General features: G+C 33.9%; 1 long non-coding RNA gene across 1 annotated transcript; it reads right to left on the bottom strand.

Moving 5' to 3' along the window:
* Positions 1–11,659: 11,659 nt before the first annotated feature.
* LOC309660165 lies at positions 11,660–47,532 on the bottom strand. The gene is made up of 2 exons (XR_014263226.1): positions 47,432–47,532; positions 11,660–44,648 (listed from the first exon to the last, which is right to left on the bottom strand). It is a non-coding gene; the product is annotated as an uncharacterized lncRNA (long non-coding RNA).
* Between the last annotated feature and the right edge of the window lie 24,557 nt (positions 47,533–72,089).

Below are 72,089 nucleotides of genomic sequence, written 5' to 3'. Positions count from 1 at the left end.
TATCCTGATTGTAGCAATGATAGAATGTATGCTATTAACATTAGAAGGGACTTTGAAAAAATTGCTATATAATTAATAATTCATATTAGCCTATTACCTGTAGTGAATTAATGGGAAGTGGGAGGTTTATAAACCCCTCAAGTCTTGTAAGGGCTAAGTCATCTTGGTTCATATTCCCTATGGCCTAAAAGTCATGACACTTGCAATTAACTCATTAGTAGGTAAAGAGTAACAAATCAGGTTCAAAATAAAAATTCATTACAAAACATTCAGTGAAAAATCTGTTAATCAGATACAAATATATTACTCTTCACCTTTTACCAGTAAGATGCTTTTCCTAACATTTCTATAAAATATATAAACAGTGGAGTAATGTTGTATGATGGACTAGATTCCATGAATTATGATTCTGATAAATATAGCTTTAAAGGATGGGTTATTTTTTAGTGCTTAAAAATGCATCCTTGAGTTGTAACAAATCAAAGACTCCAGAAGATAATAACAAAGTAAAAGTGAAAAACCTTGTGTAGTAAGGTAGTCCTAAGTCAGTTTTCACCTTGAAGATATATTTCAAAGCTTAATGAATTTGACCTTAATCTTAATGGTTGCACAGGATTAGAGATGAAGGAAACAAAGCCTAGAGCTCACACAATATAGAAAGTATAGTATCATAACCTACATAAAGGTAAGATCCTCAAATATTATACCTCATTGCAAGACTGAATAAGAAATCAACCTACAAAGCAGAAATAAGCAGTAAATAAACTTTCCTGTTTTGATCTAGACATTAGGTAAACAAAGAAAAAAGAAAATAATCTTGATTGAAAATGAAGATCTGCAAGTCAGTTGTTACCTGGTTTCATGATACAAATTTATAAAATTTATATGGAAAACACATGGATAATTTAAAGTAGTCTCCAGTTGATATTGATGTTATACAATTAGTAAAAGATTGTGGAATCTATTTCAGGAGGAAAACAACTTCACATTAACCTTAAACAATTATTTGGATAAAGTTCCAAGGGACTTTATAGCCAATATTCATACAGCACTCAATTAAAAACAGGCAACAAAGAAAGGGAGTTTGAAGAAAGAACAGGCATTAGAAACAAAAACGTGAAGATTTCAGATATTGACAATATGAGACATAATTTAGTTAGATATGGTTAAAGGATTTTAAGTAAAAGATAATATTGAAAATATACTGAATCACCTAGAAAATATATAAGAACAATTTTTAAAATGTGTAAGTTTGTAAAAAGCTCAACAGACTTTATATATATATATATATATATTTATATATATATATGAAAAAAATATAACAACCAAATTAAAGATTTAGTGGATTGAATAAACAGTATATTAGATGCAACTGAAGAGAAAGATCAGTTACCAGAATTTAAGTTGAATTAAATTATTCAAAATGTAATAAAGGTAGCAAAATAACTTAAAAATATGAAAGAGGTAAAGCAAAGTGTAGGATAGGGTGAGTTGATTTAACATATATCTGATCAGAGTTCCTGAAGGACCTCAAAAATGAGAAATAAAGGAAAACAATATTCACAGAATAGATATTAAAAACTTTTTCAGAATTGTTAAGAAAAACCCCTATGAATTTCAGATTCAGAAAATCCGATGAATCTCAAGATGGATAATAAAATAAACACACACCTCAATACATTTTAAAACTTAGACAAAACTCAAAGAAAAATCTTAAAACAAAAAGCTAGGGAGAGTGGGCATGCGGGGAGATTGAGCACTGTAAGATCTGTTAAATTAGATGAACCCCACACAGTGAGCTGAACAAAATGTGTCTTTGGATCCTGCAGTTGGACGTGTCTATTAGCTCATCATATCTTGCATAATATTCTTGATCTGGGGGATTTCTTATCTTTCTTAACTATCTCCTCAGTAAGGAAAAGAGAAATTTCATTGCCATTAACTACAAATAAACAAATAAAATATAGGTGCTACCAATCAGATGTACTCAGGCAGGACTATCATTTAGAAGAGAGAAATATGTGAAAAAAACATTGTGAGAAATTTCTTTTTCTTTTTTCTTTTTTTTTTTTTTTGCTGAGGGGACAGTGAAGGTTTTTTCTGGCTCTCAGAGGCAGCTGTTGATGTCTTTCTAGGACCTGGTTCCCAGAACAGTTCAAGCTATGACAGTTTCCCCATTGCAGTTTGGGCTTTGTTCTGAGATTCTATGCCTCCAAACCAGATTCTAGTTCACTTGGAAAGTCTGTAAACCAGCAAGTACTATTTAGTAAATAAAATTTATAGTTAAAATTGAAAAAGTAGGTTTCAGTGTTTACTGCTAAGGATACTGCTTATTAGAGAAATTAATATTCATTGTGATTTCAGCTTTCAGACTCTAAGGAAATGAGAATCCAGGATAGGTGAACTGGCTTCACTTAATTTAAAGAGCATCAACTATCCCTCTAGTACTCGAGTACAGGACTCTAGCAACTTATGTCATACATTGATGACATGATTAATAGATAATTCCATTTGATCATCTGTAATGAATTGTAAATTGAGAGAGAGGGTCCTTGGGAGATCTCATTGGCTTTTGCCAAAAAAAAAAAAAAAAATTCATAAAGTTCAAGACAAAAAAGAACTGGCTAACTGACTCTTCTAGGTATATTGGAGAATGTACAGAATAAGACTTTTGTCAGTTTTAATTTCAACACAAAGAATGTTATGAGAAATAGGTACTTTCTATGATTATGCAAAAAAAAAGAAAAGAAAACCCTAATATTTCTTCCAGTTTTAGGGCTAAAATAGCTGCAAATCACAAATAAATCAAACTGGGAATAAGTTTAATCCCTAACCTCACTGTATTTCTGATGTAACAGTTAAGACACTGTTATGGAGAGAGTGAGACCTTGAGAATTAAGAAAGGAACACATGTCAGAATATATAACATTGAATTGATAAATATCTTAAACATCTAAATCCCTTTGAGCTTCATTTCCATCATAAGCCTTTTCTCTTCTGTCCCACAGGTTTTCTTCCTGCTGTACTAGAAAACCATGAGACAATCTTGCCAAGGAGAAATTGATGCCGAAAGCTCAGCTTCTCTGTATACCTGTGCCAAATCGAATTTAGAATTTTGGGTGAAGTAGAAAAGGATAACTTTATTACTTTGCCAGGCAAAGAGGACACAGCAGGCTCCTATGTGTCCCAACTTGGAGAGGTTAGTGAGAAGATTTATAGTACTGGTTCAAAGAGGGCATGATCAGCTCGTGGACACTCTTCTGATGGGTTGGTGGTAAGGTAAGTAGGAGTCGGCATCATCAACCTTCAAGTTCCAACTGGTCTGGGGTCTACATGCTTGTGGGCATCATACCATCGCTAATCATTAATTTCTCCCACCTGGAGGGATTTTAGTATCTGCAAAACAGCTCAAAGATATTGTTGTGTGTATCAGTTGATGGGGAACCAGGACCTTGCCCCAAGGCTGCACTATTGTTTCTCTTGACAGTTTGTTTCTCCCTGGTCTTGCACCCCTTCCCTTCCCTAATTAACAACTGTTTGAATCTGCCCTTGGAGATCAGGGAAGGTCATGGAGGCTGAATGAAGGCTATTTCTTGTAATCAAGGAAATGGGGGACACAGATGGGGTTTGTGCCCAGGAGACCCACAGGGCCCTGCTTGGTATCAAAATCAATTCTCTTCATTCTCCATACACAATGCCAGTCACTGTTCTTAAATATAAATAGATTCCAGCATTTCCTCCATGTGAAATACAAGGTTTCAGTTGAGAGAAGGAGGCCCAAGTGCCAAATAATTGCTATTTTTATATCAACCAAAATTCTGAAAATATGTATGGCTACTGATGGTATTAGAACAAAAAGAGAGGAACACATTCAATAGTTTAGATGAGTTTAAATTTATTATTCCAGATAAAATTATCAAAAGTTCTGGATGTAATGTGCTAGATTTTAAAAATTGTGAATAGCTTCTAATTGTTTCCTGGTAGGTTGACTAGAAGCTGAATTTTACAGCAGCTTACAGTAGATGAAATTGAGATGCCAAAACTTCCTTGGTCTAATATGGAGACAGTAACGTAAGGATTTAAGGTGATAGGAATGTTGAACGAATAGAATTACCATAAATCATCTGCTCATTTACCTCTCAATAATGCCCTAGTAGGAGGCACAGAATTCACTCCCTTCATCATCACTTAGATCATACCTTGTTGAAGGGGAGTACCAGCAACACTGAAAAGGTGCTAGTGTTCTTCTCTATGATCTAAGATGCTGACAAAGATGCCATTGGGATAGATGACCAGATTTCAACTGGGATGGTATTATGGGCTGTGTCGTGTCCTCCTCAAATCCATATGTTGAAGTCCTGACTCCCCAGTACCTCAGAATGCGATTGTACTTGGAGATGGCGACGTTAGAAAGATAATTAAGGTAAAATAAGGTATATAAGTGGGCCCTATTCAATACAACTGGTGTACTTATAGAAAGAGGAGATGTGAATTACAGACACACACAGACCAAGGAATGACCATTTAAGAACACAGTAAGAAGATGTCCTTCTGAAAGACAAGGAGAGAAGCCTCAGAAGAAATCAACCTGCTAACACATTGATCTTGGACTTCTAGCCTCCAGAATTATAAGAAAATTAATTTTTGTTGTTTAAGCCATCCAGTCTGTGTTTTGTTTTGCCAGCCATAGAAAACTAATACAGTTGTGTGGATGAATACTGGGCTGACAGAAACCAAGTAACTTCACTTACCTACCAGAGACAAGGGGAATATTTATTGTAATATTCAGCAGGAAGAGAGTGCAACCTGATTGGTTTGGATTTTGATAGTAGCAAAAAATACACCAGAGTCAGTCCTTAGGACTAAAATATATCAGATCCCACTGAACTCTCACTGGATGTGTGTAATTTTTAAAAAATTACATCTGCAGAAAAAAGACTTGACTGAGTTTCAAAGAATACATTAAGAATTCTCATATAATTCTTAAACCTATGCCATCACATCACAGAGCTAAGGCCCCTTGATTAAAGATTAGGATGGGAGATATGAACAGGAACTGCCATTCATTCATTTTTTTACCTTTTATTTTATATTGGGGTATAGTTGATTAACAATGTTGTCTCAGTTTCAGGTATACAGAAAAGTGATTCAGTTATACATATACATGTATCTATTCTTTTTCAAATTATTTTCCCATTTACTTTATTACATAATACTGAGCAGAGTTCCTTGTGCTATATGGTAGGTCCTTGTTGGTTATACATTTTAAATAACCATGTGTACATGTGAATCCCAATCTCCCTAACTATTCCTTCCCCCCACCCTTCCCCCAGTAACCATAAGTCTGGTCTCTAATAATAAAATTTGTACCTGCTTTTACAAAAAAAAAAAAAAAAAGGAAAGAAAAAAAAAAGATTAGGGTGGGAAACTTAAAAAGATTGTGATAAAAACCTAAGATTGTGTGGTAATGTTTTTCTTATATTTTTTTCCCAAAGGTATATGTGGTTATTTACTACAGAGACTGTACTGGGGAAAGGGTAATAACCGTACATTTCAATAATCATACGGATCATTTTAGTTCCTTACCCCAGTCATCCCAAAGCACACTCAAAATTGTGCAAAAATAGAAGTGTGGCCATGTGTCATGGTGTCAGATTTGGGGATTACACCTCAGAACAATAATACACATTTCCCTTCACCAAGGTTGACTTTGCTTGTGCCAGTGCTAAGTACCTAACCTGCCAGAAATTTGTACATTCAGTCCCTATGCTTTACCATATTCATGGGAGACCAGCCAGCCACCTGGTGACAGGTTGAAAAGATTGTAACATCCTGAAATCTTTGAGGGGCAGCAATTTTATGTCATTTAAATTATATTCTAGGTTTTATTTGACTTTCTTGAGTAGATGTCCCTGCCAGGAAAACGATCTGTGGAATTACCGAATACTCTAACCACCGTTACACTTTTAAAACATTGCTTCTGACCATGTGCAGCAAAAGGATTAAGGCAATTAACTACAGCAACTGAACCTAATGAAATCTTTGGTATTACTGTCGAACTTATCCATGAGAATAATTAAAACCTTTGCTTAGTTACCGTTCCAGATGTTAACTTGCAAAGTTGGATTCCTATCTTACTGGCTGTGTTATAGTCTTTGAACCAGAAAACGATGCATTGTCATGTCTCACTTATAGCCCAGATACACAGGTTTAGGAACTAGGAACATGGAATTGAAGTGGCATTTTTCAATATAAAGTTTAATATCTCATTTTCACATTTATTTTTTTCTTGTTTCCATGACTTCAGGTTTGGGTGGTTTAGAGAAGGGGATCTGCAACCTGTGAGCCAAACCTGGTCCACCATCTGTTTTTGTAAATTTTATGAGAACATAACTAGACCTATTTGTTTCTGTGTTGTCTATGGCTGATTTTGCATAATAGCAGTAGAACAGAGTATTTGTAAAAGATACCATATGGTCTACCAAGCATACAATATTTACTCTTTGGCCATTAAAGAAACAGTTTGCTTATCATTTGTTTAGGTGTCATAGTATCTAAGATGGAAATGTATTAAAAGCATTTGCTAGGGAACTCAACAGTGACTTCATTGAAATAAAAGCTGAAATATCATCTTCCAATTTGGGGTACTTGATGCCACTGTTTGAACTGGTAAAAGTGAGTTGATAGTGTTGAATTAGATAATTAGGAAGGCAAATATGTTTGCTGCTGCATAATGAAGGAATAGAGTACACTTGGAAGTGTTTGGAAGACTAAGTAAACCCCTATGCAAAGGACTAGCATGAATTTGTATTCCTCAGGAATGGAGGTTTGATCACCCCATCAGATAACAATATAACAAACTTGAATCACCTTAAGTGCCAGCTGATAACAGAGGAGATGTAGACAAGATAGTGGAGGAAAAAGGCGTAAAAACCAATTGCAGTCATGTGACCAGGTATAAAGTTAAGTACTGAATTATGTGCTCCTATACTTCCTTTGAGGTATCACATATTTATATATAAATCTTAGATACTTTTTCTTACCCTCAGTCGACTTCTGCAGCTACTTTAGGTACTTAGTTTTGTTGTATAAGTTTTAAAATTTGTACATAGAGTAAATTGAAGATAGAATTAGGGTGGAATGAGAGAAAAAATGGATATCACTCAGAAACCCTGAGAAATCAAAACCAACACTTGATTTTGAATTAGAAAATGAGGCTTTGGGTTGCCCCACTTTTGCGAAGTTAGTGATCAAAACCACTGCACTGGATAAACCTAGATGATATCCTTTATAGTTTATTATATACAAATGTTACCACATAGAATAAAATGTGACTAGAGCATCCTGTTTAAGACATATTCAACATGGTGGCCTGAAAACCCAACATTATTTTATTTTCATATTTATGAGTGATATTTATAATATGCAAGGGAGAAACATCTTTTGTTGTTGCTCTAGTTGCTATTATTGTTTGGAAGTTTAAGTATAGAAGAAGACCATGAGTAGGGATGTTGGACTTCAGTGGACATTTGTTACAACTGGAGTTCCCTCACATCCTTTGAACATTCTTCCTTATGAAGGATCTCTCTACTTTGAATACAAGCTGGTGTTATTCCTTTCCAACATCCTTTGAAGATAGGATACAGGAAGATAATTGAGGCACTCAATCAGATATACCCATATATAGTTTCAATTCAGAGCAGAGCAATGTGAGAAAGCAAGGGCCACTTGGAACTTACGATTTGGTGAGAGGCAGGGCCAGCAAGAACTGAAGATCTGCTCTGAGCTCTGGTGGCAGTGGGTTACAGGCAGCCTGAACACAAGGTCGCACAATGTTATCAGGAGCATATCCTTCAAGCAGGACTCTCTGTCTTCATGGAGAGTATTGATTTGCTTAATATTTCCTTAAAAACCCTTCTTCCTGAACTAGATAGGGAGGGGTTTGCTTTTGGCATGTAAGAGTCCTGAACGAAATAATGCCTTTTCTATATAGTATTGTGACTTGAGCAGTAGTGATCTGAACAGCACAGTTATAGAGTAACAAATTACTTTACCCATGATTTCTATTATATGAGTAATTATATTGACATTATTTATAAATAATTTCTATTATATTTGAAAGAAAGTATTATAAAGATTTTGATCCATCTCAGTAAAAGTATTATGTTTTATTCATTACTATACATCTTATCTACCTGTTATGTAATACAAATACCATCACTACTGGCACATTATTTCACTCACATTAGAAATATGGTTTCTGGTCATTGAAGCAGAAAATTGACAGAAATCGGTAAAATGTTATCAAACTCATCCCACTGGCCCCATTCACCCCAAGACACATACTCATTTTATTTTACTTTTTAACTATTTTCCTTCTTTTAATTAAATTCTACTATTTACACTGTTTAATGGGTGAATATCTGGTAGACAATTAACAACCATCTTTTATATGGTATTTTATTTATGTTTTACTTCATGTGCATAAATCTAGCATTCTGATTTTTTGTACTTAGTCCTAGTGGATTGTTATTTTTAAATATGGTTTGTAAACAACATTTCAAAAATTGTAAACATGGATACACAATATTTGTGGCAGTTTTCCAGATTAATTAACTAATTAACACACCATATGTGGCAGTCTACCAGTATATGTATCTACCAATGAAATAGCATCTGTGTGTGTGTGTGTGTGTGTGTGTGTGTGTGTGTGTGTGTGAGGGAGAGGGAATGATCAGGAAAATACAGTATAAATACCAATCCTTTTCTTCACATTTAAAATTTCACAATACTTATAAGACTGTGTAATGAAGGGATAACATGTATTAAAAGCTATGTTATACATCAGGAGTGTATATATGTCCATCCCCAACATATATATGTGTATATATATATATATATATACTATTGATACTATGTATAAAATAGATAACTAATGAGAACCTACTGTATAGCTCAAGGAACTCTATTCAGTGCTCTGTGGTGACCTGAATGGGAAGGAAATCCAAAAAAGAGGGGCTATATATATACATATAGCTGATTCACTTTGCTGTACAGTAGATACTAATGCAACATCGTAAAGCAACTATACGCCAATAATAAGTAATTTAAAAAAAGCTTTGTTATGCCTTTGAAATATTTCATTTAATGCCTCTCTAGGTTCTTATTATTGAGAGCAAACATAGCTAATTTACATTAGCATATTCTTTGTATTTTATACAACTGTAATGCTATTAATGGTCTTTTATAATTAAATATGTTGCAATAATAAGATATTAAGCCAAAGATATAATCCAATTAGCCTTTAGTAGAAAAAAACTATTTTAGATTAGAAAAGTATCATTTCAATATATGCTTATTCAGAATTATGGAAATTCAATTTTGGTTAATATTTAAAAATATATCAGCTTAGTTACTTATAAATTTTAATGAAATTATTCTCTTATTAAGGACATTAGGATTTGCTGCTGTCAGCCTCAAACCCTTCCGGGTAAAGTAGTTTTGAAATATATAAATTAAATGTAAGAAGTTGTCATTTCATTCCATGAAATGTAGGCATTCTGATTGATAAAACATTTATTCTACTATCTATAATGTACGTTTCTGTAGGCATCCAATAACCAGTATATTATAAAAATAGAAATTCATGATAAGAATAAAGACCATAAAACTGTAATGAAAAATAAATAACTCCCCACTGCTTTGCTAATGGAAACAGAAAATAAACTTTAAATGCCATAAGATGGTATAAAAGTACTTCAATTCTACTGCCCAGGCTGCTAATAAAACAAGATTCAATAAAGTAAGATAGGCAAAGTGCTGTTTACCAAACATACGCCTCTGCCGTCAATATATCACAGTGTATGTCTGCAGTGTCAACACAGACAAACCACAAAACAGAAGTGCAATAAGAAGTGCTATAATGTACTTTCTAAAATGTGGTGCAACCTCAATCTTTCAGAAATGTAATTTTAAGATAAATTTACTGGAGTCATTGATAAATTAGTTTATCTTTTGTTCAAGAAAAGAAAAACTAGAGATTATTATGTTAGTTTCCTCTGTAACACAGAGATATATGTATTTTATACTTCAGAGTTATTATACCATTGTATAAAATTACAAATGTTAGACAATAAGCATATAAGGCTTTCAGAGTTTAAAAATGGCATTCCAGAAGAAAACATTAAGTTTCTGAACTTCAAAAAGTCTCAAGATAGAATAGGGACATTTACACATAATTTCATAAAAACAATGGTTGTAAGATACAGAAAACGATAACTGAATATTCTGACCTTTGTCAAGGATCGAATACAGTTCTTATGTATAAATTTAATGTTTTTTTCTTGTACTTGTATAAAAAATTATTCCCATCTTTCTAGAATTCTTATTGTTATAAAACTGCTGTTTAAAAAAGTCTGTAGTTTCTCAGTTACTTACTTTGTTCCCAGATTTAAAGAGGATTCAATCTTTCACTACTAAGTGTAATGTTATCAGAGGATTTCTTTGTAGCTGCAATTTATCAATTTAAGGACATCCTCTTTTATTCCTAATATGATGATAATTTTTATAATGAATGTACCTTGAATTTTGTTAAAGGCTTTTACTGTATCAATTAATATAATTATGTTTTCCTTCTTTACTGTGTCAATATAGAGATTACATTTGAAATATTAAACCATTCTTGCATTTTTGGGATAAGTGCTACTTAGTTGTTATGTATTATTATTTGTGCATATTCATATATTATAAAATATATATTTAGTATATATTATACATATTTATTTATATATTGCTGAATTCTTTTGCTAATATATTGTAGAGGAATTTACATCTATATTTATGATAAATATTGGTCTCTTTTCTAGTAATCTCTTTGTCTGATTGTGGTATCAGATTAATGTTGGCCTGATAATATGTTTTGCAAGTATTCCCTCCCCTTTAAATTTCAGAGTTTGTAAAGTATGTGTATTATCTCTTCCTTAACATTGAATATTTTGAATGTTATCAAATAATTTTGAATAAAATACAACAAAATGTAGAGAACACAGTTACAAAAAATACCAAAAGCATTTTGGACACAATTTGAATTATGTAATTTTTTTAAGTTTTAAACATTCTTAATATCTAATTGACAGTGGGTATCCAAGAAAGTGTTTAGTAAAATATTTCTTTTTTAACTCAAAATAATTTCTACAAACTATTTGTAGTTTAACTCTTTTGTATGTATATATTTGCGTGTATAATATATATATATTCATATAGATACAGATGCATACATATGAACACATATGTCTTACTTTTAATAAATTCTGTCAATTGCTTATTTTGAATTAGCAGAACATCTCAGCCTGTTCAGATGCCATAATGAATTATGTATGTATACCACAACCAAGTATAATATGATTCTGCTCCATAGTTTTCCAAAGTTAGTAAGAACATTGTGCTTTTACAACAACGATACTGTGCTCTATCAAAATTTGTAGTCACATTATCACCACAGAAACAAATAATTTTTTCTTCAACAGTTTTTCAACTTAGTTTGTAAAAGCATTCAAAAGAGTATCTGATGCTTCACCTTCAGAAGAATAAACTTCAAAAATCTAAACCGCTTTCATAAATTGAACCAAAATAGAGGTCTATTACGGAATTCATCTAACTGATTTTCTATTTGAAGCGCATAATATAAAATCGGCAGAAATATAACATCTTTAAGTTCTTATGGAGCTGAAAAATTCAATTTTCACTTTTTGTATGTGCCGAATTAATTTAGAGAAAGCCTAAAAAGGAGCCAAATTAATTTAGAAAAATAGTCATTTGTTCAAAATAAAAAGTCTTGTTTCACAGAGTAATACATAAATGCCATCCTACAGATGTATAAGTCAAATTTGGGTCTTCAGGCAAATTTTTTCCTAAATACCTACTTAATCTTGAATAAGTGCTGCAGTCTCTTTGGCAGATTTGTATCATACAGTTGCATGTAACTTTAGGTACCAACAGAGACCTGATAGTAGATGGTCAATGTCAGTAAGTATTTTGTGCAAATTGTATGTTTATTTTGAATATTTTGGGGAAAAGGGATGTAGTTCTTGATTTTTTGTTAAGTATAAACTTTATTGGTAGGTTATGCTCATTGTTTCTGAAGGCTATACCAAAAAATTAAAAAGTGACCCCAGAGAATAAAATTAATAAATAGTTTAGTATCAACCCATAAAACAAAGGACAAAACTATTTTAATAAAAGAGGTCATACTATCTTCTTTATACTCTAAGCCAGGACTGTTTGTCCTCTTTTCCCAACACATATTTCACAAAGACCTAATTTATAATTTGTCATATCTCTCTTGGATTATATGCTGATGGGCCACAGGATACCTGGGTAGCACACCAAATGTCCAGCTGGGGTAACAGTATTGAATATTTCTCTCACTAGTAGACACCCAAGATTCACAGGTCCTAGTCATCCTAAGCACTCATGTCAGAGTACACTTCATTTCATCAGTAAGTTGAGCGTATGGGGGAAGTCTCCTAACACATTCTGGCTTACTGTAATAAAAAAATTAGTAATAATACTTCATTAAAAATGAAAAATCCCACCAAGCGTTAAACTGCAGGAGACATAGGGACAGCAGGAGTAAAACAATATGATCCCAGGTACACCAAGATATATGCCACTCTGATTATATGAACTATTCATCTTCCTTTCTCTTGGCTACCATATCATTATTTTTACATTGTCACATAGCAAGAATACATTTTATAGGTGAAATTGAACCTTCATTGATTTGATCTTAGGCTGATTTTAAACTTTGGAATCAACAATCTCTATTAAAAGATTTTGACTTTAAAATTGTTATTAAAGGCAAAGCCATGTAATGTTTGAGTTGATAGAATGTCATTCACGAATATTGGAAGGAGAAATGTACTAAGAAAACCAAAGGCCGAGAGTAGGATGGTGGGTTATAAAAGTGAACAGAGGCATTTTCAGTTACTAATTCACTTACATAATACATATTTATTAATGCAATAATTACACCATTTAACTACACCCATACAGTTTAATAATACTACGTTACAGTGGATGATTTATATTTGTCGGCATTTATCTCTGAACTCTATGAATTACAGCTATAATATGATTTGCTTGCTTTCTTACCTTGCTGTATACTTATTGATACAATCCTGAGGATTTCTATAGTCTTTTGAGCCTGACTCTTTTAATACTTTTGTTGTTGTCCCTGCTGTTTCTGTCGTTGTTATTTTGGCCAGAGTCCATTTTGGAATACTTCTATTCAGGAAGACCCTATCTACTTACAACCTAAAAGATATTTTTATGTTTCTCTTCACAATTGAATGATAACTACATATAGAAATCGATAATCAAAATATTTTCTCCTCAGAACTTTGTAGGCATGGCTTTACTGGTAGATATATGGTGTTTGATACCAATCTGGTTCTGGTTCTTTATAATAAGCCGTATTTTTTCTCCATTTGGATACTTTAATATTTATTTGTTTAATACTGGACTTTTGAGATATCTCACAAGAATGTGTCTGTTCATAGATTTTGTTTTTGTTTTTTATCACTCAGTGAAGATATTTCATTAGATTGTTACCTAAGTGTATCATCTTCTTTGGAGCATTTGTAAATGACATAGTGTTTTTAACTTTGATTTCCACAGTTCATTGTTATAGACATGCAACTGATTTTTGTTTGTTGATGTTATATACTTTGGTCTTGCCAAACGTGGGTTTTTTAGGAGCATCTTGGTAGATTTCTTGGGATTTTCAATGTAGACAATCCTGTCATCTGCAAATAAGGAATTTCCTATCTTCTATTCAATATCTGCAAATAGGGAATTTTCTATCTTCTATTCAATTTTTACCATTTTATTGTTTCTTTTATTTGCTTTATTACAGAGGTGAGAACTTGCTGTACTATGTTGAGTAAGAGTGATGCGAGCAGAAATCCTTGCCTTGTTCCTGAGTTTATAGAGGAAGTGTTCAGTTTTCCACTAGTAAGTATGATATTAGCAGCTTTTCACAGATTCTCTTTATTAAGTTAAGGGTGTCCCTAGTTTTTGAAAGATTTGATCGTAAATATGTGTTGGATTTTATCAAATGCTTTTTCTGGGCTAATCAATATGATGATATAATTTTTCTTCTTTATTATATTGATACAGTGGATTGGTTGATTGAGTTTTGAATGTTGAACCAGCCTTGTATACCTGAAATAAACCCAATTTGGTCATGGTATATAGTTCTTTTCATTCATTGCTGGATTTAATTTGCTAATAATATTTGTTAAAGACTGTTTATTCTAAGTTCACAAGAGATGTTTGTCTGTAGATTTTTTTTTCTTTCTTTTTTTGTTCTACTTCTTTTTTTTCTAGTGAGGTAGAATTTTAACCTGAAGACATTTGAGTCCTATCTCAGTTTATTGTTTTTCTTAGTCTGGACCGCTTGAAAGCAGAAACCTTGGATGTCACTTTCTTAGTCATGAGGTAATTTAAGGAAGCTAGAGTGAGAGAGCCGGCAAAATGTGACAAAAAGTGGAAAACCAATAAATGCTGTGTTATCGCACCAGTGTCAGCAGCAGACTGTAGACAATGGGGCTGAATCCCCTGGGGATGCTGTGAGGAACTAAGTGAATACATCCTGTTATGGATTGAATCATGTTCCCTCCAAAAATATATATGTATTAGATTCCTAACTCCTCATACTTCAGAATGTAACTTTATTTGGAAATAGTGTTGTTACAGATGTAATTTGTTAAGATAAAGTCATACTTGGTTAGGATGGGTCCTTACCAAAAAGAGGAAATTTTGACACAGAAACATAATCAAGGAGAATGTCTTGTGAAGATGAAGGCAGAGAGCAAGGATATGTTTCTACAAACCAAGAAATACCAAAGATAGCCGGCAAACTACCTGAAACCATGAGAGTCATGGAGATGATTCTCCCTCACAGCTCTCAGATGTAAACAACTCCTTGATCTTGAAATTCTAGCCTCCAGAACTATGAGACATTACATTTCTGTTAAGTCACTCAGTTTGTGGTACTTTGTACTGGCAGCCCTAGCACACTAATATATCAATGGGCCCCAGAGAACAGGACACTGGGCCATTTTACTTACGGATTCCTGTTCCCTGTTGCTTGAGGTTTGACCACAATGCCATTAATTCTTTCACACTTTGGGGCTGTGTTGTCCATGAATTGAGAAAAATCCTACAACTTTGGAGGAAGCTCCCAAGGAAAAAAAAAGTCTGAGATAGATGCAGGTGCTTCTGGGAAGACATGCATGTGCGCAGAAAACTCCCCCAAAAAGCTGCAGTGAAGTCAGAGGTGGGCTGACATGATATGACACCAGGGACAATTGTGTCTGCTACAGTAATGGTCCCTGTTCTTCTTACATCATTATTTCCTTCATTCTCTTTTCTACATTCATGTTTTAAAGTTAGACAAATAAAAGCTTTCTGGATTTAATTAGTGATGTTGAGCATCTTTTCATATGCTTCATTTTCTTTCATATTTCTGTATTTTTAAAATATTTGCATTATATTCTATGAATCATTTATTTTTTTCTGACAACCTTACATTAAAGTTTCTTTATGATTAAGGTGACTTTCTCATTGCTGCATCTAAAATCATATATTTTTCTCTGAAGCTTGAAAATTCTACCAATGTATGGTTAAATATCATTTCTTTGCACTGCATTGTGCCAGATCACTATTTTTTAGAGTGTTTTTGAAAATTCTATCTGTACTCTATATTTTGACTTCTCTATTTTAAAATCTAAATAACCAATTCAAAATAGCCTGGAAATTTCTTCCCTACTTTAAATTTGATTTTAGAAGTTAATTCTAAATTCATATGAGTGCATTTTGTGTGAATGAAATATCTATATCTATATCTATAGTTTCATTTACATTTATGAGTATTCTTTAACCACTTATCACACTCTTTCCATTTTTTAACATATATATACAGAAAAGCACATAAAACATCTAATACACTTTAACAAATAATTATATAGCAAATATCCAAGTAATCTATAGAGGAAATGAGGACATAATAAACACAAAATCCCCACTGGGCTCCTTCCTAAACATCCCCCTTTTTGAGGTTGCCACTGTCATTACTTTGTAATTATTGTCTTACCCTCCTTCATAGTTTAAAAAGGTATATATCTGAACCTCAAAAATTATATGATCTAACTTTCCTATTTTTGATCTTTATATAAAATCATTATATTTGTTATTTCAGACTTCTTTTTGTTCAACTCTACAATGGCATTTTTCCTGTGTAGGGGTTATAGTTTCTTATTTCTTTGCATGTCTCATATTTTTGTTGCTGTTGAAAACTGAATATATTTAAAATAATAACAATATGTGGCAACTCCTGTAATCAGATCCTTTTCCTCCCAAGTTTGTTTTTATTGCTCTTTGTTGTAGTTATTTTTGTTGTTGTTCTGTTACTTTCCTGGACCAATTCTGTAAGGTCTGTATTCTTCGTTGTATGTTGTCACTGAAGTATCTACTTAGCAATCTTAGTAGCCATCTAATGATTAGATAGAGATTGACTTAAATGCCTGGAAGCAGTAAGTACCTATCTTTTCTGAGCAGCTTTGTGTGTGTGTTGAGGTGTGCCCTTAGTGCTCTAGTGGGTAGTTTACAGCTCTGCCTTAGACTCCATTATCTGTCTGTACAGAACCTGAGTGTCAGCAAGAGATGAGATTAAGACTTTCTTAGTTCCCTTCTGGTCATGTGCACAACCCTTCAAATGTGCATGTCCTTCTATTTTTTTAATTAATTTTTATTGGAGTATAGTTGATTTAGAATGTTGTGTTAGTTTCTGCTATACAGCAAAGTGAATCAGTTATACATACACATATATCCACTCTTTTTAAAATTCTATTCCCATATAGGTTATTACAGAGTATTGAGTAGAGTTCCCTGTGCTATGCAGTAGGTTCTTATTAGTTATCTATTTTATATAGTGGTGTGTATATGTCAATCCCAATCTCCCAATTTATCCTTCCCATGCCCTTTCCACCTTAGTAACCATAAGTAAGTTTGTTTTCTACATCTGTGACTCTATTTCTGTTTTGTAAATAGGTTCATTTGTACCATTTTTTTAGATTCCACATACAAACGGTATCATATGATATTTGTCTTTCTCTGTCTGACTTACTTCACTCAGTATGACAATCTCTAGGTCCATCCATGTTGCTGCAAATGGCATTATTTCATTCTTTTTTATGGCTGAGTAATATTCCATTGTATATATGTACCACATCTTCTTTACCCATTCCTCCATTGATGGACCTTTAGGTTGCTTTCATGTCCTGGCTATTGTAAATAGTGCTGCAATGAACATTGCGGTACATGTATCTTTTCGAATTCTGGTTTTCTCCGGATATATGCCCAGGAGTGGGATTGCTGACCTTCTAGCTTCCTGGGAATGTTTTGGAGCTTTTCAAACCCTATATGGATATCTCATTCCTCAGTTTTTCCTTTTAAGTTTTTTTGTCTGCCTCTTGTTTGCCCCACATGGCTTTGCCACTTCAGGGAACTGAAATGTTAAATAATTGTTTGATTTTTTAGACAAATGCCCTGGGGAAAGGGCTGTTCTGTACTAAGCAAGCTCCAAGTCAGGTGAATAAGGACAAGTTTTGTGAATTGGGCTTTTCCAAGAAGGTCAAATAGAGACAGTGTTCTGAGGATGGGGCTTTCGAGGGCTTTCCAAACCTGTTCTGTCCACTTCCAAGCTGCCACATTGCTAGTTTTCAGAATTATTTTGGTTGCAAGGCTGCTAGTTTTCAAGACTAGGAAGAGAGGGAAGATACCTGGCAGGTTAAAATACCACAAAACTTACTGATCTTACCAAGATGAACAAATATTCATGGGATCATTGCAAGACTGGTTTATTTTCAGAATTCTGAAAGGTTGATTTTAATAATTTTGACTTGTTCTCCTTGCTTTTGGGGGGACTGGCTTTTGCCATTTTGGAAATGCCTTACTCTCAGTACAACCTTAATTTCCAGTTCTTTGATTACTAATAAGGTTGGACATCTTTTCATATGTGTATTGGCCATCAAGATTTTCTTTTTCTATTGAGAACTGTATAATCAAAAATCTCGTGTTTTTTTTTTTTTTTTCCTATCAAGTTTTTGGTCTTATTCTTATTTACCATTGTGTGTTTCTGCTCTACACAGGATATGATTCCTTAGTTGGTTATATGAGTTGCAAATAACTTCTATTACACTGCGATTTGCCTATTTTCCTTCTCTTATAAAACATTCTGATGAAGAGAATGCCCCATTTTTAACATAATACAATAAATCAATCTTTATTTTTATAGTTAGTGTATTTCCTTTTCCTGCTTAAAAAATATATCCTATATTGAGATTATAAAAATATTATTTTATATAACATTATAAAATATTATAACTGCATTTCACATTTAGGTATGTAATACCTTGAAAATAATTTTCTCATGTAGTTTGAGGTATTAAAACAATCAATTTCCATATGTATACACTATTTTCCAGCACCGTTTATTTAGAAACATTTACTTTACCCACTTATATGCAGCACTATCTCTGTCCTATATCCAATCTCAGTATATGCAAACATATATCAGCACTATTACATTCTATTTGTTTATTCATTTACTGATGTAACAGTACTAGACTGTCTTAATATATATTTATATTTGTTTAGTATTTCATATTTGTTTATACTGAAGAAAATAGAGCATAGAAACCTATAAGGTCAGACCATAGAAGACCATGTTTCTGGGGGAGAACTTGGAGACACATTGGAGATAGTAAATATAAGGACAATACACTATTACGTTATATTAAAGATACTTTCATATAGAGGTTAGTTTCATCGCACCATCTGATGATTTTGTCAAATGAGATAATCTCAGAGTCCTGTTATCTTCATTGTCCTCATTATTCAAATAATTAAAGAAAGAATAATTACTATCAGTAACCATAATTTTCCATAACTTCTTCATAAAAAGGTTGTCTTATTCACTGGTATAAAGTGAATAATAATATATTCAGAATAATATATAATTATACAGAATTAATACTCCATAACAATTTGTTCAACAAATAAAATGAGGATTATAATTTTCATTCATGAATTTAGAAAATAACACAAAATTTTGTTACCTTCTTGGCTTGGTATTAAAGTGAATGTGACCTTTCCTATTTTCTTCAATAATTTTGATTTTTAAAATTTTCTTGACATTTTTCTTAATATTCAAATGCTATTTTTAAACCTGGAAGCAAAAATTTTAATGTAGTTTACTATTATGCATATTTGTCATTGACATTAGTTAATTTCTTCAAAGATTTTATGAAATTTGGCTTTATTTGAATGAAAAATGAAAACTAACTTGTTAAATACAAATAAGACAAATATTAATATTAGATAAACCAACTTTGTTGGATAGAAGTGTTGGTCCTCAGTTTTAAGAAAGTTGCCTATTACAAAATAAGTATGGTTTCTAAAGTGCCTTTATTTAACAATGACTTCAAAGTCTGGACTCAAATATAATTAACAATTATCAATGTTTGATAGATAAGTCAGCCTGACTAATGGTTTTTGCTTTAAGCTCCATTTTATGTAAGTTTATTTTATGTAGTTGTGCTTAAGTCAGGTAAATGCTAGAGGCAATGTATATGAAATGGTAGAAAGCCAATATAGCCTCATGTTAAAACATAGTGGGTTCATTATTGGTAATCACAGCTACAGCATGAAAAAATGTAGAAAATTTTAAACTTAATTATGACAGTAAATTTTTAAGCATTTTCAAATGTTCATAAGAATGTCTCAAGCATAGTAGTGAAAAGTGTGGCTTCTAAAATCAGACTGAATTCAAATCAAGCTATATTGTTTATTAACTATACAACATAGACAAGTTATTTAAACACATTTTGCCTCAGATTTTTCTTGTAAAATTGGAATAATAACAATTCGTATTACACAGAATTGTAGCGATGATTGAATGATATAATACATGCAAAACACTAAGGTCAGGATTAATTAAAATGTTATTTATTTAAGTAGTAGTATATTTATGTGATAATACAAGTTTCAATAAACCAGGCATAGCTTTTATCTATTTATGATAAATTCATCAAGTAAACAGAATTATCACACTCAGAACCAGAGAACATTCGTATTTGTTCTGTTAGTACAAGCAACATCATTCCTCAGGTGGTGTTTATTTTTCTGACTCACTGATTTACACGGAAGTGGTAGATATATGTAACTCTTAACTTTGAAGCAAATAAGCAAATATTAATGTCAATATTTACAGAATTTATCAATCCATAGGATTTCAGTTAATGCGACCTTGATTTTTTATAATTATTTAACTGAAAATTATACTTCATTTATGTTTTACATATAGGTGTACACATATATCTCCATATATGTATATATATATCTTTAATAATATTAAAATGCAAAAATCTCATTTTATCAATATTTATACATATTACTTTGAAATATTTTACAGTTATTTCTCCCACTAATCTTTTAAAAAATATATTACAAAAGGCCCTTTTTATTCTCCCAAGCTTATAAATAATTTGAAAAAAAATTAGCATAAAGAATATGAGAAAACACAAGAAGTCAGGAACAATAGTTTGGAGACAATTATATATCCATTAGTTTTCACATAGCAAATTTTTAACTGAGGCAAGTTAGAGGACAACAATTATGGTGATTTTTCTGGGTCATCGTGACGTCTCTGTTATACCTCTGACTACAAAGGGGCACAGGAAAAATTCTGATGGGTGATGTAAATTTACCTTGATTGTATTTACATGATGCTATGGCTTATTACAGCACACAGAACTGTATACTAAAACAGTAAAATTTACTGTATGTTAATATATTACAATCTTTTAAATGCTCTGGGATATTAAAGGATGAAGATGAGATGACTTCTTATTGTGGGATTTCACCGTAAGTAATCCCCCCAAATAACTGAAATATTAATGAAAATCAATGGCCAACAAATGCTAAAGCAATGATTCTAGTCAAGATCATCTTTGAGTCCTCTGCTTCTGCTAAATTTTATGTTTATTTTTCCTGTCCCATGCTGGCATCCACTATTTTGATTAATATTTTGTATTAAAATGTTACTTCTCAATTTTTCAACTGCTTCAGTGTATACTTTTGTTTTGACTTCTAATTATTCAGCATTTATCAGTGACATGCTATTCTATTTTTACTCTTATTTTCCTTTATATATTGGTGATTTATAGAAAATAGTTCCATGGAAATGAGCTCTGCTAATGCCTTCTGGAACATACTCCTTGTGAAACTACAACCTGCTGATAAAACACAGTGGATTTGATAACTTCCAGTGCTTCAGGACAAGATAAAATGTGAGCTGAATGTTTTGGGCATTTCTACTCTATTCTCTATTCCTTAGGTGTCCTCTCTTCACTGGTTATTTCCTCTCTCTTTCTTAAAAATTGCACACAAAACTATAAACCCTCTAATCAACCAAGTTAATAAGGCTCTTTGCTTACAATTCTCTGGAGTGTTTCTATGCAAGGATGTTAGCAAATAACTGTGCACTGATTAAGAACCTATGAGTAGGATAGCAGTGAATATAAGAATGGATAAAATGGAGCCATTAGCATTCACAATATATGTCTACTAAGCAGGAATTTATACACACAGCTATGGCACAGAGATGACCCATAGAAAATGCACATGTCACTGAATAGATATGAATGAACAGAAATATGAGTTGATCTCTTTTATATTTTTGTAATCCCATCTGAACACTGTTTTAGGATTTTAACTCTCCTTAAGTAATATTTATGCTCATGTATCTGATACACATTTGTACAAAATGTGTATCATGATACATTTCTGATATACAAACATAATTGCTGCCATTTTAGTAATCAAAGACAGTTATGTGCTTCCCTTTCATTTTACTTCAAAACTATCAAGATAGGAGAGAAGATTTAGAGTAAATAACAGAATGTATTTCTATCACCCTAGAACATTATTTAGAGAGGAGAAACCACAGGCATTTATTTATAGTGAAGTCTCTGTATTTTTTTCTTTTTGAGCAAGAGTCTTCTGTGGTCTCACTTAAGATACATAATTTTGGATTAGATGGTATGTACTATTGCCTCACTTTATGAAAACGAAATAGAAATATTCCCTTTTATACTCATATAATAACCTATCAAAGAGGATGTGATACTTACTAAATCAGCTGTTCTCTATACCTGCACAATTAATACAACATATATTCTCTAAATTCATGCTACTATATTATGTGATTTGTACATTTACAAATGTAAATATATAATATATAAATATATTTGTATGCAAATATATAGATATTTATTACGATAGTGGAATTTTAGCAAAAAAGAATATCCCAAACTTTTTCACTTATATTCTAAATAGCTTTTCCCAGTTAAATACACGCATTAATTTTAATTACTGTAATGTACAGAATATTAAAATCATTTAGACTGAAATACGAAGTTACATGTATCAATTAAAACCTGAATTAAAAATCATAAGAATGTATCACTTGCTTCTTTTTTTCATTCTGCCTTCACCAAAACATGCGAATTCAGATGAATAATGACTGCTTCAAATTAGACACCTTAAGACCCACAGGCTTATTACAAAGATGAGGACACTGTTTAAGTCACTTGCCTAAAATCTGAGGCTGCCATCCGGACCTTCATGTGTTCTTCCATATTTGCTAAGTGGTGGATATTTTCTTTATCAAAAACTATCCTGGCCAGATGCTGTCCCTAAAGATACCTTCTAAAACTAAAGAATTTGGAATTGCCTGAGGATATACATAAGTAAAAATAAAGAAATAAAAATAAACACACACACAACACAAATTCTTGAAAGAATGTTGTGTGACAAAAAGTCACTTCTGATACAGTCTCATGATGTAATTGAAAAATCTTCCTTTTCTCTAAAGAAATTGATCTTCATATTGTGAAATAACGAAGGATTGGCATTGCAATCACCTTGGTAACATTCAAGGTGATCTTTTCTAATCAATTCCTGCTGAATATAATAGTGCAGCAAAAGGAAACAACTAAAATGTATAAAATTATCAACATGTTCTCAGCAAACAGACATTAAATCACAGTTGTGTTTTAGTGTATGAAACACTAGAGTGCCACAATGAATATACAGAAATAATTAAACAAAATCAATTTAATTAGTATGCAATTGTATATCTTCACTAGAATTTTAGATAAGATTATCTTTTAATTTAAATACTATCTGCTATAAAATTGTTGGACATAAGGAAAAGAATAAATAAATCTAATAAAATTAATAATATTTTGAAAAATTCTCCAGTGGAAAAATAATTTTTCCTGAAAATTTATCATTTCTGAAATATCACTAAATTAACATATTTTACAGAAATATTTGTCATCATATTAAAAAAAATATTCTCCAGTGTGACAAGGCCATCTTCCTCCAAATTTTAAGAATTTCTGGATATTTAGTCTATGATTTCCTTAACACTAACTGTTAGGAAGAAAGACAGTTCCAGAAAATAGTTACCCTGGGCTGGAAGCATAGCTACAGGCAGTAGAGTTACTATACAGTTTAAATATTATTGTAATAATTTATAGCTAAGGTAAATATGTTCCAACAGGTATCATAAAATATATTTTTAAGCATTAAGTTGAAAATAAAAATATTCTCCAAAGCTATTAATTTTAGCGGTAAATTTAATAAAATCATGTTTATTTTAAAAATATTTAAATACTTTCCTTAGATTAAAATGATTTAAATGTATGTTTATTGTTCTTCAAAATTTTCAGTATGTTTAGGTTTATAGAAACTAAATAAAACAAAAAGTTATCTAAGGAAAAAATAAAACCATTTGTCTACTCAAATTGAATAGTTCAGTATTTCAATGAATATTTTATGATATTTTGATTTATTGCTTTAATTTCCCACTCAACTTTATACACACAAATGCAATCTATATGACTGTATGGTAAATTTTTGAAAGAGATATATAATAGTTCTCTTATCCTATAATTTATTCCATTTTATTGTTCAATATTTTGAAATATACTGTGATGTATCTTATGGCCTAGCATATAGTCTACATTTTTTTTATATTGATTAATACTCTAACTGTTTGAGTGCAGAGTTTTATTAATATCAATCAGGTCATGTTGGTCAATAGAGTTGTCTGGGTACTCTGTATCTTCACTGATTTTGTCTGCTTGCTATAGCATTTATTGAGGGAGAGATGCTAAACTCTTCAATACAATAGTGTGTCTTTTTAAATATTAAATTCTTATGAATTTCATAAGAATGTTATGTATTCATAACATACACATATGTTTGTCTATATGTGTGTATATAAACATATGCATATAAATACACACATATATATCATTTATATATATATACTACTTTCAGAAATTCATTAGTTTTGACAAAATTGAAAGTGACCATACATTTCACCAACTTTAATTCTCTCATATTTCAGATGATGCTTGAATCTGGAGAGTTTAAATATTTTTTCCAAAAATTAAAGAGATAATTTAAAAATAAAATTATGGTTTTCTGAAAGTCATCCCTTCATGTCATTCTTTGGATAAGCCACTCATATATTATGTACTATATATATGTATACGTTTATATATAAACCAATATTTATATTTATATGTAGTTCATATTTTATATTTAATATATCAATATTTTAATATATTTAACACATATTTATCTTTGTATGTATATTATTCATTTTTACATTTTACATATACTGGACATATAAGTATATAGGGTTGTGTGTTTGGGGGTGTTTGTATAACTTGTCCAAAAGGATACATATCATATGTTTTATAGTAGAGTGCAAAGTATGCTAGAGTTGAAATCATAAAGCAAAGTCTATTTTTAAACCAGTATTTTGATATTTGTCAAATCTTCGACTCTTTGGACTTTTGAGCTTCATCTTCATGATGATAGAATTGAAGTATGTTATTGTGTCAATTCTAAAACTCATAGCTTAGGAACATCTACTATGGTTTAAGGCCTGTTCCAAGTACTTTATATGGATTAACTCATTAGTATAAATGATTTATATATCCTCACCTAATATTTTATAGGGATCACCGTTATCATTTTCATTTTACAAATGAAGAAAATGAACTCAGAGAGTTTTTGTAGTTATAGCTTGTAGGAAGGCAAGACAGAATTGACTACAAGCAATGGTCTCCCCAGTCTAGGCCCTTAACCCTTATGTGGTATTGTATAAACATTATAAGAAATATCTGTTTGGTTCTTTGTTTAATTTTCCAGTATTCTCCCTCTGTTTATATCCACTTTAAGACTGAAACATATATCAGACTTCCCTGGTGACACAGTGGTTAAGAATCCGCCTGCCAATGCAGGGGACACGGGTTCGATCCCTGGTCTGGGAAGATCCCACATGCTGCGGAGCAACTAAGCCTGTGGATCACAACTACTGAGCCTGCGCTCTAGAGCTCATGCGCCACAACTACTGAGCCCACGTGCCACAACTACTGAAGCCTGTGTGGCTAGAGCCTGCACTCCGCAAAAAGAGAAGCCACTGCAATGAGAAGCCCATGCACTGCAATGAAGAGCAGCCCCCGCTCGCCGCAACTAGAGAAAGCGCGCACGCAGCAACGAAGACCCAACACGCCAAAAATAAATAAATAAATTAATTAATTAAATTTATAAAAGAAGACTGAAACATATAAAAACTATGAACATTGCTTTATATTTCTAAAAAGTCAGCATAATCTCAATCTTTCAACTGCAATTCAGTCTCAAAAAATTGTTAATATAACCAAATAACTAGCTACTCATTTTAATATGGGGGGATTAATGAGGCTTCTAAACCCTACCTCTTTATTTGTTCATTGACTTGGCTCAGTAAGTGTCTTAGTAAACACTGAAATAATCATATTTTGATTATATTTCAGATCAAGGTTTTACAAACAATTTTTGAAAGTGTGTAATGTTCTTATCAAACTTTTGAGATTTCAAAAAATTTTATGAGATTCCTCAAATGCCCCAGTAATGCAAGTGAGTGTGGCATTGTTTGTTGTTGCCAGAATAAAAAGTGGTAGGTTATTAAAAGGTATAAAAGCAGAGGTGGTTAATAAAAATGTACATGGTTTTGTCAAAATGTAATATTTTAATCAGCGATAATAACAGATAATAAGCAATTAAAATCATTTATATAATTTATCTACTAAATAGAAGCCAAATTTCTATATACTTTGAAAAATTTTTAGTTTTTTTAAAATTTAATTCAGTTCAGGTGAAGATTAAATTTAATTTAGCAAATATATATTAGCATATTTTTGTGTTTTTACAGCTCAAGTCCATCTTTGTGCCATTTTAATTCATTTTTATTTTGATTCAAGGCCAAAATTTAGCTATTCTGAGGCTTTATGAGAATTGTTAGCTTGTTTTTACTATATCCATCACTGTGAATAGCTCTTCTCAATTAGTAGGCTCTTATCTGAGATAATTCAGAAGCAATTTCTAAATCAATATTGGGACTACTCTAGAAAATAAACTACTTCTTCATAGCAACTTGGGGTGTCATATTGCTCTTTAGACTACTTCTGCCACTTGGGACATATGAAAGTCCTTTGTGGATCTCCATTTATAACTGTGTATGTATGTGTGTACAAAATGTAGGCAAATATATGTGTATATATATATAGACATATATACAACTTGCAGGTTTATATATCTTGTGTTAGTGTGTATGTGTATTTTTACACACACTGTCATACTGGACTACTTTCAATTCATGGAGGAATAGACAGCAGGGAAATAAAGTATATTGAGGCTCGAGGGTATAGAATAGAACAGGGGATTGAAAATCAGTGGGCAAACAAAACAAAACAAAGTAAATTCAAAAAAGAAACATAAATTAGAGAAAGGTGATGGTGTGTGTTGGGGGAAGGGGATGGTAAATGCTAGAGGAAATAACTGCCACAAGCAAGATTTATGAAAAACTTTCAAGGAAGGCTTGCACGAGGTTATTAAATCTGCTTGGGAGATCTGAGCTCAAAACTTCCTTGGGAGCTAGGGCAACAGAGTGAGGATGATCTAGTAATAATACATTGATAGAGAACTTGGATCCAATAAGATGTGATGAGATGATAACACAAACAATGAAAAGTAAAACAAACAAACAAAAAGCCACCCTATTGTAATCAGAAAATATGCATTAAAATTTGTACATAGAAAAATATAGTTCATGAAATTTACACGGTAAGTCTCTTTGCTCTTTAAGGATAATTGCTAAATGTGTTTTATATCATATCAACAATGTACAGGCATTAGAGATTTTAATAGGATTAGAATTCCCAATTCCAAAAAAAAATATCAATTTTCAAAAATTGCAAAGGGAAATTCATGGGTCTAACTTCCCCAAAGAAGTGGTGCAGGCAGATAGATTTTCTTGTTTATCATCTTACACAAGGTATGATTTATCAGGAGCCAGACAAGGGATGAGGGGTGCCAGGAAGGGTGATATCCTAGAAAACCTGAGAGATGTGGACATTATATCATCTTTGGATTAAAATAATTGCTTTAATTTGTATCAGATTTTATAATTGACTTTATAAATTCTAAATTGTACCTTATTCCATTAAAATTTCTCCATCTGTTTTTTTTTTCCTAATTGCTGAATTATGACTTTCTTTTAATATTATATCTTTATTGGAGTATAATTGTTTTACAATGTTGTGTTAGTTTCTGCTGTACAACAAAGTGAATCAGCTATATGTATACATATATCCTCGTATCCCCTCCCTCTTGAGCATCTCTCCCACCCTCCCTATCACACCCCTCCCAGTCGTCACAAAGCACTGAGATGATGTCCCTGTGCTATGCAGCAGCTTCTCACTAGCCATCCATTTTACATTTTGTAGGGTATATATGTCAATGCTACTCTCTCATTTCACCCAGGCTTCTCCTTCTCCAGCTGGGTCCTCAAGTTCGTTCTGTACGTCTGCGTCTTTATTCCTGCCCAGGTTCATCAGTACCATTTTTTTAGATTCCATATATGTGCGTTAGCATACAGTATTTGTTTTTCTCTTTCTGACTTACTTCACTCTGTATGACAGTCTCTAGTTCCATCCACCTCACTACAAATAACTCAATTTAGTTTCTTTCTATGGATGAGTAATATTCCATTGTAGGTATGTGCCACATCTTCCTTATCCATTCATTTGCGGTTGGACATTTAGGTTGCTTCCATGTCCTGGCTGTTGTAAATAGTGCTGCAATGAACATTGCAGTACATATGTCTTTTTGAATTATGGTTTTCCCAGGGTATATGCCCAGTAGTGGGATTGCTGGGTCATATGGTAGTTCATTTTTAGTTTTTTAAGGAACCTCCATACTGTTCTCCATAGTGGCTATATCAATTTACATTCCCACCAACAGTGCAGGAGGGTTCCCTTTCTCCACACCCTCTCCAGCATTTGTTGTTTCTAGATATTTTGATGATGGCCATTCTGACTGGTGTGAAGTGATACATCATTGTGGTATTGATTTGCATTTCTCTAATGATTAGTGATGTTGAACACCTTTTCATGTGTTTGTTAGCAATCTCTATGTCTTCTTTGGAGAAATGTCTATTTAGGTCTTCTGCCCATCTTTGGATTGGGTGTTTGTTTGTTTTTTGATATTGAGCTGCATGAGCTGCTTGAATATTTTGGAGATTAATCCTTTGTCAGTTGCTTCATTTGTAAAATATTTTCTCCGATTCTGAGGGTTGTCTTTTTGTCTTCTTTATGGTTTCCTTTGCTGTGCAAAAGTTTTTAAGTTTCATGATGTCCCATTTGCTTATTTTTGTTTTAATTTCCATTTCTCTAGGAGGTGGGTCAAAAAGAATCTTGCTGTGATTTATGTCATACTGTGTTCTGCCTATATTTTCCTCTAAGAGTTTCATAGTGTCTGGCCTTACATTTAGGTCTTTAATCCATTTTGAGTTTATTTTTGTGTATGGTGTTAGGGAGAGTTTTAATTTCATTCTTTTACATGTAGCTGTCCAGTTTTCCCAGCACAACTTATTGAAGAGGCTGTCTTTTCTCAATTGCATATTTTTTTCCTCCTTTGTGAAAGATAAGGTGATCATATGTGTGTGGGTTAATCTCGGGGCTTTCTATCCTGTTCCATTGATCTATATTTCTGTTTTTGTCCCAGTACCATATTGTCTTGATTACTGTAGCTTTGTAGTATAGTCTGAAGTCAGGGGGCCTGATTCCTCCAGCTCTGTTTTTCTTTCTCAAGATTGCTTTGGCTATTTGGGGTCTTTTGTGTTTCCATAGAAATTGTAAAATTTTTTGTTCTAGTTCTGTGAAAAATGCCATTGGTAATTTGATAGGGGTTGCATTGAATCTGTAGATTGCTTTGGATAGTATAGTCATTTTCACAATGTTGATTCTTCCTATCCAAGAACATGGTATATCTCTCCATCTGTTTTATTGTCTTTAGTTTCTTTCATCTGTGTCTTATAGTTTTCTGCATACAGTTCTTTTGCCTCCTTAGATAGGTTTATTCCTAGGTATTTTATTCTTTTTGTTGCAATGGTAAATGGGAGTGTTTCCTTAATTTCTCTTTCAGATTTTTCATCATTAGTGTACAGGAATGCAAGAGATTTCTGTGCATTAATTTTGTATCCTGCTACTTTACCAAATTCATTGATTAGTTCTAGTAGTTTTCTGGTGGCATCTTTAGGATTTTCTATGTCATCTGCAAACAGTGAAGGTTTTACTTCTTTTCCAATTTGGATTCCTTTTATTTCTCTTTCTTCTCTGATTGCCATGGCTAAAACTTCCAAAACTATGTTGAACAATAGTGGTGACAGTAGGTACGCTTGTCTTGTTCCTGATCTTAGAGAAAATGCTTTCAGTTTTTCTCCACTGAGAATGATATTGGCTGTGGGTTTCTCATATATGGCCTTTATTATGTTGAGGAAGGTTCCCTCTATGCCTACTTTCTGGAGAGTTTTTATCATAAATGGGTTTTGAATTTTGTCGAAAGATTTTCTGTGTCTATTGAGATGATCATATGGTTCTTATCCTTCAGTTTGTTAATATGGTGTATCACGTTGATTGATTTGCATATATTGAAGAATCCTTGCATTCCTGGGATAAACCCCACTTGATCATGTTGTATGATCCTTTTAATGTGCTGTTGGATTCTGTTTGCTAGTATTTTGTTGAGGATTTTTGCATGTATGTTCATGAGTGATATTTGCCTGTAGTTTTCTTTTTTTCTGACATCTTTGTCTGGTTGTTGTATCAGGGTGATGGTGGCTTCATAGAATGAGTTTGGGAGTGTTCCTCCCTCTGCTATATTTTGGAAGAGTTTGAGAAGGATAGGTGTTAGCTCTTCTCTAAATGTTTGATAGATTTCACCTGTGAAGCCTTCTGGCCCTGGGCTTTTGTTTGTTGGAAGCTATTTTTTTTTACATAAATTTATTATTTTATTTTTGGCTGTGTTGGGTCTTTGTTAACGTGCACAGGCTTTCTCTAGTTGCAGCGAGTGGGGTCTTCTCCTCATTGTGGTGGGTGGGCTTCTCATTGAGGTGACCTCTCCTGCTGTGGAGCATGGTCTCCAGGCTCACGGACTTCAGTAGTTGTGGCACGCAGGCCTAGCAGCTGTGACTCACAGGATCCAGAGCGCAGGCTCAGTTGTTGTAGCGCACAGGTCCAGCTGTTCCATGGCATGTGGGATCCTCGCGAACCAGGGCTCGAACCCGTGTCCCCTGCTTTGGCAGGTGGGCACTCAACCTCTGAGCCACCAGGGAAGCCCTGTTGTTGGAAGATTTTTAATCACAGTTTCAATTTCAGTGCTTGTGTTTGGTCTGTTCATGTTTTCTATTTCTTCCTGGTTCAGTCTTGGAAAGTTGTACTTTTCTAAGAATTTATCCATTTCTTCCAGGTTGCCCATTTTATTGGCATATAGTTGCTTGTAGTAGTCTCTCATGATCTTTTGTATTTCTGTGGTTTCAGTTGTTACTTCTCCTTTTTCATTTCTAATTTTGTTGATTTGAGTCTTCTTCTTTTCCTGATGAGTATGGCTAATGGTTTATCAATTTTGTTTATCTTCTCAAAGAACCAGCTTTTAGTTTTATTGATCTTTGCTATTGTTTCCTTCATTTCTTTTTCATTTATTTTTGGTCTGATCTTTATGATTTCTTTCCTTCTGCTAACTTTGGTTTTTTGTTTGTTTTTTGTTCTGTTTTGTTTTGTTTTGTTTTTCTTTCTCTAATTGCTTTAGGGTAAGGTTAGGTTGTTTACTTGAGATTTTTCTTCTTTCTTGAGGTAGGAATTTATTGCTATAAACTTTCCTCTTAGAACTGCTTTTGCTGTATCCCACAGGTTTTCGGTTGTCATGTTTTCATTGTCATTTGTGTCTATGTATTTTTTTATTTCGTCTTTGATTTCTTCAGTGATCCCTTGGTTGTTTAGTAGTGTACTGTTTAGCCTCCCAAATCACTAAATCAAGACTAATGGTTGCTGACTTTGTTCTTCTAATTTCTTGTTTATGTTCGTTTTTACAAATTTCTTGACATGCTTAGGAGTCATGCTTAGGAGTCATGATTTACTTTGAATCTGGTGCAAGATGAATTTAAATTATGTTTACTATTTGAAAAATCATAAAATGAGCTCCCCTTACAGATCCATATCACTTAATAGTTAAATTGAGATAATCTTGATTATAATTGTTGATACAAATTATTCTTGGGGGGAATCCAACTTTCCAGAAAATACAAGACTTATGAAAAACAAACACATATTCATTGCTAAAGTTTGCAATAAATTCAGAAGCTCTTATCTGAGTGATTATCCCTAGAAATTATTTTTTCCAAGTTTAGGCAAATTATTTGAAAAAAAGTTTCCTCCGTTTTATTTAATGAGTAAAAGTGACACCACTAACAATTAATCTAGCTGAAAGTTAACTAATTTACAACTTCCTTTACTAGCATGTGCATGTTTATCATTCTGATTTTTGTGAATGTTTTTATTTTGGAGTTCTTCCAATTCTTTAAGCATGATTTAGTGCTAACTGATTTTTCTCAGACAACTAGGAGGATGTGAGATATGCTCTATCAATATTTCCTCTGTGTGTGTGTGTGTGTGTGTGTGTTTGTGTGTATTCCAGTATTGAAATGGAAAGAAAATATAAAGAAATATTTTCTAATTGCTTGAAGATACCTGGAGTCACTTGGCACCAGACGACCACTTTAAACAGACTAAGACTCTGTAACAAGGAAGAACAATTCTGACTCCAAACTGGATTTGTTTCTTTTACATTAAACTTCGTATTCTATTGCTTTTGTTATAAATTCATCACTAAAGGGATGTTGCCTATAGCTTAAGGTATACGTAATGGCTTGTATCTGGGAACCTTTCCTCCCATGCCTGAGTGTTAAGCTTTGTTTAGCTCACAGGAAACAACTGACTAGGCCCACTTGTAAGTGGCTACAGGAAAGAAGAAATTAACACATCCCCTCCAGAGTCTGGCTGGAATATTTGCAACAATTTATTGCCTTTTTTACTGTGTCTCCACACCTCCCCCTCTTTATTCTGTAAAATAAACTAGCATCCAAACCCAGGAAATATAGTTCTTTGGGACACTAGTCCACTATCTTCTCAGTCTGCTGGCTTTCTGAATAAAGTCACTATTCCTTTTCCCAACAACTCGTCTCTCAGTTTATTGGCCTGTTCTGTGGTGAACAGTAGAATCTTGGACTCAGTAATAATTCTATATGGTCCTGAGATCCAAATCAGGCAATGAATCCTGTTATTGAGAGAATATGAAGATATTTCACTCTTCCTGGATTTATGGTGTTGTCATCCAGTCTTTTAATAACTCTGTGAATGTGACTTATTTCTGACAATCTTTTCTGTTATGCTATTATCACTCTTGATTTGTTCACATATTTCTGACTTTATGTAAGAATAAAGGAAATGTTAGCATAGTTTATGTGGTATTCATAATATTCCCACCTAAATTCAACACTAGTAATAAATTGTCTAAATGTTTTCTAAGCAGTTGATCTGGAGAAAATACATTAAAGTACATACTCTGTATGGAACAACCAGATCAACTAACCAGTGTGAATATTTCCAGAGGAAAAGGGGAAAATATCCTGAGAATCAGGCACATGTGGCTTTACTCAAACAAAAGTACTCATGTTTAGGTGACAAGTTACTGAACTTCTTTGTGAGCCTCAATTTTGTGAGGTGAAATGTGAATATTATACATTAATAATCCTAGGGTTTTATAAATTTATAAGATGCATGAATATAAGATAATCATACTGTAAATATTAGTTTTCACCTTTCACTAAGTTCCCAGTAGTGTTGATTTCCTAATTCTACAGTTGTGACACAACATGATGACATAAAAATGATTTATTATTTCATAATAATAATATATTATAATGATATAATAATAAACAATTTTAACACATTTTAAAAGATTTTTTAATGCTTTTTCCATATCTATAATTGTAATGGTAGACTAACACTTTTCATTTTATTGATGAGCATATTCATTACTTTTATAAAGCTGAAAATATGCTTGCATTCTTTAGCAGTTAACTCATACATTAATTGGGAATTAGTATGTATCTATTCTCTGGCAGCTGGAGTTACATTAAAAATTAGAGTGTAACTGTTTTTTACATGCTTTTTCCTGGAAAATCTGCTTTTATCTAAAACAACAGAAGAGAAACATTTTCTCAGTCATTATTTAGTCAGTGTCACATTTGTTTATTTCAGTGTCAGTTTATGACTGTTTGCAGTATTTTCTTTACTTACTTATCCATGATATCAAAGTAAGTAGAATATGCATTATTTCCTCTGACAGAATCATAGTTTTCTCAAGAATTAGAGGAAGAAAATGGCTATTTATGGAGCAGCAACTATAGACATATTCCCTTTATCTCTGAAATACAAGGTTCACGTAAGTTAATGTACATCCAACTTCTCAATGCTTATGAAGTCTTTTGATTCTTACTGTAATTCAGAATGTTGCTAAGTACTAATTGGAAGGGTTTTAGTCACTCCATAAGATATTTTACAATTGGTCCAGTTGCAAATCTTGCTCCTCTGAATGATTATTCCATTGAGGCTTGTCACTAAATTTAAACCCTCTACTACTTTTTAATCATTTTGTCCTTCAGAATCATTACTGAGACCCCCAAGTCTAAGGCTAAAAATCATATAGATTTTTGTTGTCATTGTTATTGTTGTTGCTTATAGATATTACTCTGTAACTACCATATACCTTTTTTAAACTTTATGCTTAAATTAAGCTTTTTAAAATAGATTTCCCAAGCCCCAACAATAATTTTTAATATTTGTGTAAGAAGATGTTATAACTGGAATTGGCGTTTATGGGTATCATATTTTTTTAATGTAATAATTAAATTTAATGTATTTAATGTAATACATCTTCCAGATTGCCTGATGCTACCCAAATTAATTAATGTTGATACATATTAAGACAAATTTCAGATTGAGTTTAATCTAGTTATGAATAAAATAAAGTCTTTTTTTTTTTTAAGAAATACATTTCATAATGCTATAGCTACTATAGATAGGGATTCCCCTGATGGATCTGAGCAAAGTAAATTGAAAAACGTCTGGAAATAATTCACCATTCTAGATGCCATTAAGAACATTCATGATTAATGGGAAGAGGACAAATTGTTAACATTAACAAGAGTTAGTTGATTCCAACCCTCATGGATGATTTTGAGGGGTTCAAAACTTCAGCAGAGGAAGCAACTGCAGGTGTACTGGAAATAGCAAGAGAACTAGAATTAGAAGTGGAGCCTGAAGATATGACTGAATTGCTGTAAGCTGATGATAAAACTTGAACAGATGAGCAAAGAAAGAAGATTCTTGAGATGGAATCTACTCCTGGTGTAGATGCCATGAAGATTGTTGAAGTGACAACAAAGGATTTAGAATATTACACCATTTTGTTGATAAAGCAGAGGCAGGGTTTGAGAGGACTGACTCCAGTTTTGAAAGAGGTTCTACTGTGGGTAAAATGCTATCAAATAGCATTGCATGCTGCAGAGAAATTTTTCATGAAAGGAAGAGTCAATCAATGTGGCAAACTTCACTGTAGTCTTATTTTAAGAAATTATCACAGCCATCCCAACCTTTAGGAACCACAACCCTGATCAGTCAGCAGCCATCAACATAGAGGCAAGACCCTCCATCAGCCAAACGGTTATGACTCACTGAAAGCTCAGATGATCATTAGCAATTTTTAGCAATAAAGTATTTTTAAATTAGGGTTTGTACATTGTTTTTTTAGACATAATGCTATTGCACACTTACTAGACTACAGTATAGTGCAAAGATAACTTTTATATGCATTGGGAAACCAAAAATTTGTTTGACTTACTCTATTATGGTATTCACTTTATTGAGGTGGTCTAGAGCCAAACCCGTGATATCTCCGAGGTACACCTGCATTTAACTCTGTTATTTTAGGGCAAAAGCATCAAGTGTGGAGGCCAGAATACTCCTCCATAATCAGAGAGGGACCTGGGTAAGCTCATGGGTTGTAGTTTCTCGCCTGTCAGATAAGAAAGATTAGGTCAAATTATCCCTTCATTTACAAAGAAGGGTCCATGTTGGATTGCCTCTCCCAATACAATGTAACAATTTCAAGCACACCAAATTCTGACTGAAACACTTTTCTAGTTGGAACTTTTGTGAACTTGTCCCTTGATCAGCATTTATGCATATTCAGCCCAACTGTACGATGAAGTGAATCATTCCTCACAGTTACAGTATTAAGGAACACAATCCTGAGCTCCTTTCACAAATAAAGTTTTTCAAACTTGGGGAAATTTTTTTAAAAGAAATACTACTAGAGAAGGGAAAGGATACAAATATGTCACATAAGATAATAATTAATAAATATCTTCAAACAACCAATTCCTTAGACATTGATATTTCATTCTATTATGGCACATTATATCCATGACACATCAATCAACAAAAATAATTTAGTATGCATGTGTCCATATGAATATGCAATATATGCATATTCATGTGGACACATACGTATTATACATATATGTATCTATATACACACACACACGTTTACACATATATAAGCACATATGTATATTATATATACACAGTTTTCTAAGTATATGCTTGTTAATTTGGTGCCAGTGATATATTTACATTTCTATATGCTTGTATGTTATTCTGAATTTAATTTTGTTTCTGCTGAATATCTTGGGGACATCATCCATGTATGATATTTAAGTTTCTAGGATTGTTTTCTATTTGCCTGGCACTGAAAGTATAAGCAAGAAATGTGAACTCCTCGCTGTAGCTATGTTTTTCAGGGGTATCCCTAAGTAGGTCTAGTACACTGACTCCAACACTATGAAGCTCATATTGGATTTCAATGTGTGGCTTTGAAATCCCAGGCATGGTGCAATTTTCTGAATTATTCACACATAATCACTCCATAGGGTTACATTTAAGCATGATGGGAAAGCGCCTTAAAGCAGGCAGCCATGAAGAGTCTTGTCCTGTAGTCGATATTCAGAATACATTAAGGATGATAATAACATAATGATCATGATCTAAATGCGTTAAATTTACCTATTCAAAGATTACGTTAGAGATAATGATGATTTCAGATGTCTCAGATAAGCATTTAATCATCATTTTCTCCACTTATTGTTATTAGACGGATATACATTCAAAAAGCAGGAGAAAAAGAAGACTAATTCACTAAGTGGCATTGATTCTACATAATGCATAGTTAGAAATGCCCATCAAAAGTATGGTTATCAGAAATAATGCAGTAAGTAAATAAATAGTGTCTCTTAAACTAATAATAGAAGAATACTATTACTACTGCTGCTAATAATCATGGCTTTAAAATGAAAGTACATACTATTTTCAGAATCTAAAAGAGTTAAAAGAGATATAAGCAAAATTACATCTTAATCTAAAATTTATAATTAAAATAGGTGACTATTACAAATGATTTGGCAAAATATAGTTTCATAAGTTTAAGAAATGTAAAGCAACTTTTTAGATTTCTAAGAATAGTACACAAAGGAACAAATATAGTCCATTATAAGTAAAACTAGGTGAATATTATAACATTTGTATAATTTTATAACACTTGTTTTTAGTTTGTTCTCATTTGCAAATCCTGTCTTCTCAATCCACAAGGTACCCGGTATATATTATCCAAGCATATGGCTGGATACAACTGCTTTTGATGATTGAGGCACATAAAAAGACTTGATGCTAGAATGAGCTTGGAATGAATGGCATTTTAAAAGAACTAGGACATAATTCATTGACCAAGAAGACAACTGGTAGACGATTAAGATTACAGGGCCAGATCCTAGAAGAATCCATAAACCATGGTAAATTCCAGTTGCCAAGGATGCTGATTAGAAGGTTTTAAGTGGCATGATGACACAATATTCAGTATAAAAAAAAATGTCACCTGGGAACTCTCTGGTGATGAATTATTAGGAAGCAAAATTGGAGGTTGATAATTGGAAAGACTCAAGATATATTGTGAGCATAGGAAAAAAAACTTGATGGATTGATTTCAGAGTGTGATGAGGAAGTGGAAAGCAGAAATGAAACTGGGTAGAAAGAGACTGTAGGCAAGTGGAAACAGAGAAGCAATTTCAGTTTAAAATACCAGTGAGACGTCCAACAAGAAATTTCATAGCAGTGGAATGTAAAAGTCTGAAGTTTAGAGTATATGTCCCAAGTCAGGAAATACATTTAAGGGTTATCAGCATGGAAATGACACTTAAAGCAAAAAAGGAAGATGGAAATCAGAGCTCTGTCTACCAATGAATATTCATATTGTACTAAGAAAGCTAACATTATCTCTCTATTTTGACAAATATACTCCAATTTCTTTATGTTAATCTTATGTTGCCTTTAATGAGAACTGGAGAAGGTGAGGAAAAAGAGCAATTTTATTTAGGCAAAAGTTTTGGTACATTTTTTACTTTACCATTTAATTAACACACTTAATCATAGCTAAAATATTTATATGAATCAATTTAATAAAACAAAATTGTTCCTTATTGACTTTAGCAAATATTATTTGCTATGTGTAAGAAAGTTGCTTCAAGGAAAATAAAAACTGTTATGAGAAGTATAATTTACAACTAAGTTTAGGTAATTACTCAGTATCATTTCTACTGACTTTATTATATAAGCCTTGGATTATGTTTTCAACAAATAGTCAAGAAATGAAACCAGGATTCAAAATAAATAAATAAACACATATATTTATAGATTTTTTTTCTCTGTCTTTAGAGTTACCAGCTGCTTTTCTCATAGGCTATTTTCTTCCACAGAAAATACTATATTGGAGAAAATTTCTTTCATACTCCATGAGTGCAGAATTTATTAAATTTCTGGTTGGCTTTAGGCAGAAAGGTATGTTTGAGGTTAATGTGGGAAAATAATAAAATAAAATAAATGGAGGTGATTTAATCTGAAGGAAAAAATGCTTCCCAGAATTTCCAACATGAAACCACTTTTAAAAGAAAAAACACCTATGATACCTATACGGTAGTTGTTTTCCTTCATGCCCTACAGCCTCAGTTCTCTGAAAGAAAGTTGTACTTAAAAAAATCTAGTGTCCCGCATTTATAAGATGTTCAAAAATACTTGTTTATTTGACAATGTTTGCCACTTGGTAATAACTTGTTGTACTAATTTAAATGACTAGACAAGTATATTTCTTTGAAAGTATTTCTTAATTTGAAATTTTCATTTGACATGACTTCCCAGTGATTTTAATATAAAGAGGATTTTATAATAGTCTTAAACGTGAGAGAAATCACACATGCAAAGGTGACAAAAATTATCTTCGATAATTGACGGGAAAATTTGCTAAGAGTAAAGATATTCTACTTATTAATACAAGTCTAAATTCAAATTGGTAAATGTTAATAAAAAATACTAAGACTCCAAGTAACTGAGATAGTATATGTAAGGTGTGTAAAAGAGTACCTAGTACCCAGAATAGCCAATAAAAAGAACCTTTAGAACTCAATAACAAGAAAACATACAAATCAATTAGAATATGGGCAAAAGATATGAACAGACACCTCATCAAGGAAGATATACAAATGGCAAATTAACATATGAAAATCTGCTCAACATCGTACGTAATTAGAGGATTCAAAATCAAAACAACAATGAGATACCACTACACATCTTTTAGAATGGCCAAAATCTCAAACACAGAAAACACCAAATAGTGACAAGGATATGGAACCACTGGAACTCTCATTCATTCCTGATGGGAATGAAAAATGATACAGACACTTTGGAAGACAGTCTGGCAGTTTCTTACAAAGTTAACATACTCTTACCATACAATCCAACAAATAAGCTCCTTGTTATTTACCCGAAAGAGTAGAAAACTCACATCTACACAAAAACCTGCACATTATGAATGTTTATAGCAGCTTTACTCATAACTGTCAAAACTTGGAAGCAACCAAGATGTCCTTCAATGGATGAATGGATAAACAAACTGTGGTACCTTTATACATTGGTATATTATTCAGCACTAAAAAGAAATGAGCTATCAAGCCATGAAAGTACATGGAGGAAACTTAAATGCCCATTGCTAAGTGAAACAAGGCAATTTGAAAATGCTACGTACTGTGTGATTCCCATTATATGACATTCTGAAAAAAGCAAAACTATGGAGATAGTAAAAAGATAAATGGTGGCCAGAGGCCCAAGAGGAGAGAAGGATGGATAGGTAGGTGGAGCACAGGGTATTTTTTAGGGCAGTGAAACTATTCTATATGATACTGTAATGGTGGATATATGTCACTATACATTTTTCAAAAACCATAAAATTTTCACCATGAAAAGTAAACCTTAATGCAAACTATGAACTTATTTAATGATATTGATTCAATATTGGTTCATTGATTGTAATAAATGTACTACACAAATGCAAGATGTTAATAATAGGGGAGACTGGGGAAAGAGGAGAGGAGCTTATGGGAATTCTCTGTACTTTCTTCTCAATTTTCCTCTGAACCTAAAACTGCGCTAAAAAATTATCAATTAAAAAAACCAAACAAACCCAACAAAAAAGAAAAACAAGAAATGAGAAATCATCTCTATATCTTATAACTGCACGTCTCTGGGACGTTTACATAACATATTGAAGTAGTTCCAATCTCCTAAATATTAGAGGAGATAATGCTAAATATATACCTGGAATCTAACAACCATCAATAAAAAAATTGTTGTTTTCGTTGATGATTGTACTCCTGTGAGGGTTGTTATCTGAAAATCCACCATCAGCATTCAAATTCTATGAGATCATAATTTAAATAACTTGAGAAAAATTAGAAAGATTAAAATATTAATTGGACATTTCTAAACTAGTCATGGAAGCAAATGGCTGGTGTTAATAAGGCAAAAATAAATTTAAAAATGGAAAAAATTTTAGAGTAAGCAAATAGACATCACTGAGTAAACAAATAATGAAGTATAAATTGCTGACAAAGGGCATGCTCCTGCTTCTCTCTAATTTCTTTCATCACATTCCAGAAAAATTGTAATCAAATTGTAAGCAATGGTAGAGTATATTTAAAACCTAATCAAAAATATTGATGCAGGAGTGGGAGGGAAATACGTGAAAATAGTGTAATATTTACAAGAGAATTTGTGCCTACAAATCAGAAGTACAGAAGACTCTTGCACGTGTACTTTCAGAACAATAGTCAATGAGAGAAACCACAGCAAAGAGAGGACGTGCCAAAAGAATGAGGACAAACATTATTGCAATTTTCCAAAATGGGAAATAAGGGGATTCTAAAACTATATATCAGTTAGCCAAAACGCTTGACATGTGTCTTTGGCAAAATTCTGAAACAGATTATGTAGCAGATGGTTTGTGAACATTTCACAATTATATTGTTGATCACTAGGCTCCAACATGAAATCACATGGTGCAAATCATACTAAAGTAATTGTCTTTCCATTTTCATTGTGGCATAAATTAGGCCAGTGGACTGGGGGATACAGATTCATAACAACTTGAATTCAGCAAAGAATTTTGCAAAGATTGTTATCAAAATGTTTTGTGTGATTTTCTAAAATGTTGCTGTCATGAAAGTGCTATTACATGGAATTTTTTGTTGTTGAATAACTAATTCTTGTTATAAATTTGTGGATACAGTTCTGAATAAGTATCGTATATCAGAAACACCTGTGGAGCATTTTCTAAAAACATGTGCTTAGATCCAAAGCCTACCCCAGATATCCTAATTCAGTAAGCCTGCTTATATCTAAGTTATTTTAAATAATAATTTACAAAATAATATAATGTAACTGATTTTTCAATTTCATCTGAGAAAATTAATACTATTTATAATTATTCTTTTAGTTTTGGGGCTGCACTATTTATTTTTCATAAATGACTTTACTGTATCCTTCTACTATAGCTATTCCATTTATAATTCAAGTCATGATAATGGCATTATTTTCAGTTTTTACTTTAAACTTGATTCCTTAGCATTGTCTACTTTCAAAACGATATGCAGAATAACACTTTAAAAGATAAATATTACCATATTATGAGTCCTCTCAAAACCCTTCAAGGACTTTACCTCTCATATGGAATAAAAAACCTTATCCACAAACTTCAATATAACTGAGCACCCTTTCACCTCTCAGATCTCACCTAATGACTTTCTTTCTCATTCACTCCACTTTAGGCAGAGTGCCCTTTTTTACTATGCTTCAAACAGGACTGTCACCATATTGGTACCCTGGTATTTGCATTCCCTCTACCCTAGATATCCACATGGATTGTTCCATCCCTTATTTATTTTATTTATTGTCTGTCTCCCACACAAGGATTTTTGTCTGTTTTGTTCAATGTTGTATCCACAGATACTTCTTGGTATCTAGCATATATTAGGTGGAACATATATTAATGAGTGAATAAATAAATAAATCAGTTATCTTTGCTCCTATGCAACCTAGAAATAGAATAACTGTTTTTATCCTGAAATTAATCAAGATATTGATTTTATAAATTATTGATTATAGGATTATATGAGACACCAACTTTCTATTTAACATTGCCATATTCATAAAAACATATTTAATAAGAAATTTAACATTAAAAATACAAATACTTCCAAAGACTGTATATCTTAGTCATTTGACTGCTTTATTTAAAATGCTGCAATTTTCCTTTCTAATTTACCTGTGTCTTTACTATATTTGAGAGCATGCTGACACAAATTTAATTAATACTTTCTGAAAAAATTGTAAAATCATTTATAATGTCTGTTTCATGTCATAATGTTGTCAGTTAAACTTAACATACACACATACAACTCAACAAGAAAAAGAAATATAACCCAATTTAAAATTTAGCAAAGGACATTAGACATTTATTCAAGGAAGATATATGAATGGCCAGTAAGCACATGAAATGATGCTCAAAATCATTAGTCATTAGGGAAATGCAAACCAAAACAACAATGAGATACCACTTCACATGAACTAGGAGGAATAAAAAAGAAAAATACAATGAATATTGGCAGGAAATAGAGAAAATGGAACCCTTATACTTTGCTGATGTGACTGTAAGATGGTATAGTTGCTTTGGAAAACATTTTAGTCATTCTTCAAAATGTTAAACATAAGACCAAGCAATTCCATTTCTAGATGTATACCTCAAATTGATAGAAACATACTTTTACTTAATAACTTGAACATAAATATTTATAGCAGCATTATTAATGCTAATAAAAATGAAAACAATCCAAATATCAATTAACTAATGAATAAAAAATAAGATATATACATATGATGATAATAGCAAGGACATGGAAGCAACCTAAATGTCCATTGACAGATGCATGGATAAAGATGTAGTACATATACACAATGGAATATTACTTAGTCATTAAAAGGGATGAAATTGGGTCATTTGTAGAGACATGGGTGGATCTAGAGACTGTCATACTGAGTGAAGTAAGTCAGAAATAGAAAAACAAATATCGTGTATTAATGCATACATGTAGAATCTAGAACAATGGTATGGATGCAAAGCATTCTATTTGCAAAGCAGAAACAGAGACACAGATGTAGAGAATAAACGTATAGACATCAAGGCAGAAAAGAGGGGGTGGGATGAACTGGGAGACTGGGATTGACATATACACACTACTGTGTATAAAATAGATAACTAACCAGAACCTGCTGTATATCACAGGAAACTCAACTCAGTGCTCTATGGTGACCTAAATGGGAAGGAAATACAAAAAAGAGCAGATGTATGTATACATATAGCTGATTCACTTTGCTGTGCAGCAGAAACTAACACAAAATTGTAAAGCAACATAACCCAATTAAAAAAAAAAAAAAAAAGATCCGCCAGAGAGCAGAAAGCAGAAACAAGAAGAACTACAAATCTGCAGCCTGTGGAACAAAAACCACATTCACAGAAAGATAGACAACATGAAAAGGCAGAGAGCTATGTATCAGATAAAGGAACAAGATAAAACCCCAGAAAAACAATTAAATGAAGTGGAGATAGGAAACCTTCCAGAAAAAGAATTCAGAATAATGATAGTGAAGATGATCCAGGACCTCAGAAAAAGAACGGAGGCAAAGATAGAGAAGATGTAAGAAATGTTTAACAAAGACCTAGAAGAATTAAAGAACAAACAAACAGAGATGAAAATACAATAACTGAAATGAAAAATACACTAGAAGGAATCAATAGCGGAATAACTGAGGCAGAAGAACAGATAAGTGACCTGGAAGACAGAATGGTGGAATTCACTGCTGCAGAACAGAATAAAGAAAAAAGAATGAAAAGTGATGAAGACAGCCTAAGAGACCTCTGGGACAACATTAAATGCAACAACATTCACATTAGAGGGGTCCCAGAAGGAGAAGAGAGAGAGAAAGAGCCCGAGAAAATATTTGAAGAGATTATAGTCGAAAACTTCCCTAACATGGGAAAGGAAAGAGCCGCCCAAGTCCAGGAAACACAGAGAGTCCCATACAGAATAAACCCAAGGACAAATACATCAAGACACATAGTAATCAAATTGGCAAAAATTAAAGACAAAGAAAAATTGTTGAAAGCAGCAAGGGAAAAACGACAAATAACATACAAGGGAACTCCCATAAGGTTAACAGCTGATTTCTCAGCAGAAACTATACAAACCAGAAGGGAATGGCATGATACACTTAAAGTAATGAAAGGGAAGAACCTACAAACAAGATTACTCTACCCGGCAAGGATCTCATTCAGATTCGATGGAGAAATCAAAAGCTTTACAAACAAGCAAAAGCTAAGAGAATTCAGCACCACCAAAACAGCTATACAACAAATGCTAAAGGAACTTCTCCAAGTGGGAAACACAAGAGAAGAAAAGGACCTACAAAAAAAACCCCAAAACAATTAAGAAAATGGTCATAGGAACATACATATCGATAATTACCTTAAATGTGAAAGGATTAAATGTTCCAACCAAAAGACACAGGCTTGCTGAATGGTTACAAAAACAAGACCTATATATACGCTGTCTACAGCAGACCCACTTCAGACCTAGGGACACATACAGACTGAAAGTGAGGGGATGGAAAAAGACATTCCATGCAAATGGAAATCAAAAGAAAGCTGGAGTAGCAAAACTCATATCAGATAAAATAGACTTTAAAATAAAGAATGTTACTAGAGACAAGGAAGGACACTACATAATGATCAAGGGATAAATCCAAGAAGAAGATATAACAATTATAAATATATATGCACCCAACAGAGGAGCAACTCAATACATAAGGCAATTGCTAACAGCTATAAAAGAGGAAATTGACAATAACACAATAATAGTGGCAGACTTTAACACCTCACTTACACCAATGGACATCTTATCCAAGCAGAAAATTAATAAGGAAACACAAGTTTAAAATGACACAGTAGACCACATAGATTTAATTGATATTTATAGGAAAACCCATCCAAAAATAGCAGATTACACTTTCTTCTCAAGTATGCAAAGAACATTCTCCAAGATAGTTCACATCTTGGGTCACAAATCAAGCCTCAGTAAATTTAAGAAAATTGAAATCATATCAAGCATCTTTTCTGACCACAATGCTATGACATTAGAAATCAATTAGATGGGAAAAAAACATAAAAAACACAAACACATGGAGGCTAAACAATACGTTACTAAATAACCAAGAGATCACTGAAGAGATCAAAGAGGAAATCAAAAAATACCTAGAGACAAATGACAACGAAAACACAATGATCCGGGGGAACCAAGATGGCGGAGTAGAAGGACGTGCTCTCACTCCCTCTTGCGAGAGCACCAGAATCAAAACTGGCTGCTGGACACTCATTGACAGGAAGACCCTGGACTTCACCAAGGAGGATACCCCACGTCCAAGGACAGAGGAGAAGCCACAGTGAGACGGTAGGAGGGGCGCAATCAGAGTAAAATCAAATCCCATAACTGCTGGGTGGGTGACTCACAGACTGGCGAACACTTATACCACAGAAGTCCACCCACTGGAGTGAAGGTTCTGAGCCCCATGTCAGGCTTCCCAACCTGGGGGTCCGGCTACGGGAGGAGGAATTCCTAGAGAATCAGACGGTGAAGCCTAGTGGGAATTGATTGCAGGACTTTGACAGGACTGGGGGAAACAGAGACGCCACTCTTGGAGGGCACACACAAAGTAATGTGTGCATCGGGACCCAGGGGAAGGAGCAGTGACCCTGGGGGAGACTGAACCAGACCTACCTGCTGGTGTTGGGGGGTCTCCTGCAGAGGCGAGTGGTGGCTCTGTTTCACCGTGGGGATAAGGACACTGGCAGCCGAGGTTCTGGGAAGTACTCCTTGGCGTGAGCCCTCCCAGAGTCTGCCATTAACCCCACCAAAGAGCACGGGTAGGCTCCACTGTTGGGTTGCCTCAGGCAAAACAACCAACAGGGAGGGAACCCAGACCCACCCACCAACAGTCAAGTGGATTAAGGTTTTACTGAGCTCTGACTGCCACAGCAACAGGGAGGGAACCCAGCCCCACCCATCAACAGTCAAGTGGATTAAGGTTTTACTGAGCTCGGACCACCACAGCAACAGTCAGCTCTACCCACCACCAGAGCCTCCCATCAAGCCTCTTAGATAGCCTCAACCACCAGAGGGCAGACAACAGAAGCAAGAAAAACTACAATCCTGCAGGCTGTGGACCAAAAACCACAGTTACAGAAAGATAGAGAAGATGAAAAGGCAGAGGGCTATGTACCAGGTGAAGGAACAAGATAAAACCCCAGAAAAACAACTAAATGAAGTGGAGATAGGCAACCTTCCAGAGAAAGAATTCAGAATAATGATAGTGAAGATGATCCAGGACCTCGGAATAAGAATGGAGGCAAAGATTGAGAAGATGCAAGAAATGATTAACAAAGACCTAGAAGAATTAAAGAACAAACAAACAGAGATGACCAATACAATAACTGAAATGAAAACTACACTAGAAGGAATCAATAGCAGAATAACTGAGGCAGAAGAACGGATAAGTGACCTGGAAGACAGAATGGTGGAATTCACTGCTGCGGAACAGACTAAAGAAAAAAGAATGAAAAGAAATGAAGACAGCCTAAGAGACCTCTGGGACAACATTAAACGCAACAACATTCGCATTATAGGGGTCCCAGAAGGAGAAGAGAGAGAGAAAGGACCAGAGAAAATATTTGAAGAGATTATAGTCGAAAACTTCCCTAACATGGGAAAGGAAATAGCCACCCAAGTCCAGGAAGCGCAGAGAGTCCCATACAGAATAAACCCAAGGAGAAACACGCCGAGACACATAGTAATCAAAGTGGCAAAAATTAAAGACGAAGAAAAATTATTGAAAGCAACAAGGGAAAAACGACAAATAACATACAAGGGAACTCCCATAAGGTTAACAGCTGATTTCTCAGCAGAAACTCTGCAAGCCAGAAGGGAGTGGCATGATATACATAAAGTGATGAAAGGGAAGAACCTACAACCAAGATTACTCTACCTGGCAAGGATCTCATTTAGATTTGATGGAGAAATCAAAAGCTTTACAGACAAGCAAAAGCTAAGAGAATTCAGAACCACCAAACCACCTCTACAACAAATGCTAAAGGAACTTCTCTAAGTGGGAAACACAAGAGAAGAAAAGGACCTACAAAAACAAACCCAAAACAATTAAGAAAATGGTCATAGGAACATACATATCGATAATTACCTTAAACGTGAATGGATTAAACGCCCCAACCAAAAGACATAGACTGGCTGAATGGATACAAAAACAAGACCCATATATATGCTGTCTACAAGAGACCCACTTTAGACCTAGGGACACATACAGACTGAAAGTTAGGGGATGGAAAAAGATATTCCATGCAAATGGAAATCAAAAGAAAGCTGGAGTAGCTATACTCATATCAGATAAAATAGACTTTAAAATAAAGAATGTTACAAGAGACAAGGAAAGACACTACATAATGATCCAGGGATCAATCCCAGAAGAAGATATAACAATTATAAATATATATGCACCCAACATAGGAGCACCTCAATACATAAGGCAACTGCTAACAGCTATAAAAGAGGAAATCGACAGTAACACAATAATAGTGGGGGACTTTAACACTTCACTTACACCAATGGACAGATCATCCAAAATGAAAATAAATAAGGAAACAGAAGCTTTAAATGACACAATAGACCAGATAGATTTAATTGATATATATAGGACATTCCATCCAAAAACAGCAGATTACACATTCTTCTCAAGTGCGCACGGAACATTCTCCAGGATAGATCACATCTTGGGTCACAAATCAAGCCTCAGTAAATTTAAGAAAATTGAAATCATACCAAGCAACTTTTCTGACCACAACGCTATGAGATTAGAAATGAATTACAGGGGAAAAAACGTAAAAAAGACAAACACATGGAGGCTAAACAATACGTTACTAAATAACCAAGAGATCACTGAAGAAATCAAAGAGGAAATAAAAAAATACCTAGAGACAAATGACAATGAAAACACGATGATCCAAAACCTATGGGATGCAGCAAAAGCGGTTCTAAGAGGGAAGTTTATAGCTATACAAGCCTACCTAAAGAAACAAGAAAAATCTCAAGTAAACAATCTAACCTTACACCTAAAGAAACTAGAGAAAGAAGAACAAACAAAACCCAAAGTTAGCAGAAGGAAAGAAATCATAAAGATCAGAGCAGAAATAAATGAAATAGAAACAAAGAAAACAATAGCAAAGATCAATAAAACTAAAAGTTGGTTCTTTGAGAAGATAAACAAAATTGATAAGCCATTAGCCAGACTCATGAAGAAAAAGAGGGAGAGGACTCAAATCAATAAAATCAGAAATGAAAAAGGAGAAGTTACAACAGACACTGCAGAAATACAAAACATCCTAAGAGACTACTATAAGCAACTTTATGCCAATAAAATGGACAACCTGGAAGAAATGGACAAATTCTTAGAAAGGTATAACCTTCCAAGACTGAATCAGGAAGAAACAGAAAATATGAACAGACCAATCACAAGTAATGAAATTGAAACTGTGATTAAAAATCTTCCAACAAACAAAAGTCCAGGACCAGATGGCTTCACAGGTGAATTCTATCAAACATTTAGAGAAGAGCTAACACCCATCCTTCTCAAACTCTTCCAAAAAATTGCAGAGGAAGGAACACTCCCAAACTCATTCTATGAGGCCACCATCACCCTGATACCAAAACCAGACAAAGACACTACAAAAAAAGAAAATTACAGACCAATATCACTGATGAATATAGATGCAAAAATCCTCAACAAAATACTAGCAAACAGAATCCAACAACACATCAAAAGGATCATACACCACGATCAAGTGGGATTTATCCCAGGGATGCAAGGATTCTTCAATACACGCAAATCAATCAATGTGATACACCATATTAACAAATTGAAGAATAAAAACCATATGATCATCTCAATAGATGCAGAAAAAGCTTTTGACAAAATTCAACACCCATTTCTGATAAAAACTCTCCAGAAAGTGGGCATAGAGGGAACCTACCTCAACATAATAAAGGCCATATATGACAAACCCACAGCAAACATCATTCTCAATGGTGAAAAACTGAAAGCATTTCCTCTAAGATCAGGAACAAGACAAGGATGTCCACTCTCACCACTATTATTCAACATAGTTCTGGAAGTCCTAGCCACGGCAAACAGAGAAGAAAAAGAAATAAAAGGAATACAAATTGGAAAAGAGGAAGTAAAACTGTCACTGTTTGCAGATGACATGATACTATACATAGAGAATCCTAAAACTGCCACCAGAAAACTGCTAGAGCTAATTAATGAATATGGTAAAGTTGCAGGATACAAAATTAATGCACAGAAATCTCTTGCATTCCTATACACTAATGATGAAAAATCTGAAAGAGAAATTATGGAAACACTCCCATTTACCATTGCAACAAAAAGAATAAAATACCTAGGAATAAACCTACCTAGCGAGACAAAAGACCTGTATGCAGAAAACTATAAGACACTGATGAAAGAAATTAAAGATGATACCAACAGATGGAGAGATATACCATGTTCTTGGATTGGAAGAATCAACATTGTGAAAATGAGTATACTACCCAAAGCAATCTACAGATTCAATGCAATCCCTATCAAATTACCAATGGCATTTTTTACGGAGCTAGAACAAATCATCTTAAAATTTGTATGGAGACACAAAAGACCCCGAATAGCCAAAGCAGTCTTGAGGCAAAAAAATGGAGCTGGAGGAATCAGACTCCCTGACTTCAGACTATACTACAAAGCTACAGTAATCAAGACAATATGGTACTGGCACAAAAACAGAAACATAGATCAATGGAACAAGATAGAAAGCCCAGAGATTAACCCACGCACCTATGGTCAACTAATCTATGACAAAGGAGGCAAAGATATACAATGGAGAAAAGACAGTCTCTTCAATAAGTGGTGCTGGGAAAACTGGACAGCTACATGTAAAAGAATGAAATTAGAATACTCCCTAACACCATACACAAAAATAAACTCAAAATGGATTAGAGACCTAAATATAAGACTGGACACTATAAAACCCTTAGAGGAAAACATAGGAAGAACACTGTTTGACATAAATCACAGCGAGATCTTTTTTGATCCATCTCCTAGAGTAATGGAAATAAAAACAAAAATAAACAAGTGGGACCTAATGAAACTTCAAAGCTTTTGCACAGCAAAGGAAACCATAAACAAGATGAAAAGACAACCCTCAGAATGGGAGAAAATATTTGCAAATGAATCAACGGACAAAGGATTAATCTCCAAAATATATAAACAGCTCATTCAGCTCAATATCAAAGAAACAAACACCCCAATCCAAAAATGGGCAGAAGACCTAAATAGACATTTCTCCAAAGAAGACATACAGACGGCCACGAAGCACATGAAAAGATGCTCAACATCACTAATTATTAGAGAAATGCAAATCAAAACTACAATGAGGTATCACCTCACTCCTGTTAGAATGGGCATCATCAGAAAATCTACAAACAACAAATGCTGGAGAGGATGTGGAGAAAAGGGAACCCTCTTGCACTGTTGGTGGGAATGTAAATTGATACAGCCACTATGGAGAACAATATGGAGGTTCCTTAAAAAACTAAAAATAGAATTACCATATGACCCAGCAATCCCACTACTGGGCATATACCCAGAGAAAACCGTAATTCAAAAAGACACATGCACCCGAATGTTCATTGCAGCACTATTTACCATAGCCAGGTCATGGAAGCAACCTAAATGCCCCTCAACAGACGAATGGATAAAGAAGATGTGGTACATATATACAATGGAATATTACTCAGCCATAAAAAGGAACGAAATTGAGTCATTTGTTGAGACGTGGATGGATCTAGAGACTGTCATACAGAGTGAAGTAAGTCAGAAAGAGAAAAACAAATATCATATATTAATGCATGTATGTGGAACCTAGAAAAATGGTACAGATGAGCCAGTTTGCAGGGCAGAAGTTGAGACACAGATGTAGAGAATGGACATATGGACACCAAGGGGGGAAAACTGTGGTGAGGTGGGGATGGTGGTGTGCTGAACTGGGCGATTGGGATTGACATGTATACACTGATGTGTATAAAATTGATGCCTAATAAGAACCTGCAGTATAAAAAAACAAACAAAACAACTAATACTAAACTTTCATTGGGTTATTTGTATGGAAATATGTTAATATAAATGTTTCAGACATTACATGAAATTTCTAAAAATCTTAAAAAAAAAAAAAAAAAAAAAACACAATGATCCAAAACCTATGGGATGCAGCAAAAGCAGTTCTAACAGGGAAATTTATATCTATACAAGCCGACCTCAAGAAACAAGAAAGATATCAAATAAACAATCTAACCTTACACCTAAAGAAACTAGAGAAAGAAGAACAAACAAAACCCAAAGTTAGCAGAAGGAAAGAAATCATAAATATCAGAGCAGAAATAAATGAAATAGAAGCAAAGAAAACAATAGCAAAAATCAATAAAACTAAAAGCTGGTTCTTTGAGAAGATAAACAAAATTGATAAACCATTAGCCAGACTCATCAAGAAAAAAGAGGGAGAGGACTCAAATCAATAAAATTAGAAATGAAATAGGAGAAGTTAGAACAGACACCGCAGAAATACGAAGTATCCTAAGAGACTGCTACAGGCAACTCTATGCCAATAAATGGATAACCTGGAAGAAATGGCCAAATTCTTAGAAAGGTATAACCTTCCAATACTGAATCAGGAAGAAATAGAAAATATGAACAGACCAATCACAAGTAATGAAACTGAAAGTGTGAGTAAAAATCTTCCAACAAACAAAAGTCCAGGACCAGATGGCTTCACAGGTGAATTCAATCAAATATTTAGAGAAGAGCTAACATCCATCCTTCTCAAACTCTTCCAAAAACTTGCAGAGGAAGGAACACTCCCAAACTCATTCTATGAGGCCACAATTGCCCTGATACCAAAACCCGAAAAAGATACAACAAAAAAAGAAAATTACAGACCAATATCAGTGATGAATATAGATGCAAAAATCCTTAACAAAATACTAGCAAACAGAATCCAACAACACATTAAAAGGATCATACACCATGATCAAGTGGGATTTATCCCAGGGATGCAAGGATTCTTCAATATACGCAAATCAATCAATGTGACACACTGTATTAACAAATTGAAGAATAAAAGCAATATGATCATCTCAATAGATGCAGGAAAAGGTTTTGACACAATTCAACACCCATTTATGATAAAAACCCTACAGAAAGTGGGCATACAGGGAACCTACATTAACATAATAAAGGCCATATATGACAAACCCACAGCAAAAATCATTCTAAACAGTGAAAAACTGAAAGCATTTCCTCTAAGATCAGAACAAGATGAGGATGTCTACTCTCATCACTATCAATCAACATAGTTTTGGAAGTCCTAGCCATGGCAATCAGAGAAGAAAAGGAAATAAAAGATACCCACATTGGAAAAGAAGAAGGAAAACTGTCACTGTTTGCAGATGACATGATACTATACATAGAGAATTCTAAAGATGCCACCAGAAAACTTCTAGAGCTAATCAATGAATTTGGTAAAGTTGCAGGATACAAAATTAATGCACAGAAATCTCTTGCATTCCTATACACTAATGATGAAAAATCTGAAAGAGAAATTATGGAAACACTCCCATTTACCATTGCAACAAAAAGAATAAAATACCTAGGAATAAACCTACCTAGCGAGACAAAAGACCTGTATGCAGAAAACTATAAGACACTGATGAAAGAAATTAAAGATGATACCAACAGATGGAGAGATATACCATGTTCTTGGATTGGAAGAATCAACATTGTGAAAATGAGTATACTACCCAAAGCAATCTACAGATTCAATGCAATCCCTATCAAATTACCAATGGCATTTTTTACGGAGCTAGAACAAATCATCTTAAAATTTGTATGGAGACACAAAAGACCCCGAATAGCCAAAGCAGTCTTGAGGCAAAAAAATGGAGCTGGAGGAATCAGACTCCCTGACTTCAGACTATACTACAAAGCTACAGTAATCAAGACAATATGGTACTGGCACAAAAACAGAAACATAGATCAATGGAACAAGATAGAAAGCCCAGAGATTAACCCACGCACCTATGGTCAACTAATCTATGACAAAGGAGGCAAAGATATACAATGGAGAAAAGACAGTCTCTTCAATAAGTGGTGCTGGGAAAACTGGACAGCTACATGTAAAAGAATGAAATTAGAATACTCCCTAACACCATACACAAAAATAAACTCAAAATGGATTAGAGACCTAAATATAAGACTGGACACTATAAAACCCTTAGAGGAAAACATAGGAAGAACACTGTTTGACATAAATCACAGTGAGATCTTTTTTGATCCATCTCCTAGAGTAATGGAAATAAAAACAAAAATAAACAAGTGGGACCTAATGAAACTTCAAAGCTTTTGCACAGCAAAGGAAACCATAAACAAGATGAAAAGACAACCCTCAGAATGGGAGAAAATATTTGCAAATGAATCAACGGACAAAGGATTAATCTCCAAAATATATAAACAGCTCATTCAGCTCAATATCAAAGAAACAAACACCCCAATCCAAAAATGGGCAGAAGACCTAAATAGACATTTCTCCAAAGAAGACATACAGACGGCCACGAAGCACATGAAAAGATGCTCAACATCACTAATTATTAGAGAAATGCAAATCAAAACTACAATGAGGTATCACCTCACTCCTGTTAGAATGGGCATCATCAGAAAATCTACAAACAACAAATGCTGGAGAGGATGTGGAGAAAAGGGAACCCTCTTGCACTGTTGGTGGGAATGTAAATTGATACAGCCACTATGGAGAACAATATGGAGGTTCCTTAAAAAACTAAAAATAGAATTACCATATGACCCAGCAATCCCACTACTGGGCATATACCCAGAGAAAACCGTAATTCAAAAAGACACATGCACCCGAATGTTCATTGCAGCACTATTTACCATAGCCAGGTCATGGAAGCAACCTAAATGCCCCTCAACAGACGAATGGATAAAGAAGATGTGGTACATATATACAATGGAATATTACTCAGCCATAAAAAGGAACGAAATTGAGTCATTTGTTGAGACGTGGATGGATCTAGAGACTGTCATACAGAGTGAAGTAAGTCAGAAAGAGAAAAACAAATATCATATATTAATGCATGTATGTGGAACCTAGAAAAATGGTACAGATGAGCCAGTTTGCAGGGCAGAAGTTGAGACACAGATGTAGAGAATGGACATATGGACACCAAGGGGGGAAAACTGTGGTGAGGTGGGGATGGTGGTGTGCTGAACTGGGCGATTGGGATTGACATGTATACACTGATGTGTATAAAATTGATGCCTAATAAGAACCTGCAGTATAAAAAAACAAACAAAACAACTAATACTAAACTTTCATTGGGTTATTTGTATGGAAATATGTTAATATAAATGTTTCAGACATTACATGAAATTTCTAAAAATCTTAAAAAAAAAAAAAAAAAAAAAACACAATGATCCAAAACCTATGGGATGCAGCAAAAGCAGTTCTAACAGGGAAATTTATATCTATACAAGCCGACCTCAAGAAACAAGAAAGATATCAAATAAACAATCTAACCTTACACCTAAAGAAACTAGAGAAAGAAGAACAAACAAAACCCAAAGTTAGCAGAAGGAAAGAAATCATAAATATCAGAGCAGAAATAAATGAAATAGAAGCAAAGAAAACAATAGCAAAAATCAATAAAACTAAAAGCTGGTTCTTTGAGAAGATAAACAAAATTGATAAACCATTAGCCAGACTCATCAAGAAAAAAGAGGGAGAGGACTCAAATCAATAAAATTAGAAATGAAATAGGAGAAGTTAGAACAGACACCGCAGAAATACGAAGTATCCTAAGAGACTGCTACAGGCAACTCTATGCCAATAAATGGATAACCTGGAAGAAATGGCCAAATTCTTAGAAAGGTATAACCTTCCAATACTGAATCAGGAAGAAATAGAAAATATGAACAGACCAATCACAAGTAATGAAACTGAAAGTGTGAGTAAAAATCTTCCAACAAACAAAAGTCCAGGACCAGATGGCTTCACAGGTGAATTCAATCAAATATTTAGAGAAGAGCTAACATCCATCCTTCTCAAACTCTTCCAAAAACTTGCAGAGGAAGGAACACTCCCAAACTCATTCTATGAGGCCACAATTGCCCTGATACCAAAACCCGAAAAAGATACAACAAAAAAAGAAAATTACAGACCAATATCAGTGATGAATATAGATGCAAAAATCCTTAACAAAATACTAGCAAACAGAATCCAACAACACATTAAAAGGATCATACACCATGATCAAGTGGGATTTATCCCAGGGATGCAAGGATTCTTCAATATACGCAAATCAATCAATGTGACACACTGTATTAACAAATTGAAGAATAAAAGCAATATGATCATCTCAATAGATGCAGGAAAAGGTTTTGACACAATTCAACACCCATTTATGATAAAAACCCTACAGAAAGTGGGCATACAGGGAACCTACATTAACATAATAAAGGCCATATATGACAAACCCACAGCAAAAATCATTCTAAACAGTGAAAAACTGAAAGCATTTCCTCTAAGATCAGAACAAGATGAGGATGTCTACTCTCATCACTATCAATCAACATAGTTTTGGAAGTCCTAGCCATGGCAATCAGAGAAGAAAAGGAAATAAAAGATACCCACATTGGAAAAGAAGAAGGAAAACTGTCACTGTTTGCAGATGACATGATACTATACATAGAGAATTCTAAAGATGCCACCAGAAAACTTCTAGAGCTAATCAATGAATTTGGTAAAGTTGCAGGATACAAAATTAATGCACAGAAATCTCTTGCATTCCTATACACTAATGATGAAATATCTGAAAGAGAAATTAAGGAAACACTCCCATTTACCATTGCAACGAAAAGAATAAAATATCTAGGAATAAACCTATCTAGGGAGACAAAAGACCTGTATGCAGAAAACTATAAGACACTGATGAAAGAAATTAAAGATGATACCAACAGATAGAGAGATATACCATGTTCTTGGATTGGAAGAATCAATATTGTAAAAATGACTGTACTACCCAAATCAATCTACAGATTCAGTGTAATCCCTATCAAATTACCAATGGCATGTTTTGCAGAACTAGAACAAAAAATCTTAAAATTTGAATGGAGACACAAAAGACCCCCGAATAGCCAAATCAATCTTGAGGAGAAAAAAAGGAGCTGGAAGAATCAGACTCCCTGACTTCAGACTATACTACAAAGCTACAGTAATCAAGAAAATATGGTACTGGCACAAAAAGAGAAATACAGATTAATGGAACAGGATAGATAGCCCAGAGATAAACCCACGCACCTAAGGTCAACTAATCTATGACAAAGGAGGCAAGGATATACAATGGAGAAAAGACAGTCTCTTCGATAAGTGGTGCTGGGAAAACTGGACAGCTATATGTAAAAGAATGAAATTAGAACACTCCCTAACACCATACACAAAATTAAACTCAAAATGGATTAGAGACCAATATGTAAGACTGGACACTGTAAAACTCTTAGAGGAAAACATAGGAAGAACACTCATTGACATAAATCACAGCAAGATCTTTTTTGATCCACCTCCTAGAGAAATGGAAATAAAAACAAAAATAAACAAATGGGACCTAATGAAAGTTAAAAGCTTTTACACAAAAAGGAAACCATAAACAAGAGGAAAAGACAACCCTCAGAATGGGAGAAAATATTTGCAAATGAATCAATGGACAGAGGATTAATCTCCAAAATATAGAAACAGGTTATGCAGTTCAATATTAAAAAAACAAACAACCCAATCCAAAAATGGGCAGAAGACCTAAATAGACATTTCTCCAAAGAAGACATACAGATGGCCAAGAAGCACATGAAAAGATGCTCAACATCACTAATTATTAGAGAAATGGAAATCAAAACTACAATGAGGTATCACCTCACACCAGTTAGAATGGGCATCATCAGAAAATCTACAAACAAAATAAGTGCTGGAGTGGTGTGGAGAAAAGGGAACCCTCTTGAACTGTTGGTAGGAATGTAAATTGATACAGTCACTACGGAGAACAGTATGGAGGTTCCTTAAAAAACTAAAAATAGATTTACCATATGATCCAGCAATCCCACTACTGGGCATATACCCAGAGAAAACCATAATTCAAAAAGACACATACACCCCTCACAATATTCATTGCAGCACTATTAACAATAGCCAGGTCATGGAAACAACATAAATGCCCATCGACAGATGAATGGATAAAGAAGTTGTGGTACATATATACAATGGAGTATTACTCAGCCATATAAAGGAACGAAATTGGGTCATTTGTAGAGATGTGGTTGGATCTAGAGACTGTCATATAAAGTAAAGTAAGTCAGAAAGAGAAAAACAAATATCGTATGTTAATGCATATATGTGGAACCTAGAAAAATGGTACAGATGAACCAGTTTGCAGGGCAGGAATTGAGACACAGATGTAGAGGACAACCTATGGACACCAAGGGGGGAAAGGGGCGGGGGTGGTGGTGGTGGGATGAATTGAGAGATTGGCATTGACATGTATACACTGATGTGTATAAAATGGGTGACTAATAAGAACATGCTATATAAAAAATAAATAAAATTCAAAAATTCAAAAAAAAAAAGTGCTGATATATGCTACAACATGGATGACTCTTGAAAACATTATGCTAAATGAAAGAAACCAGTCACCATTCTATTTCATGCTGCCATCCTCATAAAAACATATTTAATGATAAGAAATTTCACAGTCACAAAAGTCCACACCATCTGTTTCGACTTATATTTCCAAAATAGGCAAATTCATAGAGATGAAAAGTGGATTGGTAGTTCTAGGGAATGAGGGGGAAGGGGACCGTGGAAAGTAGCTGCTAATGTGTAACATCTAACGTGAAAAAGAAAAAAAGATTTCTTTTTCAAGTGAAGAAAATCTGAAATTAAATAATGGTGAAGGTTGCACAGCTCTGTGAATATACCAAAAATTAAAAAAGAAAAAAATCACTGAATTATACACTTTAGAAGATGAATTTTATGATATGTGAATTGTATCTCAACAAAGCTCTTTAAAAATGCAACATATGACATTGTGACTAATTACCTAATATTCTTGTTCAAGATGGGAATACTTAAAACCTCTGGAGTAGCTTCCATTTATTTTTATTTTGAGTAGGATTTTCTTGTAAGGATGATAATGAGAGATCATCTTCTTTTTCTTTCTTTTTCTTGCTAATAGAATTTAGTGGACTAATGGGTGGGAGTAAAGGCTTCTACTTTCATCACCTTCTTCTGAGAAGTCTGAGTCTTACCACATGGTTCTAGTGAAATTTATATGCATAAACCATACTTTGCCCATGTGAAACTGCACACTAAACACACCTTAATCAATCTAGGGTGCTTGCCCACTCTCAAGGCTGAAAAGATTTTTGTATGACTGGAGAGCTCTGCTGTTCACTAGAGTCACTTGATAAAACCCACTGTATATATAATTTTTCTGAGCAATTCAACCTAAGAGTTTTTGTGAAGACACATAGACTAAAATAAGCACAATACATGAAGCAATAGAAATATAGAAAATCAAAAGCTGTGATGTGGAGAATACAATGTTGTGTGTAATAGTATATTTTGAAGAACCTAAAGAAGCATAGATGGAGGATCTGAGTCATGGGCATGGCAAATTCTAGAATTGCTAATATGTTGCTAAGATACTAGCAACTAGAGCTATATAGCATCCAAAAAGGCAGTAAACAATGTCCTTTTCACCATGCGGCTCCTACTTCCTCTTATTTCCAATGAATCCGTAAATTAAACCCTATAATTGGCAATAATGTAGCATATAGTTCTGTAAGCAGAAGGTGTATCATAGTAAGTCTTTATTTTTGTTCCTTTTTTTGGCTATACATGAATATCAAAATTCATTTTTTTCATATTTAAAAAATCTATTCTCCTAAAGTAACATTGAAAATACACTCTGTACTTCTCCCCTGCCCCCAAAGCCATACACACTGTTTTAAAAGTTTCTTATCCTTTGAATTTTTTTGAGCTTAATCAAATCCTGAGATAGCATTTTAAATTTCACTATATATTTCTTTTTTATTTAAGCCTCTCTCGTAGGTAATTTCTTTCATTATTTTCAAAATCTCTAGCTTCTCTTACAAATCTCATGTGACTAAGACCATTTTCTATTTTCAATTTATGATCCTTTTTTTGTCAAATGTAATTTCTGTTATAATGACACTATTAATATAACTATCATTATCTTTTCACATTTATCCTTAAAGCAGAAAAGTTTGAATTTCTTCTTTCATTATGGTTTTCCCCCACAAACTGACATAACATCTGAAATACATGGAACTAAAAAGATTTAATTCTTGCTTTTACTAGATTAGATAAATATTGGAAGTTTAGTTTGTATTTGTGTTTTCCTCCTTAAATTCTGTTTTTTCTTTTGTTTTGTTTTGTTTTTTGGTTTGTGGACACAAAGTAAATTGAATGATTTATATGTGATTTTTGGTCTTATATGATTTCTCACAGTTTTTTTGTTTTTTTCTTTTAATGCTTTAGCTGTGAAACACTTTCTTGAAATAAAATCCTACCTGGAAGAATAACATGTGAAATAAATTAATACTTAGTTGTTCTACGTTAAAGTTCTGCCCGCTCAGTCAGTGTTTCCTTCCTTCTCAAAGCAGTTCCTCAGCATTTTAGAATCCCTTTTAACACAAATTGAAAACCATAGTTTTATAATAACCTATAAATCATCCCATCCTTACTATAGATCAGCAGCTATCAGACAGGAAGATCTTGCCTTTACCCTAAGGGCATTTGATAATGTCTGGAGATAATTTTGATTGTCAACAACTGGGGTGAAGTGTTCTTCTGGCATCTAGAAAGCAGAGGTCAGAGTTGCTGCTAAATATCCAACAAAGCATAAGACAGTCCCCCGCAACCATACTTATCCAGCCCCAAGCTTCAAAAGCGCCATTATTGCAAAAACCTGTTATGGAAATTGATTATGAATGAACATTTATTCAACCAACAATATTAATAACCTTGTTGTTAAAAATAATGTTTCCTATGGCCATGTCCTGAATGTAAAATTATAAACCAGTATGAGACATTATTTACGAAAATTTGCATAAACTACTCTTTAATTCTCAGTAATGATAAGCAAGTACATTTGTAATGCATATTTCCTAAATAACACCAACCTGGAGGTGAAAATTAAGAAGTGGGTCAAATCTCAAATAAATCATGTTGGTTTTTACTCTTAAACATGCTCCTGGGCTTCCCTGGTGTCGCAGTGGTTGAGAATCTGCCTGCCAATGCAGGAGACACGGGTTCGAGACCTGGTCTGGGAAGATCCCACATGCGGCAGAGCAACTAGGCCCGTGAGCCACAACTACTGAGCCTGCGCGTCTGGAGCTTGTGCCCTGCAACAAGAGAGGCCGCGATAGTGAGAGGCCTGCGCACCGTGATGAAGAGTGGCCCCCGCTCGCCGCAACTGGAGAAAGCCCTCGCCTAGAAACGAAGACCCAACACGGCCAAAAATTAATTAATTAATTAATTAATTTAAAAAAAAAACTACTAAAATTAACAAGAAAAACATCTTTGTCTGAAATAAAAAAAAAAAAAAACCTGCTCCTATGACATTGTTTTACAACACAGCAAATAGCACCAACAATGACCCAGTTGTTTAGACCAAAATCTTAGTCAACCATTATCCTTGCTTTCTTTCTGTCACCTGACACATCTCATCCAATAGAAAATTCTAGCGTGTATTTGTGTGTGTGTGTGTGTTTGAAATGGTTAGAAGCAATCATCTTTCATATGAAAAATAAATATTTATATTTGTTCATAAGGGGAACATTTCTCCTCATTTCTAATCCTATTATTTTAAGCAAGACATCTGAACTGCAGAAATAGCCTCCAAATTGGCAAACTAGTTTCTGTACCACTGCTTGTGTCCTCTCTCCCCCCACAGGTTATTTTGCCATATATTAGTCAACCTTTAAGGTGGAAATAAGATCATGTTTCTCCTTTCTAAGACCTCTCCAATATATTTCCATCATATATAGCATAAAAAATACAAAAAGGTAACACCTCACCAAGGAAAATATACAAATAGCAAATAAATATATGAAAAGATCCTCAACATTATATATCATTAGAGGATTGCAAATCAAAACAGTGAAATACCACTACATTTCTATTACAATGACTGAAATTCAAAACACTGACAGCACCAATTCCTGGTGAGGATATGGAGTAACAAGAATTCTCCTTCATTACTGGTGGGAATGCAAAATGGTTTAACCACTTTGGAAGACAGTAGCAATTTTTTATAAACATAAACATACTCTTACCATAAGGCCCAGCAATTGTGCTCCTTGGTATTTACCCAAATGAGTTGAAACTTATGTTCACACAAAAGGTCTGCACATGAATCTTTGTAGCAGCTTTACTCATAATTGCCAAAATTTGGAAGTAACTAAGATGTCCTTCAAAAGATGAACAGATAAACAAACTGTGGTACATCCAGACGATGGAATATTATTCAGCACTAAAATATATGAGCTATCAAGCCATGAAAAGACATAGAAGAACCTTAAATGCATACTGCCAAGTGAAAGAAGCCAATCTGAAAATGCTACATTATATTTGCCTGCCAGGGCTGCTGTAATGAAATGCCACAGACTTGGTGGCTTAAACATAAATCTGTTTCATCTTTCTAGAGACTGAAAGTCCAAGATCAAGGTGTCAGAGGTTTGGTTTCTCCCGAGGCCTCTCTTTTTGGCTTGGAGAGGGCTACTTTCTTGCTGTGTCCTCACCGTCCTTTCCTCTGTGCACACACATCCCTGGTGCAGCTTGCTCGTCTCATAAGGACACCAATTATCTTGGATTATGCCTCACTGCTATGACCTCATTTCATCTAAATTACTTCCTTAAAGGCTTCATATCCAAATATAGTCAAAATAGGGGTTAGGACTCCAAAACGTGAATTCTGGAAGAACACAATTCAATCTATAAAAGCTATATTCTTTATGATTCCAACTATCTGACATTCTGAAAAAAGTCAAAACTATGGAAACAGTAGAAAGAACAGTGGTTTACAGGGATGCTGGAGGAGAGAAGGATGAAGAGGCGGGTGACAGAAGATTTTTAGGTTAGTGAAACTACTCCGTATGATACTGCAATGGTGGATACATGTCATTATACATTTGTCAAAATCCATAGAATGTACAATATCAAGAGTGAACCCTGGGGTAAACTATGGACTTTAGATAATAGTGATGTGTCAATGTAGGTTCCTCAGTTGTAACAAATGTGCCTCTTTGGTGGGCACAAAATGAGAGAGAAACTCAGTCAGCAATTAAGGAAGATACAGAGAATGCACAAGAACTGCACACTGGCAAAGAGTATGAGAGTTTTTAGGTTTGATGGGGTAGGAGGCTATGGGTGTGTGGAGCAGAGGACATATGGATACTCTACTTGCCCACCTGATTTTGCTTTGAAACAAAAACTTCTCTAAAATGTAAAATCTATTAAAAAACAAAAGCAAACAAACAAACAAACAAAAAAAACAGCAAATTTACTGTATTAGTTTCCTAGGGCTGCTCTAACAAAGTTCCACAAACTGGGTAAATTAAAACAACAGGGGTTACAGGGGTCTGCAGGCTAGAAGTCAGAAATCAATGTGCTGGGAGGGCCAGGCAATCTCCCTCTGAAACCTGTAGGTGAATCCTTCCTTTCCTCTTTTTAGCTTCCGATTGGTTGTGGCAATCTTTGGTGTTTCTTGGTTTACAGCTGCGTAACTCCGGTCTCTGCCTTTGTCATCACTGATATTCACTTGTGTGTCTCTGCATCTTCACACGGATGTCTCCTTATAAAGGCACCGGTCATGATGGATTATTGACCCACCTTACTCAATTTTGACTTCATCTTAACCAATACACTGGCAACGCCCCTATTTCCAAATAAGGCACATTCTGTGACACTGGAGGTTTGGTCTTCAACATATCTCTTTTTTGGTGGAGGGGACACAATTTGACCCATAGCAATTACCATGACTACATGGTTGTTTACTTTATGGCCTCTGACTCCCCCTAAACTCAGTTTCTGCCCATCTGCTCCTCACCCATTGTATGAAGGCTACACGGGCCTTCACTGTTGTTCTGTAAACCTACAGAAAATGTTTCCACACCAAGGTTTTTGCACTTGTGATTTCTTTTGCTTGGAATACCCTTCCCTGGAGATAGTTATGTGCCTCATTTCTTCACTTTATTCAGATCTCAGCTCAGATATGATCTTCTGAGAATGTCTTCTCTGGCCAACCATCCTGCCACACTGTATCTCCAATATATGGAAACATCATTCTTTGTTTTGTTTTTTTTTTTTTTTTTGGCTGCACCACGTGGTTTGCAGGATCTTAGTTCCCAGAAAAGGAATCAAAACCATGCCCCCTGCAGTGGAAGCACAGCATCCGAACCACAGGGAATTCCCTGTATCTCCTTTATTTCTCATCATAGTACTTCTTGTTGTTTGATCTTTGTTTTTATTTAATATATATCTCCATTCAAGAATGCAGGGGAATATTGTATCTCCAGCCACTAGAATGGCTTGGCACATGGTACGTACTTAAGGATATACATGAATGAGTGAGAGATAAAAGTCTGAGGAGATAACCAATAAATAGGTCACTCATCAGCCTCAGCCCATGAGACCCCAGGATAAACCTAAAAACTCTCATACTCTTTGCCAGTGTACAGTTCTTGTGCATTCTCTGTATCTTCCTTAATTGCTGACTGAGTTTCTCTCTCATTAGACTGAAGTTCTTTCTTTTGCAAGGGTTGGTTCCTAAAGTTAGAGATTAAAGGAAAAAATCCCTTATATCATCAAAGCTTTTTTCTAAAAATTTCTTAACCCCCCTAAAAGAATATAATGATTCAATCCTGATTTTAGAGTAGAAAACTCTGGTTAGTAAAATGTGTATAAAAGTAAAATATGTACTGTAATTCATGACATAGAAAGAGTTCATATTCAAAATATGGTTTTGCAGCATCTACAATTGAACAAATTAAAGAGAGAGAGATTTTGTACAATTGAAATTGTGTAAATTAAATATGAAAACAATATGACTACAATCTGCTCTTGACAAGGTTTCATGGCATAACCGTCAAGTTAACATCCATTGTGGTAGTTATGTCTGTTTAGCTTATTTCCTCTCTTCACAGTGATGCACTGCGTTAAATTGAGAGCAAGATGCTTCGTTCACCAAGGTTAACCTTATTTTATTAGACTTCACATAAATTTGTGCTCTTGGCTTATCATAATATCCCTAGTCAAATATCTAATTCATTTGACCAACCCTTTCATTTAATTGGCCCTTTGAGCATGGCCTTTGCCTTGGGGTACACTATGAGATTTTTGGCCAGACCAACTTGGCAGCAAACACAATATCACTCTCAAGGTATCCTTGCTGATAACCCACTGACGTTGTTGAACAGAGCAGTGAACTTACACAAATTCAATTGTACAAAATATCTCTTTTATTTATGCAATTGTAGATGCTGCACACTGCCTCTTGCCCCTCAGGACATGTTGCTTTTCCATCAGATTTACTAGCTCATAAGGTAAAGGAGAACTTTTGTTCCCTTCCTCCTTACTGTACAGCTATAAAGCTTGTCCACAAAATTGCTTCCTCTGTCTCTCTTATTAGACTCACAGGATTATGTTAACATTGTCCAAAAACACACAACTTCTTTGAGTAACCACATCTTCCTGAACAAACTGCAATGCTTTATATAAAAGGAGAAGTCTATTATACATTCCCTACTTATTACCATAGTTCTAAATCACTTTCTCAAGTCTTTCATGTACTTCCTTACTCCTTTCTGATCCTCCAAGACATATGACTTAATTGTTGTCTATAACTTATCCTTTGAAACTGAACATCTTTCCTCTTCCTCTTGATGTGATCTTGGCCCTTTCAGCGATGAGCCTGGATAACCTCCCGGCTATATCACCTCCAGCTGCCTGGTACAAATACCCATCTTGTTTCTGCAACTCCTAGGATACATCTCCCCAGCATTCCCATGTGCGGGGGAGATACCACTGGCTTCAAGAGTTAGAACTGGGCAGACCTCATAGTACTGTGATTCACATATTTTTCATTAAAAAAAAAAAAAGCTTTTCTCTCCCCTTCTTTCTGTTTAATCCACATACAACACACATCCAGACCACTTGCTATTCATAAATATTCTTGTGATGCTCTGCACAAACAAGACATTTCCATCTCCAGGTCATGCACAACTACTTGTTTTTTCAATAGGGATTGAAGGGATTTAGCTCACATGTCCATATGGCCACAGCATCCTCCTGTGACCAGGGAGAGGCATTCATGAAACAGCTGTCGAGCTTTAACAGCTCCTGTTCTGAAACAGAACAAACTGCACACTCTGGAAACAAACCCCAAGACTATGTCTGTTGTAGGAGTTCTCTAATAAACAGAAATAGGTATGCTGAAAGAAGCCAACTGTGCCTAAAGCTGTGCTGTTTTTCCTTATACATGCTTTTGAGTTTCATAAAAATGGCTCAGGTTTGAGAATTTCCTGTGTCACCATTTGAAGTCTGAAAAAGAGAATAATATAATGATTTCAGTAACAGTCCCCAAAGAACCAAAGCAATGATATTAGGAATTAATTGAACTTGACTTGTTTGTTTTTAATCCTCAGTGTATAAGTAATGGCAAAGAAAATTCACATTTTGTATCATTCTATGTCTGATGAATTATTTTTCTCTAAAAAGAGCTACCAAAAACGAGTTTTTGTTTATGGGGAAAAATAGCCATGGGTAATATCAAGCAACACAAAATCATGCTCTTTTAAAATAAAGTGTCTTAAGTTTGGGCATATCTTAATGTTTTACCAGACAATAATAAAATATACATGCATGTCTATGAAAATTTAGAAACCCTAAATCTACCACTGAACCAGCTAGAGTGTTGTTTTTTTTTAACACAATGACTATCTCCCATGTTTCAATTGTTAGAAAATGAGCTCAATTAGTTCCTTCTACAGTCTGTTTTATATGTGTATGATCAATAGCTAGCAGAGACCAGAGAAATTGCTCAATGAATTTTTATGCATTAATATTATTAACAATAACTTTAATTTATTGATGTAAACTATATGCAAATCCCCTGCTTATAAACTCCACACTTTTAAATAATCAACTATTGAGGTATAAGTTACACAGAACAAAATGTTGAATGTGTAGTTCAAATGAGTTCGTCAAATGTATAACCGCTACCTGAATCAAGGCATGGAATGCTTCCATCTCCCCCCAAAAGTTACTTTTTCCTTTTCACAGCATATCTCCAACCCTTTCTCAATTCATGGCTTCAAGTATCCACTTACCCACTTCCTATTACTATATATTTGTATTTTCTAGGGCTTAATATACATAGAATTATTCAGTAGGCATCTTACATATGTCTGGCTTTCTTTGTTCAGTACCAATTTTTTTTTAAATTAATCCATGTTGCTGCACCTACCAGTAGTTTGTTCGTTGTTGCTGGGTACAGTGTTTGAATATCCCACCATTTGTTTAACCATCCACATGTTGCTGGGCATTTGGGTTGTTTCCAGTTTAGGAATACTATTGATAAAACTGATAAGAATTCTTGTACAAGTTGTTATATAGACATCTGTTTGTATTTCCCTTGGGTAAATACCTAGGAATAGGTTTGCTAAGTTGTATGGTAAACATATGATTAATTTGATGAGATATACTGTTTTACAATCTTACCAGTGTATGAGAGTTCAGGTTGTTCCAAATCATAATAAACACTTGTCACAGTCAATCTTTTAAACTGTATTCATTCCAGTGGGTTTGTGGTATCTGGTTGTAGTTTTAATTTGCATTTACTTAATGACCAATGAGAGTAAATATCATTTCATGTGCTTATTGGTCATGTTTAAATTTTGTTATGTGAAGTGTCTGTACAAATATTTTGTAATTTTTATTTGGTCATTTGTTTTTCTATTATTATTTGTAAGGATTCTTTATATATCAGGATTTAAGGCCTTCATTAGATACATGTACTGAAAATACTGTCTTCTAGTCTTTGTCTTTTCTTTCTTTTTTCTTTCTTTTTTCTTTCTTTCACAGTATCTTTTAAAAAGGAGACATTTTTAAATTTTTTGATAAATTGTAATTTATCATTTTTTCCTTTTAAGTTAATCATTTTGATTCTTCAGACATTGTTTTACAGTACATCTTGAAATTACATAGTGTAAATCTTCAAACTTTTTTTTAATCAAAAATTGTTTTGACTTTCTTAGGTACTTTGAGTTTTCATAAAGGAAAATGTAATTCAATTATATTTAGGATTAATGTGTCTCTACAAACGGCCTCTTGGGACCTGGATATGAATTAGATGTTCTTTTAACTCCTTGAACATCTTTATAATATACCTCTTTTAAAGTTATTGTCTGCTACTTTTATCATCCATCATTTATGGATATGTTTCTATGGTACTGATTGATTTTTTCTGATTACGTGTATGTCTATTAGATTTTACTGAATGTTGTGCATTGTAGATGTTATGTTTTTGATTGTCTAGGGTTTTCTTTCTTTTTTTAAAAAACATTCTTTAAAGAGTTGTTCTGACAGATAGTTAATTTAATTATAGTTCAACTTGATCCTTTCAAGACTTGTTTCTAAGCTTTCTTAGTATGGGTATAGAGTAACCTTTGTTCTGGAAATAGTTTAGCTTCAAGGTAGGGCCTTTCTGGAGTCTTTATTGAACGTCCAGGTTTCAATGAGGTCACTTCACTCTTGCTGTATAGTTTATGTAGGGTAGCAGAAAAATACCTCCTCCAAATATGCCTCTTTGACATATGGATTATTTTGAGCTGATTATTTTGAGAAACTGCAGACAGAGGGGAAGCTCTAAAAAGAGAGTAGAAGTTAACTTTTTGTAAAGGAAACTTACATTAGAAAGGGGACGATTATAAGGAAGTGAGCTATTACCAGAGATAACTTTTTTTACCTGAGAGACTTATCTGCAAGGCAGGGTAACATTTATTTACCAAACATTTCCTTTTCTCATTTTCCCATGAATTCTCTTCCTCCTTTTGAAGCCCCAGGTCCCTATCCCTTTCCTTAGTCTCAATGGCTTATAAGCCATTTTGTAACCAAGCAGGATCCTATGGGGTTTTCCCGTGAGAGACCCCTCCCCCATGTCCTCTGTTGTAGCTCCTCTCTGAAGTACCCAGATAATAGTATTTCATGCATATTTCTTGAGTTTTTCAGATGCTAGAAACCTCCAACAAATGGAAGAAATTTACTACTTGATGATCATGATCGTGCAGCCCCCAGACCTCCTGGCACATAGGGATTAATCACCATCAACCAATCAGAGAATTGGGCACCAGGCAATCACATACCCTGGGGTACCCCTCCCTCACCTTGCCTTTAAAAATGCTTTGCTGAAACCCTTCAGGGAGTTTGGTTTTTTTAAGCATGAACCATCCGTTCTCCTTGCATGGCCCTGCAATAAATCTTCCTCTGCTCCAAACTCTGAAGCTTCTATATCTTTTGGCTTTACTGAGCCTCAGGCACATGAACTTGCATTCAGTAATATTTTGATCTCATATCTTTGTGGGGATGCCATAAGTACATACATACATAATTAATTTTTTCTCTCCTGTTAATCTGTCTTTAACTGCAGGGAGGCCTCAGCCAAGAACCTAAAAGGGCAGAGGGGAAATTATTTTTCCTCCTCTACGCTTAGTATGTGATCAAAACTTAAGGGACCCTTATTCAAATTTCTGGAATTTTCCTCTGGGTCTCTTTCTCTATTCTGCTCTGCAAATTTCATCTTCCTCCATGTCCCTGAATTCTGATATGTTTTATCTGATATCTGTTAGTGAGGTGCTTATTTTCTGTTGCATTCTGTTCTGTCTCTAAGCTGGAGTGGTAATGTACCTCCAGACAAACAAGCAGCTCAGAAAATTGTAAGCTTCACTTAGTTTGCTTTTCTTTTCACTGTGATCTCTCAGAGACCATCAACTACTGTTATCCACTAAGCTGTGCAGTCATATGTTGAGACTTCATGAGGCCAAGCAAAGAACAGGCTTCTGGAGAAATAACAATAACATGGAAAGAACAGCTACAGGGAGCTCTTAGAGTTTTGAGACAGGTGAGTTCCAAACAAGACTAAAGTGACCTCACTGAGCCCCTGGGACATTTAACAGAGACTTTAGAAAGGCCCTACCTTGAGAGCAGGGCTAAACATCTCCCAGAATAAAGATTATCTCTATCTACACGAAAAAAGCTTAGAAACAAGTCCTAGTAAAAACAACTGGAAGCTGGAAGCAAAAGATTGTAGGCACTATGGTAAAATCAGAATAAATGCTTTGTTTTCTGTTTCTGGGGTCTACTATCTATGAAATAGTCCACTCAAACTATATGAAATATGTTTCTAATAAATAAATTCTTTTAAAAAAATCATTCTTCTGCCAGTTTGTGGATGAAATATTTCTTCTCTCCTTCCTTCATTTTGAGAATATATCTTCTTGTCATTTTCTTTCCATTAAGTCAATTGTCTTTTGATGGGTTTAGCTTTCCTTTTAAAATCTTGTTTTTATATTCATTTGATTTTAACCTTAATTTATTAACTTTAAAGTGTTTAAAAATATTTATCATATTTTAACTCATCATTTTAAATAACATTTATTTTAGCTGTATGAATTTTTACATACTTCTACCTTATTTTAGCTCTATTTCCATCTTTTAAATTTTAATTTTCTCTAGATAGTTGGTTTATTTAATATTAACTACCTTAATTATTTTAGAAATTTACTTATGTATTTCAAATTTCTGTCTCTAATTTATTCATCTAATTTTAAGCTAATATGCTACTAAGCACTTATCATTTCATATTAATTATCTTTTCCTTTTTTTCCAGTGTTATGTTATATTCAATAAAATCATTATTTTTTTTTTCAATAATTCTGATAGAGCAAATAGAGGATGAAAGATCCAGGAAAAACTTCAAATCCATTATCCATTACTTTAAATATTTAGTCCCCCAAATTCTTACCTCAGTTTACAAAGGAGATCTAAAAAATAATGATTCTTTACCCAGTCATTCCAAAAATTACTGAGACACAGAAAACTGCCTCAATTAGGCCTTCTCTAAACATTTATGCGATTCCCAAGGGTGAGCAGGACACTTTTATTAGCATGTTTAGTTCCTTCAAGAGTGATCAGTCACTTCAGAAAACAAAGCATTTGCAAAACAACACAGTATGTCTTCTTGTCTGCAGGGTTCAGGTACACATTGGAACACTGAAGAATAAAAAGAGCTCTCTTGGAATGCAGTTCAGCTCAAAAGAGCTTACTGGTTGGAGGAAGGAACAAAACCCATCCTTCGGCAAATTCAGCATTACGGTAATGCTCCAGCATCTCATCACCAGTCCTGAGGGACTCAACTGCCTCCGTAGGAAATACAAGTCATCCTGATGATGATATATGCATCTGTCCTATGATGCCCACTGATTTGCCTGGGGTCAAATATCTGGAAAGATTTGAAAGGTAGAGCAGCTCTTTCCTGTATACTACTGAAAGATCTCCAAATTTAAGAGGTACTATTACTAATAATCTGCTTGTCAGCTCAAAGGTCCAGCACCTGTCCAGAGCCCAAGGATGATTTGAGGGAAAGTGTAAGCCATGTTTCTGCTCAGCTCCAGTATGAAGTTAGAGGTCTGAGAAAGAATAATATGCATATAAATGGAATCCAAGTCTTAGAGGACATCAAAAAGGGAATTTTCAAGTTAATTCTTGTACAACCTAGATGCTCAAATTAGCACACAATCACTTCAGCTTTTCTAAATAAAGCTGCTTAAAAAATAGGAATCAGAGATCAAGACAGAGATTTTTGGAGTTTTCCAAAACGAGATGTTCTGCGATTTCTCCTGTAGGATTTAACGGTAGGAAAATGAAAGAGAGCTCTGGGGTCTTTTCTCTTGCTATAAGGACACCAGTCCTATTGCATTAAGTCCTTTATGAGTCCCTTATGACCTCATTTAACCTTATTCATCCCCTTAAAGGCTCTCTCTCCAAATACAGTCACATTGATTATTAGTGCTGTACATGTGAGCTTTGAGGAAACACAGTTCATTCCATAGCAGCTACTGTTACAGGCATTCACACAGATGAAATTCAGAACCAGAGTATTAAGTGAAAAAGTTGCAGAAATTATGAAAACATTTCAAAAAGTTAAAAAGCATACAATACAAAACACTATATATTGGGGGGATATATATATATACATATACATAATGTAATACATTTATTAAAACTATAATAAAGGAAGGAAAATTATAAAACCCATACTTGGCTTATTTGTCAACATTTGCTGTAGTAAGAGAGAGGGAGACACAAGCTGAATGCACAGGAGATCCACAGTAAGGATAATATTCTATTGCTTAACTTGGCTGGTAGATATATGACAATTTATCTTATTCCTAGTAACTCACGTTTCAAATTTCATACTTCTTATCCTATTATAGTAAGATATATTCTTAATTCAGACATTAAAAATTGAAAAAAGTGCATGTTATTATTAATGAAATATACCTTTTTATACTAGTGACATTTTAGTATTCAAATTATGAAACAATCTATCAAATTGATTCAGTATCATTAAACACATTTTCTATGAA

This window comes from Balaenoptera physalus, assembly GCF_965194825.1.
Source record: "Balaenoptera physalus genome assembly, chromosome: 4".
In the NCBI taxonomy this organism is placed as follows: domain Eukaryota; kingdom Metazoa; phylum Chordata; class Mammalia; order Artiodactyla; family Balaenopteridae; genus Balaenoptera; species Balaenoptera physalus.
Note: the sequence above shows the minus strand (reverse complement) of the source record. Positions and strands in the feature narration are given on the sequence as shown.